This window comes from Eubalaena glacialis, chromosome 6, assembly GCF_028564815.1.
Source record: "Eubalaena glacialis isolate mEubGla1 chromosome 6, mEubGla1.1.hap2.+ XY, whole genome shotgun sequence".
Taxonomy (NCBI): domain Eukaryota; kingdom Metazoa; phylum Chordata; class Mammalia; order Artiodactyla; family Balaenidae; genus Eubalaena; species Eubalaena glacialis.
The window spans coordinates 98,684,437-98,756,525 of record NC_083721.1 but is presented as its reverse complement, the minus strand read 5'-3'; the positions used below and the strand labels follow the sequence as shown (position 1 = coordinate 98,756,525).

General features: G+C 36.8%; 1 protein-coding gene across 1 annotated transcript; it reads left to right on the top strand.

The window, feature by feature from the left end:
- The first annotated feature begins 34,425 nt into the window (after positions 1–34,425).
- LOC133093015 (multiple epidermal growth factor-like domains protein 6) lies at positions 34,426–61,198 on the top strand. Its single transcript, XM_061192757.1, has 11 exons — positions 34,426–34,519; positions 36,228–36,350; positions 40,753–40,890; positions 44,732–44,854; positions 46,591–46,713; positions 47,085–47,273; positions 48,258–48,462; positions 49,223–49,398; positions 52,835–52,963; positions 57,218–57,346; positions 61,071–61,198. Exons 1-11 carry the CDS (start codon positions 34,426–34,428, stop codon positions 61,196–61,198), a joined length of 1,557 nt encoding a protein of 518 aa, XP_061048740.1.
- Positions 61,199–72,089: the final 10,891 nt, after the last annotated feature.

The window sequence follows — 72,089 nt, the reverse complement described above, 5'->3', positions numbered from 1 at the left end:
TGTATCTATACCTAATATAACCAGGATAATAATTCACAAAAATCAATATTATACATTGTACAAGGACACAAACCTTATAAAGAGGGATGTATTTAACACACTAGAATGGGGAATGGGGGAGACTGAGTGTGTATTCTGGGCTAAAAGTGAACAAATGAAACAAGAGTGGTCCTTCCAAGGACTGGGGAGTGATAAGAATTTTTCTTGAACTGAGCAGTGTGATAAACTTTACCTTCTGTATCCAACGTTCAAACAAAACAAAGTGATGAAATGTTAGCCCAGTGGTCTTCATCCTTGCCAGCTGCCTTTTCTTTTCTTCTTTCTCTCTATGTGGAAAGTAAATTCACAGGTCTTCCTTCAGAATAATCTCTAGGAATTTTTTCTAGCTATATTTGTAAAATATTTTTAAACGTAAGATTTTCATAACATATATTGAACAAATAATAAAACCCTACTTTTAAGCTCTAAATAATTTTGTTTTCTTACGTTTCCCAAATAATTTCATAGTGCCTTACAGAATACCCCCTGTATGGGATGAACAAAAATATGAAGAGATTAAAATAATACCTGGCATATAATCGAAGTTCAGTAAATGGTGGCTTGAATCAGTAATTTATAATTATTATGTATCTACCTTTATTATTTTCCCACAATCGGAGCACCTATTCAATGCACAAAGATACTGAGAATAGGAGATTCTGAATTGTGTGCAACTAGAAATACAGGAACTTCCCTTTAAATTATTTGTTTTTGAAAATAGAGAATGGGATTTAGGATTGTGAGAAAAATATTGATAATCTGAAAACAGCATGTCTTGGGAAAAAAAGTGCCGATTTTTCAGGGTAACAATATTAACTTTACCACATAGCTACCCTGTATAAAAGGTGTGTGACTTTGAGCTGTCACTTAGCTGTTCAAAACTCCGTTTCTCCATATGTAGCGGGTAGTAAGGAAAAGTTACAGTGAAATCCTTAGTGCAGTGCCTGACACAGAGCGAGCAATCAATAAAAATTAGCTCATAATATTAATATTAGTTCTATACTTGCAGTTGGCTGTAGGCATAGGACTAAATAAAATTACAGAGGGTCAGACACTATAGTTATAAACTTACTTTGGTGATCAGATGGCTTCCATTGGGCAGCTTTGTTGCTAGCTTTTTAGCAAACATACATTCATTGATTCTTTTAACAACTGCCTGTTGCACTTTCTTTTTCTTTGCATTTTTAATGCTTTTGGAGCTTTAAAGCAATATTCACAACTGTATTTTCACTGAATGGTAAAATATTCTCATTCTCATTTATCACTGGGTTGAGGATTTATATCTCCCTGTTTCCAAAAGCACTGGAGGCAGCAAGCTTTAGGCAGCTTATGCATTTTCAGGGGGTTCAAAGTGCAAAAAGACGGGAAACATAAAATAGTACTACCTCCATCTAGAAGCAGCAGGATTAAGTGCTTGCAAATACCAGATATGAGCATAAAACTTAAATCCAAATCTAGTATCCCAGTAGAGTTTTCTAGCAGCTGACAAGAGCCACATGGTTTAAACCATGTTTGCATTTTCTAACAACAATAATCATAGAGACATTTTTTAAATTCAGTGATTTCAGAATCTACTATTGAATGCATGTCTTTCATTTTGCAGAGAAACAGAAATTTTCAGCGAAGAGACCTCCCAACTTTGACTCCCATCTAGAACATTTGATACTAACTCTTAGCTCTGTCTGCTTTACTCTTCACTGAGAAGAAAAGTGCTCTGCTGTTATTTCAGGCTAATCCCATCCTGCCTTCCCCTTAGAACCTCAAAATGTTGGAGGTGGATGGAAGGAAAAGACTATATAAAAGAGGTTATGGAGTCATCACAGAAATGGAAGGGAACCCAGAGAAAGTTGTGTCCTATAACCCACAGAGGAGAGAATGTCAGGAAGGAGAGGTCATTACGTTCAAGATTTAAGTAAAAGGACTGAAAAGTGTTCCATGAAACTCTCTGTGGATAATGTATGGATAACCCTGGTAAAGCTAGTTTTAGGGAGGAGTTTTATTTTAAGATAGAGAGAAAGAAGTTGATGATAGAGGAGGAAGAAGGATGTGTTAGGAGCAAGGTTCTCTATCTTTCAAGGAGTACTTTTCAATCATTCTGTTTAACATCTTGAAAGCAAAGACCTCTCCTTCCTTCCTTTCTCTTGTCCTTGGATTGTAGGACACAACTTTCTCTTGGTTCCCTTCCTTCTTTGTGATGACTCCCTAACCTTTTTCATATAGTCTTTCCCCTCTGCCCACCTCCAAAATTTTTTTGATCTTCAGAGTTCTTGTTTTGGCCCTTTCTCCACTCCCTCCTGAGTGATTGTTTCCACTTGAAAATCTTTACCTACTCCAGTTAGCTAGAAATGAATGATGTTCAAATCAACATTACTAAATCAGATGGCTCTCTTTGTTCTCTGGACCCAGACATCTGGCCACTGCCTGAGGCCCTCTTTGAGGACGTCCTCCGGCCTTGCAAACTTACTGGACCTAAAATTAAATATATCTTCCTTCCTGCCCTCCACCCCTCAACTTTCTTCTTCTCCTCTGAGTAGTAAGGACAGCTCAGGCCACCCATTTTCCAGGTCAGTCTAGTTTATCTGGAGTAACTCATGACTCCTCCTTTCTCTGATTCCACATATCAAGCTCCCCAGCAAGACCAATGGGCAAGTTCTCCACAATATCCCCCAAAGTGCTGGCTCCACTGTGACTACTTTCATTCTGACCCTCATAATTTCTTACAGAAAGGTTTACTGTAATTGCCTCTTAACTGGTATCATCCTTCATACTTGCCCCCTTCAATTGATTATCTAAACTACTGCCAGAGATACCTCTTGAAAATGTAACTTAAAAAATTATTTTACCATCCTTAAAACCTTTTATTGTCTCTATATAGCTTTTAGAATTAACTTAAAATTCTTACTAGGGCTTACAAGATGTTTCAGGGTCTGACTCTTTGTTACTTCTGCTTACCTGCCGTGTTTCTACTCTGTGCTTCATGCTCCAGGCTCAGACACACTGAAAAGTTGCAGTTCCTTACGTGTACCAGAAGTTTCCACATTCCTACACCTTTGTCTTAGTGTTCCATCTGTCAGACACTCCCTGCTTCTGCACATGCTTGTTCCTGGATTTGAGTGCAAGTCAACACTTTCCCCTCTCTCCTCCTATGCTTTCCTCCCCGCCTCTCCTCACCTGACTTCTCCTGTCTTTCAAAGCAAAAGTTAGAATCACCTCCTCTGAGAAGACTTTCCAGATCTACTCCCATACTTATAATCCAAATTTGTCACCTGTTTTATAAGATTTATAGATCGTTTATAGATTTAGAGATTCTTTCAATGGTGGGACACAACATAAAGACACTCAGATAGATGAAAGGAAAAACCTTTGTTACTTACAGCTCCAAGTGAGAGAAGGGTACCACTCAGGGCTACACATTGGGTTACACCCAGGACAGGGTAACAAGCAAGCTGATAGGAGGTGGCTTATATATGGCAAGTGGGGTAGGGTTAGGCTAAACTCACAGTCTTCCTGGGGATTAGGTATTTTGAATAATTCCACAACCCCAAGGGAGGAGGGGGCATCCCTGGATGTGAGGTACCTGGGGACCTCTGGCAGTTGGGTGTGTGTGTATCTTAACTCTGGAATGTCTGATAAGGGAAGTATTCAATAGTTGGGGTGGGAGCTTATTCTGTGAAGGGGAACTGAGGGTTTTGAGCCATGGCTTCAAAACCGAGTCAAAACAGCACTTGTGGAATATTACATCATACACCACATAGAGCCAAGGGCATGTCTCTAATAGAGCCTCTCACGATGGATTATAAAGTTTCTCTTCTTGTCTATCTCCCCCACTAGGCTTTAATCTCTTTTGTGTCCTCAGGACCTAGCATGTGACTGAAATAAAGTGTTTACTTTTATTAAATGACCCTGTATTTGTTCAGGGTTTAAAATATAAAGATCCTTGTAATAAAGTATGCTTTGTTTAAAAGTGAGGGCATTTTCCCTTTCTTATGATCTGTTTCTCTTTATTAGACAAGAATAATTATACAATGCATGGCTTTGGCTCTTAGGAAACCCAGCACTACGTTGAAGGCTTAATTACATAGACTCTATTTAACCTATATTCCTAATTTAGCTTTCTCCACCCCACTTCATAACATGGTTTTGTTTTGCTGCAGTGGTTATTTTGTGTACCTTTCCCCCTCTTTTTAAACTATAGCTTTAGTGGTTCTATTATAGATAGGTTTTAGATCGTACACAGCCTCAAATCATCTTTGGAAGTAGATGGAATATAAATGGAATAAAACTAACTAAATTCAAGCCTAGATTTATCACCTGGCTTCTTTTAAAGCATCATAGACAGTATTTTAAACCCCAGATTTAGAAAAGATATGAACCTGTCATTGAGTGGGATGGTTTGCCTATTGGTTCTCAGAAATCCCGGGTATCGTTGTCAGTGCCAGAGCATGTCAGGAGAACAAAGACTGGCCTCCACACCACCAGGGTGGGAAGACTACCTAGGGCTTTGTAGAGCCTAGAGCCTGATACTGAGCAACCAGTTCATAAAGACAGGATATATGTATGATTATTAATGGGAGTCAAGGGCAAAGCTGTGGTAAGAATGCAGGCTGTCATTTCCAATCATTTTCTTGTCACAGGACAAGGAGTAAGACACAAAACCTAAGGGAAAGGTCTGGGGTCACTATTCGGAAGTCAGGCTGCATACTGAGTCCTCAGTAGATAAGTACATATTCTGAGGATATGAGTTCTGAAGGTGGGTGGAGGTGCTATCTATAAGCACAGGCCCAAAGCAGGGTTAAAGTTTGAGCCAAAGAAGGAGATAGGCAGGAAAGGAGTTTGAACTCTGACACTGAAAGCTTTTCAGAGACCATCTCTTCAGTAGTCATAAGACAAGAATATAACCATCGACCTAACAATCAAGACCACATGACTCCTGCCCCTGCACACTTGCTGGTTTGGGTGGATTAAGGCTACTGGGATGTGGAGCATCCCCGGGGAAAGGCAAGTCTCCTCAAGGCTCGGTCCTCTGGGTTGACATGTCATCCAGAAGCTCAGCAAGCATAGTCTATGTACTCTCCCTTCAGACACATTAATTCATCCAGAGATCAAATTCTAGAATCTAAGTAATTACAATTTGGAAGTAATTTTGGCTGTGTCCATTAGTAATCCTAATGACTATGATTTTTAAAATCTTATCTCTAATCCTCACAACAACCTTAAGAGGGAGATATTATTACTCTCATTTTAAAGATAAACCAGGGTTCACAGAGGTTAATAGGACAGCTTTGGAATCACAGGCTTGGGTTTACAGCCCTGTAGATGACTGGTCTGAAATCAATAAGCACCATGGGGAAGTATGCTGAAATGTGCTTTATACTTTTTGAAGGGGAAAAAAGAGTTGGGTACATCTGCCATGTAACCTTTGCTAAGCTTCTCTCTTCCAGGCTATATGGTAAGGTAATTTAGTCTTATTTCATCCCATGCTTGGGAATTTAAGAAGATTCTGTGTGTTCCCCCTTGGAAATAAAAGTTGGCTCCCTCTGTAGACTCCCACACTGGTTGGTCTGGGCTGCGGTGGGCTGGCTTTCTGTCTGGGCAAGAATACCAGTCAGACTCTTAAGCTTTCACAACAGAATGTCAACCTTGTCTCCCCAGTGTCTGGTGTCTAAATCTTATGGCTCTCACTTCAATCGACAATGTAGAGATTCTACACTACAGGCCTGTGTTAGAGGATTTGACTGTGAACTGAACGGGAGCCAGCATTCATCCAAATTTCCCTTAAGACATCTGATATACAGAGTGCATAGCAGAAAGATCACAAACCTTGGCGCCAGAAAGTTCTAAGTTAGAATTCCCAACTTTGCACCCACTAGCTGTGTGAACGTGGGCCTGTTGTTAAATGATAACAATGGCTAATATTTATGGAGTGTGTGTTATCTATTGGGGCACAGTGTTAATCTTATATTCACTGTTTCATTTACGCTTCATAAAACCCTGAGAGGTGGGTGCTCTTGTTATCACTCTTTTAGCAATGTGAAGAATGAGACTTAGAAAGTTTAAGCCACTTGAGGACGAACACTCAGCATGTAAGTGGTAGATATGGACTACGCCTTTTGGGCATAGCTGATCAATTGAATCCAGTTACGTTAAAACAAACAAGCACATCTGTTCAAAAAAGGTGTTTGGATGTTTGGACTCTATTGTTAAAACATTTTAAGGAAGGAAAAGACACCAGTTAAAATTTAAAGGGCTCACAATGCAGTGCAGTGTGGAAAATGGGTTAGCCATATGTAAATCAAGGAGAACCAGTAGGGATTATTGCCTTCTGGCTAGACTGGTGAGAGATCCTAGCACTTTGGACTGTCAGAGTTAAGACACCAGGAAGCTGCAGGGTTTTTTTCCTATGTATATTCAACCATATGAATTTTTTAAAAAATCTATCAAGACAAAAAACAAATTATTCTGGTGACTCTTTTTTTAAGATACTTTTTAATTTTTATTTTGTATTGAAGTATAGTTGATTTACAGTGTTGCGTTAGTTTCAGGTGTACAGCAAAGGGATTTAGTTATACCTATACATATATCTATTCTTTTTCAGATTCTTTTCCCTAATAATGTAGGTTATTACAGAGTATTAGCCACATGAATTTTATTTTACAAAAAAATAGTATCATATAGACCATATACAAATTTGTAGTTTGATTTTTCAGTTTTAAAATTAGTTTTATCAAAATCAGTGTAATCATTTGTATTATATACATTCTAAGAACATAGGATGTGCTTCAAACTCTAAAATTTTGCTGTATTATTTAATAACAACCTAATGGTTTGTAACAAAGTAAAAAGAAAGGTGGTCCAAGACTTATTCTTGTCTGACATTGTTTAAATTTTGATTTGAAGGTTTTATATTGTATGGTTTCATATTTACTAGAAGCCTTCATCATCCTACCACCATCCCTACTAAATGAGATTCACAGATTATAAACCAATAGCAAGAAGAGTGCCTTTGCCTGTTCTACTTTGCCATAATCTCAATGCCCACATTCATTTATTTTAGAAGTGAACATAGTATATGGCTCAAACTTTTAGTAATTGCAGTAGAATGGTTGGATTGATTTTCTGCCTCTAACATTTTCTCTTTCATATGTTGGTAAAAATATTTACGATTTCAACATTTCTTCTGAATTCAAGGGAAAAGAATGCAAATTTATTATTATATCAAACCAATTAATTAGTACTCTTTTGTCTAGGGAGAATGCTCTGATTCCTACAACTCACATTTTAAAAATTCTTTAAGTTTGAAAACAGTCTAATTTCAACCTGGCCTTATTTCCAAAAGAAAATGATTTAACAGTCTTCTGTATTTCTCATTATAACTTTTATGCGACCCTGTGGTATAATAACTATACTGTTTCATCTCTTAGTATTTCCACGAGACTAGTGATGGTTTCGCTAAGTGCCATATCACATACATATCAGAACAATGGATTAAAACTAGAAAGAAAAAATTGTGTGTTAGTCTCAGCAGCCCCACTCTGAATGTCGAAACAGACTGTCCTGCTTTGTCACACAGTTGATTAAACCCATGGTACAAGGAATTTAAACTTGTATGGAATCATCGAAATAGAAAATGTAAGATGTGGAAGAATAGCCTTCCTTCATTCCAATGACTGACATATTTGCTAACCCTTCTCCTTGTAGAATGCATAAATTAATAAGTGCAGAATCTCAAATTCAGTAGGATACATCCTACATTGGAAGCAAAAATTATGAGATCAAGAATAATTGATATTCCATGTGACCCATTAAAACAGGTCTCATTTAATGCAATACGGCTTAAAATTGTATCTCTTTCAAGTAGGCTAACCTGAATATAGGCACCCTTTTTTGCACTTTACAGCAAAACTGAGCAATTCCCTCAACCATCCCGATCAGAGGACCTTGAACTGAGAGCACATGTTTAATGATGCCTGGAATAGCTATTGATTAAACACTGACAATGTTCAGAGGAATTGAGAATCAAAAAGCCTCCCCATGGCCCGCTCTGCCAGGCTCACTTCTTAATAGATGGCAAAGGAGGATTCTAAATGAGATCTGCTGCCCTGCTCATCCTCAGAACTCCACAGGCAGTGGGATTAATTTCTGCTTCGCAGTCCTTTGGAACTACCATGTCTGAAATGTCCAAAATGAATACAGATGTCCCTCCTTTTTTTATTTCCTTGTTCCTCCTTTTCGAGGAAAAAAAAGTTCTCATATGAATTGAATGCATAGAATGATATTGCTTTAAATGTGGAATGAATGAAAATTCACCATTAATTAATACATAAAGAATAGGACAAATCCTGGGATGATAATTCAGGCCGAATAATTCCCCAAATCAAGCAAGCAAACAACAACAAAAAGGTTAAAAGAAAATAAAGAATAAGAGTAAATAAAAAGGAAAAAAAGGATTTGAAGCCAGAACTAATATTCACACTGCCATTGCTCTGTTGAGTTGGTTAGTATCCAGAGGCTTAGATATTTTTAGGGTATTCTTTTGTCTGGGTGGGAGATTGTGACCCAGAACTGTGAAGTAAGGCTGTTTCTACACTTAAAAAAACATGATTTTCAATGGTGGAACCACCCAACTGTTTTACCTTCAACAAACATTGATGGAACACCTAGGGGGTGTCAGGCACATTGCTTGATGCTTTCCCTTTTAAAGTTATTTAATCCCCCCTACGATCCTGTGAAATACTCATTATAATCATTTTAAAGATGTGAAAACTGAAGCTTGGAGGAATTAAATAAATCTCCTATTATCAAACAATCAGTAAATAGGCACGACTAAAGTCACACTGCTAGAAATGGTCAGAGCAAGGATTAAAATCCAGATATTTTGAATAATATTCTTTCGAGCTAAATACCATATAATACTGTCCTTAGTTTAATAATGCACATTTAATGAAAGGTTCTGTGGGAAGCTCAGATTTTTTTTTTTTTATTGTAGTTTGTTCTTTTGCTCCTTTTTTTTCTGATTTCCTAAGGATTACATCCTTAGAGTAAAACATTTTTGGAAGTACAAACAAGTATAAATAGGGAGAGAATAAAAGAATCACAACCCCACCACTCGAAAACAGCTGTTGTTATTTGGACTTCTTTCATTTCAGTTTTTTCTCTTCATAATTGAGACCATGTTACCTTTTGTTATCTATTCATATAACAGCATACATATTATACACACTCCCACACACACACATACACACCTTCAATAGACAGTAAGCTAAAACTATTTGTAAGGCTGACTTATTGTGGCAAATACCTTTTGATATTTATATAACCACACATATTATGGGATCTTTTTTCTCTTCTTAAGAATGCTGACATTAATATTTATTTGCATATACTGTCTAGATATTTTTATTGTTTTCTAGGCAATATTTCAAGCAGGAGGATTAAAGAAGTTAAAAGAAAGCATATTTAAAAATTTTTTTAAAACCTATTGTCAAAATGTTTTCAAATTTTTCATATGATTTATTGATCCATTACCATTATATGATAGTTCCTGTCTTATTTTTACTGGCATCAAATTTTATTCTCCCTTTCAGTGTTTACTAATTTGATAAGTAAAACCACTCACATCCTTTTACTTCTTTCTTTAAGTTCAGATTCTAAAAGTATATATGTCATTTGTAGTTCCTTTTTTGAGTTTGTTGCTGAGGTACTTTTTCTGAATTTTAATTGTGAATTTTGTCCTTAAGAAATATAGATATAGATATAGATATATGTACACACACATATATATTGCTTTCTAAAGCAAGTATAATCATTGTCTGTCATACTTGTTACAAATATGTTATCATAATTTTTCTGAGCATAAAAGCAATATGTGTGTATCACAATTTAGAATATATATATGAAAAAAATGGAAAAGAGTAAAAAATCAATACCATCACTCAGAATTAATCATTGTCAATATTTTTGTTAAACTGGTGGAAATTTGTGTACTGAGGCCTGGAAAGATAATTGGGGCAGAACTAGAGACAAATCTAAAAGAGGTTCCTTGTATTTCCAGCACTTTTGCTGTCTATCTATGTATCTATATATCTATCTATCATCTATATCTATCATCTATCTAGTCATCTATTATCAATCATCTAAGTGGTTTTAAGAGCTTTTGAACTAGGACCATCTGTCCTCCTTTCTCAGAAGATGAGATTGTGTCTTAATTCTTTGGATTGTAACATAATGGAAAGACAGGACTCCAAGGGAAAGACTCATCAAAGGGTTCCAGCTCTCTGTATTCCCTAATTCTAACAATACCACCCTTCATCGGCCCTAACATAGCTGCTACATGACAGTGGGATTTTTCTCAGGGCCCTGGAGCTAGTGCAGAAGAAATTCTTTGCAGAGGGGCTGCTAAACACTGAGGTTTTCTAGCAGGGACAACCAAGCAACTATTCAGAGAAAAACTTCTGACCTTTAACATGGTTTTATTCAAGACAACAAATTAAGGGCCTGTGGTCACATTAATTCAATATATATTTAAAGTTTGGGACATTAGTGGATATTCATTTCCATGACATTATGTAAAAATTCATAATTTTAACAGCCTAGAAGCATTGATCTTAAAGAGGAAATTTTGAAGAGAACAATTAGACAAGCATGATTATCAGTCTTCAAAAGGGACCATTAAAATGATGCAGAATTCCCTATCTTTAACTGTAGATTTGGAAAGCAGTTTCTTAAGAGAGGTATTAAGCCTTGAGGAGACAGTGTCCTTAGTCTGCTAATTTCAGCTTTTTCCCACAAGGCAGAAAAATGACAAAGTGGAAGAGTGTTGAATGGGAGTTAACATACACTTCTTTTTCTTTCCCAACAGAAATGAAATCATTCTTTATATAACTTTCAGCAACTCTTTTTAAAATGTAATATATACCCTCTTCCATGCTATTATATATTTGACAAAATCATTTCATGACTGCTATTCCTTTTTTATGCTAAAGAATCTCTTTAATGGTTTACCTGTTTTTGGACTTTTTTGTGTTCTCTCTCTCTGCTGCTGTAGTGAACAAAGTCACTGATGAGCACATTTATAGCCAAATCTTTGACTATCTCCAGAATTATTTCCTTAGAATGAATCAAGCTACATAGAATGACTGCCTCAGAAATGATGTTTATTGTCAACTCGTCCTCCAGAAAATAACAATTTAAATTTCTATCAGCAGTATTTTAGGAAAACCTGCCCTTTTTCATTATGCCCAAATAAGACATATACAATATCTTTTATTTTATCGCGTTTCCCAACAGGATAGGTGTCATTGACTGTGTTCCCTAAAAAAGAGACTTCAAGATTTTTGTGCAAAAGATTTACTGGGAACAACACAAGTGAGGGGTTAGGGAAGCAGGATAAGGCAGAGAGAGAAATTGAAGTGCAATGCAATTTCAACAAGGGTTCTGCCGACCTTTACAGAGAATTTGAGAGCTGGGGTGTCCCTTCAAAATTGTGCAGGCTTGAGGCAAGGGGATTGGGACTTGATACCCTTGTAACAACCTGCAGGCTGCCCTGGGAGGAGCATGACCTTGAATGAGGAGTTCCTCTTCAGCTGAGGGCACCTCTTCTGGAGAAGGACTTGGCTGTGAGCTACGTGCTGCCAACATGCCCAGCAGTTGAGGAATGAGTGTGGTTCAACTGGGTGGTGTTGCCAGAGCTGCTACTGCAGACCATGCCTTGTGCCACTCAGATCTACTTGCTTTTGTAATTGCTTGCTTGCTAATTAGTGGGAACCGCTCCTCCAGTTTGCTTTCTTTTCCAGGAAAATTTGCAAGAGTAAGGTTAGTGAAATGAACTACAATCCCTGCCACTGCAGCTGGTCTTGAAGCTGAAACTGATGCTCAACATCCTTTTTCTCATTACAGTTCTAGATTTTTCTCACCCTCCTTCCATTACCAAGTATCGTAGGTAGAGCTCTCTGGGAAAGAGACTCTGGGATGTGCATACAGGACACTTATTGAAGAGAGCTCTTGGGGACAACACATGTGAGAGGTGAGGGAAGCAGAACTGAGTTAGGTGGATGAATGAATTGAGATGCAGTGCAGCCAGCCTCAGGCAATTCTGTAGAAATGTCAGAGCTAGAATAGCTTTTCAGACTGGCCCCATCTTGGCACAAGGCGGCAGGACTTCGTACTCTAGAATTGGGCCAGTCATTAGATGAAGGTTGCTAGAGTACAGCATGTGACCTTGGGCAAGGTGTCTCTCTTCAGCTAATGACACTTCTGGAGAGGGACTCAGCCGAAATCTGTCAGTTGCCAACACCCCTAGCAGCTGAAGTAATGAGCATTTCAGTCCCAAAATGGAATCTGGGCAACACACTGTGGTATCCGTTATAGTAGTTTAAAATGCCATCTCATTATTAATGTAATTTGTATTATTTGATATGTATTAACACATGCATTTTTTTTTGAATTGCTTGCTTATTTCTTCCATTTTCCTATGTAGGTAATATATCATTGATTTGGGTTTTTTGGTCACATATGTTACAAATATTTTGTTTTTCAATTTTTCAATTATTGTTTTTCAGTATATTCATGTTTAAATTTTATTTAGCACAATATAGTTATATGTTTTCCTTTTGTGTTTCTTTCTTCCATTTGAGTTTTAAGAGCCTTTTATCCAGCTTATAAATAAATACAGATAATTTTATCTAGTAATTTCATAGTTTTATTTTGTTAAATGTTTAATCCATTTAGAATTTATTGTGGTATATGGTGTAAGGCAAGGACTTAAATTATGTGTGTTTTCCAGATAGTTCAACAATTATTCCAGCACCATTTATGAGTGATCCTTCTCATGTTCAATGATTTTTGGCTTTCTTGGTAATATATTAAGTATATTAAGTTCCTTTATAAACCAAGTTTTGTCTATCAGATATTATTTTGCATCATATCAATCAACCTGTTTATACTAATGTCAGAAACATATTGCCTAAATTATTACAGTTTTGTACTATGGCTAATTACTCAGTTGAGCTAACCCACCAGAGGGAACAAGTTATTGACACAAGAGTAGATGATTATGGTCATCTTAGATACTGAAATTTTTACATTTTTTTGCTTATATGGACACATCTATATTTCCTCACTTCTGACCATTGGTCTATGCATTTTTCCATTTGACAAATATTTAAATGCATTTTGAAAATGTCACACTCTTGTCTTCTCCTCTTTTTTCCCCTCTTCTTTTCCCTTACAGTCAATTTTCGAAAACTATTAGTTAGTTGCATGTTTCTTTTTAAATTTCCTGCATTTTCTGTTTCAGGCCTAAGCATATGATACAAAATAAATATTTATCAAGTGTTAAATGAATAAGATCATCATTCACTTTCTGCGTCAGCTTGGCTCTTGATTTCTCTATACAACAAATCATGTGTAGAATACTTTAACAATGTGGGAGGAAAATATTAAAAAAAAATTACATTGAAATACACTGAAATAACATATAGATATGTACTTTTCTGTCCTTTGTTGTTTTTCTTTTTCTAAAAAGATGTCATTCATGAAACTTTGAATATTTAAGCTAGGTTTACTTTCAGGGAAGTTATAGAGACTAAATTTGAAGGCCTCCAAACATGATTGAAAATTTTGGAATTCATAGGATGGCAAAGCTAGATGGTGATTGTTTTTGTTCATTTGTTTTTATTCATTCCACACATGTACTGAGTGAAGGACTGGCTACATAATATGCAGGGATGAGTACAAAACTAAAAAGGTGGGGAACCTTGTTCAAAAAGTATTAAGAATTTCAAGATGGTGATGGCAAAGCATTCAGGCAAGGGTGAAGTATGGGGCCCTTTTGAAGCAACATAGGCTTAACACCCACAAAGATGGCCCATGACTGAATATAACCCACATATTGTTCTAAGCAGTGGGATTATAGTGGGGAGGAAACTGACACGGTTACTGCCTTTGTGGAACTCAGATTCAGTGTAGATGAAAGCAGAAGAGTGTTAATTTATTTCTTTGAGTAGTTCTCTAGTATCTTCTCTAATTCAGAATTGGTTTTAGAAAATTGACTACTTTACACTCATTCCCAATCCCCAACATAGTTTTTCAACTGCCAGGTCCTTGGATATAATTTTGCAGAATTTGTTAAATGACCACTGTGTGCAAGACACCCTACTATGAGCTAGGTGAAGATAAAATAAAATTAGAAACTTATTTTTATCATTAAAAATTTCACTCCCAATAAAGCACTATAAAGGCCCTTTGTAGAGGGTTTTTTCATATCTACAGTGGGTATATATGTACTATGAATTGTAGCAGCAGCTGGAAATTTTCTTCTCATTACTCTGACTCCCTGAAAGGATATTGTCCTCCAAATGTGAGAAGTTCTGTCACTAAGGAAGAAATACATCTTATTAGAATGAGAATGTTGTAGATAATGATTGTGTGGTTTCTCTTGAGTTTGGGACTAATTTATATATGATGGTTTTCTTCAGAGGAGGGGGGTCATATCAAAATATATTAGCCAAAGGACCTCAGGAGTAGGTAGGAAATAGACAGAAATAGATTTTCTTTAGCAATTGATTCCTCAGCATGCTATTTATGCCCAAACAAGCACAGGATTTTTTGACATCTGTTTTACTTTGTTTCTTGCCTCTTCCAGCATTCAAGCTGTCAGCTCTTGCTCTGTTAACAATGGGGGCTATGAGCCATAGTGTATTCAGATCACTGATGAACACTACCGGCCTTGGAGCCTTTCACACCACCAGCTAAAATGAGACGGCAGACGCTGTGAGAGGAAGTCACAGTGAACACATATTACCTGCTGCAAAGGAACAACGTGTTGAGAGCAATAAAACTTCTTCCAGCTTTATGTACCATTTTGCAAGGCTGTGTGTTTGAAACAATCATTTTTTCCCCTGCAATCTACTTCACACGTTGCTTTCCATAAACAGCTGTTGCCTTAATTCTTTCTGGAACCATTTGTGGCCTTAGGTTCACATTCACTGAGTTTTAAGGCAGGGCAGCCAGCTATGGCAATATGATTCACGGTGATGAAATGTGATGATTCAAGAATTTAAGGTGATATTAAGTATCCAATTGAGTTTATAAGAATCGCAAACAAAGATTTCTGGAAAATGTGGAAATGCACAGACTAAGCAGGATGGGTGAGGGTTTTTATTCTCCACTGTGTATTTTGTTACTAGTACATCATGAAGAAATGGTCTGCAGACCCAAATGAGAAAGCTATGTATATTCACAGTAATGTTTTTGATAAAAAGCAAGTCTTCTCTCTTTTATTTTTATTTAATTAATTAAAATTCTCTGAAAAGTCTCCACATGCTAACTTCAACTCATTCAGTAGGGGTGTTAAGGGGAGGCTTTAGCCTTCCTCCCATAATTTTTATCCATTTCCCAGTTGTACCCCAAAATGATAAGTATTTTTTAATATGGGCAATATATTTTTCTCAGTCCTGCGTAAAATGTAAATAAACCATCCTTTAATTTTTTGATATTTTTATTAATCTTTAGCATAAAATCTAAATATAAACGGTGTGCTTGCTTTTATGAAAATGCAGCTTCAGGACTGCATTCTCTTCCAAACAGAGTGTTTTTTCCCCAAGATCTTTCGGTATCAAAATTCTGGAATCATTGCTTATTCCCTAGATGGTTCCAACTTCTTTTTTTTCCAAATTAGGTCTTTGGGGGTTCTTCTTTTCCTAACTATCCCAATGTTTTCTCCCCTTCTAGTCTCCTAGTCAACATTATCTCCAACCTGGCAACCAAGCTCTCCTTACTAACCTCCCTTGGGATTTAGTGCTGTATCACTGCTCCTCTGTCCCCAAGCCTTCTCACTGTCAGAGATATGAGCTCCCTTCAGTCTACACATCCTAGAGGTTCCTTAATTAGAGATCTTTCTCAGACCACTTGAAGTTATGCAAAAGAATGACAGCTTTTCATGAACCCTAGAATTTACTCTCCTAAGCGAAAGGCTAGAGGGCAATTGGGATCAAGTTTACAGCACTGCACAGTGGGTAGGGTAAGGCAGAGACCCCCATTATACACTGAAAGAAAAAATACCCTACCTATTTTAACACCACTGACAAAAAGTGATCTTTGTAATTGAAATTATGCATATTTTATCTGAGCAACTATATACATTTTGAGTTGTGAATTATTCTGCTGCAGTCATTCTGTGTAACCAAAGGAAAGCAACAGAGGCCATTTTGCTGGGCATCAACAGAGGTGGGTGTGAATTTACAAGTGCAAGTTCATAGTCTTATGGTGGCTAATGTTCCAACACCTATAAAATCAACAGTTTGCCAGCAATAAATAAGTAACAACTGGCCATTTTGGATAGAAGTGGGAAGAAGTAAATGAACATATTAAGGTTTCTTGCTTTTAGAATTATGTGGGTGAACTAAAATTTGATATATTATATAGTGTAGACAAACTTCCCAAGACCATGGTTTTGTTATACTTGGGATAAAATCAGGATACAGAGGCATTTTCTTCTAGTATCCTGGTACACTTAGTAGGAAATTCCAGTAGTCCCCCAAAAATCTGCCTTCCAGCAACCACTGACATTAGCAAATACTCTGCATAATTAAGTTCTTTGTTGACATAAGCAGATTCTCTGCCTACAGTCATCTAATCCTAATCCAACAAAAGATGGGAAGACTTTATTTGTTCAACAAACATTGATGGATCACTTCCTTTTTGTTTGGCAGTTTGCATGAGAGTGATTTTTCTGCCCCTAGGAAGGTGATTATAAATTTGATTGAAAGGCTGGTTCAGCTGTAAACTGAAGTTTGGTAGTAGCACCTCTTTTCCTCGAGGTAGCTCATGGAATACTGAATAACACAGGACAGGGAAGTGGGGCCCTTTTCCAACCACTGCCTTAGACTGTCTCAGCATAGTTTAATTACTTTATTTCAAGTTAATGTTTGGGACTTTGCTGTCACACATTTTTTCTATCAAAAGCTATTGGGATTACTTAAATCATATTCACTTATGTTTCCAGTTATGAAGTCACGTGGTTGGAATTTCATTGATTTAATCACATTGATTTGTACCATTTTTAACAAAAGCTCAAAATCATGCAACTGTGCCAAAGGAGTTGACTTTAGAAAATGTAAAGACCTATGGGGTGATTCATGGTTCACCTATATTTTTATCCAGAACCCACAAATAATCATGTGGCAGTCAGAAGGACATTTGCAGTGCTCACAGACAAGGGCTGTGATTTTGCTGACAACGTGTCACTGTCCAAGGCAGTAAAGAGAAAGCAACAGGAATGTGACATGTATATACGTATATATATGTATATATATATGTATGTGTGTATATATATGTGTGTACATATATATATATATATATACATATATATGTTATGACATCTTAGATACCAGCAGTGATTTTTACCAAATAATTTGGCATCACAAAAGGAGTACCAAAAAAAATCAAGGTTAAAAATACATAAGGGAAACCAACACTAAAGGTGTAGAGCCACCATTTGGAATGATTGAAGATCCTTCCACTCTTGTATCCCACTGCCGTTTACCATGGGGGTGGATTTGCTCAGACCTTGAAATGACACCTAAAACTGAACTGAAAATAAAAATAATCCCAAAGAAAGCATAAAGAGGGCCTGAATTTAATCAGGGCCTTACATATTTAACTCAAGGTAAAATCACTCTATTTCCAGATCATTAGAAACAATTATTTTCTACTTCAGTGGTAGTGATCTTGATGTTGAAATTGCACCTTTTGTGTTTTCAGCAGACATTGACTTTTTGGTCCTACTGTCATCAACCTCAAATTCTATTACTTTATATTGAATACACTGAGTCCCCCTCCACACCTCTCCTCTCCCTGTGGTCTTTTTGGTGTCATTAGCATCTCTTGCCTCAGGAACTACTGACATACTAAAACCAGCAACTTCTACTGAGGTCCCCTTAACTTTGTCATGGATCAATATATGCCATGCAATTTATTTTATTTTTATTGCTTTACACTATCTATTATAAAAGCAATACAAGTTCATTAAAGGAAATCTAAAAAAAAATGGATAATAAAATAACACAAAAGAAAAATAGTAGAAGCTGCCCGTTCCATGATAGAGAAGTAATAATTTTTATGTATTGGTGTATATATTCTCAAGTATTTTATTTGTATAAGTAAATGACATAAGATTATACTGTACCTCCCATTATACAATTTGCCTAATTAAAATATTTTAAAACATTATTTAGTGTAATAAATTTAATTACAAAAATTTAACTAAAATTTAATTTTTCCATATGATGTTTGATGACTGTACTATAATAATAGCTTATATTTACTTAGAATTACTTTTGGGTCAGACACCACTGAAAAGTACATTTATATGCATTGTCTCATTTAAATTCACAGCAACTGTATGAAGTAGGCACTGTTACCATCCCCACTGTACAAAAGAGGAAATAAAGCACAGTAGAAGTTGGGTAATTGGCCCAAGATTTCGTAGCGTGAAAGTGACAGAAACAGGATTTGAACCCAGGAACTGGAACTCTGGAACCCAAAATTTTTCCAGCTGACTGTACTATGCATAACATACCATTGTTTTTATGACTGCAGTCCAATATCCTGATGTAGGATAATTAGATTTGCACATTTTAATTATTTTAAAGAAAATTGCAGTAAATATTCTTATAGATAAATCTTTGCTCCCAATATGATAATTTCCTTAAGATAAATTCCAGTGGTTAAAATTGTTAGGGTTCAGAGGTTATTTGCACAATTCATGACATCAAATTTTTATGCAAACTTAAATCTTAGGGCACCTCAGCCTTACACACATAGACTGAAAACTGGAAGCAACAGAACACTAAATTCAAATCCTGTTTTGATTTCTAGAAAATCACATCACCACTGTGTATCTTGCGGGAAACAAGCCTAATAATTCTGTTCTGACCTTATGAAATATTTTGGAAGTCTAAAAGATGATTCGTATAATGATTCACATTTGACAAAATCTTTAAGACTCAGGTGCCTTGCATATATAATAGGCTTTCAGTAAGGGTTGATGACTGATTAGTCCAGATCTGCAAAGTGTCCTGTGTTTCCTATTTTTGTGATATTTGACCTAAGGAAATGTTTGCCTGAATCCTTTGAATTACAGAGATCATCTAGAAGCTGAATAAATGATTATTGGAGCATTGAGGTTAAACGGTTTTCGTTGACCTATTGTACCTTTTGCAAATACATCAAGGAATTATATCTACCATTGCTTTCATAGAAGTTCCAAGTGTGTCTGTTTTCAGTATTGGTATGTCTAGAAATGCCTTTATACATGGAAATTATTGATGACAGTTATTAAGCTATAGTAACACTTTGGAAATGATTTGAAATTTTTGTATTTTAACATTTTCCAAACCAAAAATTAAAATGAAAGGTCTGGTATCTGTAAATATACTTGAACATTTGACTTTCCTTGAAAAATGTAGTATCCCAATTTGTAAATCAGTATTCCAACATTCCTCCTGCATCATTAAGAGGAAAACTCTTGTGAAATAATTTCCAGCTTTAGGAAAAGCTAAGCAATGAAGATCCATTTTCATTGTTCTTATCACTTTTGAAATGATCCTGTGTTATTGAATTCTCTTCAATCACTCCTGCACATGTCTTACCTCAATCACCCACCTAACAAGTGCCCCCATTAAAAAAATTGCTCACAACTCTGGGGACGTTTTCCCTAGCCAGCACTCCAACTCGGTCCTTGGGGTTGGTGCTACACACATACTCAGTTTCAAATAACTGATCCCCAATTGCCACTGACGCCATTGCTCTCAACTTCCTGCATTCCTATACTTATGCATTGTGGATTAGATTCAGATTTCTCAAACCTATTTTTTTCTCATTGGTAACATCTGGTTATTAAAGAAGCAGTATGACCTAGTGGTATAAAGGACTATGGGATCAGATAGATCTGGGTTGGAATCCCAGCTCCCTCATTCACTGTGAAGATGCACTGTTAATTTAAACTCATTAGTATTTCCTCATCTGTGATATGGGCATAATAATCATACATATGTCATAAGATTGTGAATGAAGGTTAAATAAGTAATGCATGTAAAGAGCTTAGTAAGTTGCCTTACAAATATTATTGTTAGAACCCTAAAGCAGAGAGGAGTACATTTTCAGCTACAGGGTTACATAGCTGTTTCTTGATAGAGTCAGGACTGGAATTCAGTTATTGATGACACCAAATCTTGTTCTCATACCACATATACTTTATCCAGTGCAACCTTCCAGGAGCCTCACTTTGCTGGTTCCCAATCCTTGATTACTGAGTTTTAGGAATCAATTTCTGTATACTCTCAAATTTTTCTTTAATGCCATTTCTCCCATCTCCCAGGATCAAAAGCCCCATTCCCCCACTGGCTGTTCTGTCTTCTGTATTTATCATTGTTGTCCAACTTTAATTCTGTCTTCTCATCACTTATCTTCTGGGTGCACCAGCCTTTATAACCTATCTTTGTAAGCATCTCATCTCTATAGCTATCACGAGAGAGTCCAGACCTCTTCTCCTCTAGTATAGTGTAGGAGTTAAACAAGTTTCTGAATCCAGCCTCCTGAGTTTGAAGCCCTCTTTTTTCCACAAATCCCAGTTCTGTCACTTTTTAGCTTTGGAATCTTGAATACAGTTTCTGCCTCAGTTTCTTTATCTATAAAATGGATATTTAAATTGTACCTACTTCACTGAGTTCTTATGAAGATTAAATGAATGAATGCACATAAAGCACTTATAAGAGTTCCTGGAACATATTAAGCACATATTATCCATAATTTTAGTAATTATTAGTCTGTAATTATAATAAGTATTATTATTTGTTAAAGATTTCCAAATGTAGCTCAGAGCTAGTATCTCTTCGGTTCATCTCCTTGTTCCCTACTACCATTCAATAAATACTTTTCCTTATCTTACTTGAATGATGTATTGAACAAATATGTGAGAAGTGCCTGAAACTGTACTTAGCACCAGGAAAGCACTCATAACATGCTAGCCCTTTCTTTTGACTCTCAGTCCTCAGCAGTTTTGACCCAGCTTGCACTTGACTTCCTTCTTGAAAGTCTCTTCCCTTAGTATTTGAGACCCTATTCTTACCTGATCTGGTTCTTTTTCTAATACTTGATCTTCTCTTTCTACATCTTTTCGCATTTGTACATACTTGTTCATCTCCCCGCATAATGTCAGTTCTTATTTATCTTTCTCTCCTAGGATCTTACACTTAGTAAGAATTCAGTACATCTTTGCTGATTTTAGTATTTGCCTTGATTCTTTTAACTCCCTACATAAGGATTTTTTATTTCCTCAACTCCAGTCAGGTTTAGCTATTCACAAACCTGAATACAGTCTGGATTTTATATCACTCACAGTTGTTTTACTTTAAATGTATTAAATTCCAAAACTCTCTTTCTGATGTTAGCTTATTAGTCTTTTGTCCATTTCAATTCTTCTCTTTTATATTTACACTTATAATGCCTAACATTTGAACAATATTCCAGATACTGTATTAGTTGATTTACATACATTATTTCACTTAATATTTTCAACAATGCCATGAAGTAGTTGTTATTATGCTTGTTTTACAGTTAAGGGGCTAAAAGCTCCTAGAAGTCAAAAGACTGTCCCAAGGTCACAGAGCTAGTGACCTTGGCAGTCAGGTTACAAATTCATGTCTTTTTTTTATCTTTTCTCTATGCCATTTTGAAAGTTTAACCCGTTAAATATCAATGTGAATATTCTAGACAATAATTATTATAGCAATTCTGAGGAAGAATAGAATTTTTAATAATATAAAATACTTAACTTTAAAAAGTGTTTGTTTTCTGTCCATTGGTTTTCTCATTGCATCTATCAGTGCTGCATAAAGCAGATAGTCTCCAAAGGGCCTCAGAGAAGGTGGCATTTGCCTACCAGACCTCTTGTCGGAGCTGGCTGCAATTGTTTTAGAAACTGGCTCTTCAGCTGGGCTGGACTGCAGTTAGGAAACATGATCATCGATGGTGAACTGCCACTGCTGGGATGTAAAGCAGACATGAATGTTAAGCAATCGTGTCCACAATTTGCAACCCAGGAACTGCCAAATTGACAGCTAGACTAAACTATAGCAGCATAGGAAGATGTGGCTAGTTTCTGCATTCAGTCAATACAAAGTCTTATACTGTACTTTGATGAGTACAATCTCCCTGTCCTATAAACCAGGATGCTGTCTATTATGAAGCTCAGTTAGATTCTTAGCCAGCATTTCATGTCTGAGCACCCTTGTAAGCCTCATAATGGCCCTGGCTCTAGTTGGATGGGATTAGCCTTTCAAGTGACCAAGCAGTTCATTAAGTATATAGAAGCTCCAACGGCAGCCCTACTTCTCTCCATGAACTAAATAGGTTTCTTGCATTTTATCTAGGACTAGATGAAAGGGATCCATAATGCTGTGCTAGAAATAAATCTTGACTCTCTGAGGGACTTTAACAGATCTAGTGAGGGTAGGAAATGAATAATATTAGTAATGAGCAAAACTTAAAAAGAAAATCTAAAGGTTTGGGGGGTTTTCTGCCTCTTTTTCAGGCGCATGGAATGAATGATTGTTTTATCTCGTTTTTGCTTTGAGGATTTCTTTCTTTCAGGCTTGGGATAGTCATTTGGTATCTCACCCGATAGAAAATCTGCTTATCTTCTTCACCATTCTCTCACATCTTGCTTTGTCATTCATTTCCTTCCTGCAAGGGACATTTCCAACTTCCTATTATATACCAGGCACTGGAGTTGGAAGTGAAGAGTTCTTTGATACAAAAATCAAAGGTCCCTGCCCTCAAGAAGCTCACGGTCTGGTGGGGGAGACAAATGCAGGAAGAGTACACAGTAGTAAAGTTGTACATAATATATTACAGGAACCCCAGTACATAGCATGTAAACCAGCCTAAAGGGCTTCAGAAAAAGCTTTTAAGAGATGATATCTAAGTTAAACTTTGAAAGAAGAGTAAGAATTGGTCCAGAGAACAATGCCAAGCTCACAGAAATCCTCTACCTAGAATTGCTGCACATATAGAGACCCCATATATTTAAAATATCAACAATTAAGGAAGCTGTTGGGATTTTAGAGGGGATATTTTATTGCCATATATCCAAGTAATTTTCATTAGGAATATATTTCTTGGACCAGAACATATTCCCCGGTAAAATGCCGATAGACCCTCATATATGAAGAGGTGCATTGTTTAGCCACATGGGTATTTTGTTAAACATGGATATCTTAACCTTACGAATAGAATCACTGGCTTTCAGGCATCTTTGAAACTCAAAAAGGGAGACTCTAGAGAGAGGAAATCAAGGGACTCTGATTAGTGAGTACCTTTAGCAAATGCTCTGGGGCCTATGGGGATATACATGGAGGTTACCAACATGTGCTCTTGAGAAAGTGTTACCTGAGAGTCTTGGGAGGTCTTAATACTAAGAGCAGAAGTAGCCAGATCTTTTCCATGGCATCTTTAATTCTTCCGTCTTTAACTGTCAGAAGACTGGTGACTGGAAAACTTGAGGAAGTGTAATGGAGCATCTTTAAGGGAGAAAAAATTCTGGTGTTGAGCTCGAAATTTGTGTCACTGATTATAATTAAATAACATTTAGCTGCCTCAGTGTACATGTGTACAGATTCTATAAGAAGTTTTTCTTTAAAATTCAGAGGTGTAAATTGGCTCAGTTTGCAAGATAGCTGTATGTGTTTAATTTTACAAATAAGTCAAGAATATCTCTCTGGCTGTTTATCCAATACATTCTTTGGAAAGTAGAAGTATATGACAGACACTCATATGAAATAAATATTATAATCATAACCAATTTTTAAATCATATTTTAATCTCATACTTGTTAAAAACCTAAATAAGGTTTTAAGTTGTACTGGGAATATATAAAATAAAATAATAATTCTTTTTACTTAAACATTTTCCATAATTGTGACTAATAATCAAGCCGTTAAAATGATTTTCAGCCAGAGTTTGAGCTGTTCAAGATAAACTGCAATGTATTATTTTAAACTGCTCTTAAGCTAACATATTTAGCGAAATCCATGCAAACTCATACATCCAAATTACCTTTTTATTTGTCTTCTTCAAGTTACACAGAAGTAAAAAAGAAACAGCAATTTCTTTTGAATTTGAAATGCCTTAACTGTGCATAAGAATGCAAGATACAGAGAGATTTTTAAGATTGCAAAGTCAGTGAAAGATTTTATCCTATGTGGCTTCAGGGCCACCATTTTGTAATGAAGCATTTTCTTAAAAAATACACATATTTTACCCATCTTTAATAAAAATAAAGGATTATGGAACCAAGATTTGGGAGACATGGGAATTTTACTTCTGACCCTACCACTTCTCCATTTAAAATCTTCAATGGCTTACTACTGAATTTAAGTTAATTCCAAAATCTTTACTGTGGACCACAGTGTCTTACATGTGCATCCAGAGGTGTCCTTTTGTTCTTGAGTATGCTATGCCTTTTCTACCTCAATGTCTTAAGACCTCTACCCCAAATTCTCTTTTCCCGTCAGGCTCTCCTCTTCAGCTACTGTCTCTCACATCATCCTGTTTATTTCCTTCACAGCACTCAGAATAATCTGTGATGATTTTTCTTATTGATTTACTCATATACTGTCTACCTCACCCAGCAGAATGAATGGTTCAGGAGGGCGAGGACATGGTCCTATTCCCTCGTAGGCATCTACAGTCTACCACTGTGTATCTATTGTGTCATTCAATTTTCCAGCTTCTAGCAGACCAGTACCTGAAACCAAATTTCTGATAGCTGCATCCTCTTTCCAACAAACCACAGTTTATAAAGCACCTTCTATGTAGATTCTAGACATATGGGGATATCAAGTTATATGAGTCAGGTCCCTGCCTTCAAAGAATTGTATGTAATCTATTCAAATATATAAAATGTGTCCTGTAAATGAGTAATTGCAGATGTATTGTCTTTTTAATTTCACTGTCCATGTGTTCATTAATAGTATATATAAATGCAATTTATTTTTATATGTTTATCTTGTAACCTGCTGACTTGCTGAACTCACATTTTAGTTCTAGGAGTTTGTAGATTCCTTAGGATTTTCAGACAATCATGTCATATGCAAATAGGAATAGTTTTATTTCTTCCTATCTGATCAATGATCCTTTTATTTCCTCTTCTTGCCTGATTGTACCAGCTACAATTTTTAGCACTATGTTGCATAGAGCAATGAGAATGAACATTCTTGTGCTGTTCCTAATCCTAGGGGGAAGTAATTTGGTCTTTTATCGTTAAGTATAATGTTAGTTGTAGGTTTCTTGTATATGCTCTTTATCAAGTTGAGGAAGTTCTCAGTGCTCCCATTTTCTTTTTATCGTGAATATGTTGAATTATGTCAAATGTTTTTTGACATTGATTGATACTATCATGTGAATTTTCTTCTTTGTTCTGTAAATATGAAGAGTACATTGATTGATTTTGAATATTGAACCAGCCTTGCATGCTGCAATAAACCTACTTGGTCATGTTGCATAATTTGTGTATATATTCCTGGATTCTATCTGCTAAAATTTTGTGAAGGATTTTTGCATTTTTATTGATGAGTGATACTGGTCTATAGTATTCTCTTTCTTCTTTTTTTTTCTTTTTTAGGTACTGTCTTTGCTGGGCTTTGGTGTTAGAATAATACAAGCTTCATAAAATAAATAAATTGTAAAGTATTTCCTTTTCTATTTTCTGGAAGAAATTGTAGAATTGATGTTAATTCCTCTTTAAACATTTGGTATAATTATTCAGTGAAACTATCTGGGCCTGGAGATTTCTCTTTGGGGAGTGTTTAAATGATGAATTAATTTTTTCAGAGTTATAGGTCTATACACATTCTCTATTTCATATGAATGAGTTGTGGTTGTTTGTATTTCTTTTAAGGAATTAGCCCATTTCATCCAAGTTGCCAAATTTGGCAGAGTTGTTTGCAGTAGTGCCTTATTATACTTTTGATGTCATCAGGGTCTATAGTGATATCCTGTTTCATGCCTGATATTGGTAATTTGTATCTTTTCTTTTATTTTCTTTGTCAGTCGCTATTGCCAATTTTATTGATCTGAGAACCAGCTCTTAGACATAGAGAATGGACTTGAGGACATGGGGAGGGGGAAGGGTAAACTGGGACAAAGTGAGAGAGTGGCATGGACATATATACACTACCAATGTAAAATAGATAGCTAGTGGGAAGCAGCCGCATAGCACAGGGAGGTCAGCTGGGTGCTTTGTGACCACCTAGAGGGGTGGGATAGGGAGGGTGGGAGGGAGATGCAAGAGGGAGGAGATATGGGGATGTATGTATATGTATAGCTGATTCACTTTGTTATAAAGCAGAAACTAACACACCATTGTAAAGCAATTATACTCCAATAAAGATGTTAAAAAAAAAAAAGAACCAGCTCTTTGCTTCAATAATATTATCTATTTTTTCTATTTTTAATTTTATTGCTTTCTGCTTTCATTTTTACTATTTCTTCACTCTACTTGATTTGGGTTTCTTTTGCTCTTCTTATTTTAAGTTCTTAAGGTGGGAGCTTAGATTATTGATTTGAGACCTTTTCCAATGTATTTAGTACTGCAAGTCTCTCTCCCTCTCCCTCTCCACACTGCGTTAACTGTGTCCTCAAATTTTTGATGTTGAATTTTTATTTTTATTCAGCTTGATGATTTTTATTTTCTCTAGAGATTTTCTCTTTGGCTTAGAGATTACATAGAAGATGTGTTCTGATTAGTGTTCTGTGGGCACTTGACAAGAATGTATGTTCTGCTGTTGTTGAGTAGAGTATTTTATAAGTGTCAACTGGATCTTATGGATTGATGGTGGTTTTGAGTTCTATGTTCTTGATGGTTTTCTGTCTAGTTGTTCTATTATTAATGGGTGAAAGAGTGGTGTTGATGTCTACAACCAAAATTGTGAATTTGTCTATTTCTCCTTCATTTCTATCAGCTTTTGCTTTGCATATTTTGCAGTTCTTTTGTTTTGGTGCATATACATTTCGGATTGTTATACCTTCTTGGTGCATTGACCCTTTTATTATTATATAATATCTCTTTCTGTCTCTGGTAATTTTCTTTGCACTGAGATCTACTTTACCTGATATTAATATAACCATTTCTGCTTTCTTTTGATTAATGTTTGCACGATATGTATTTTTTCCATCCTTTTACTTTTGACCTGCCTATATCATTATATTAGGAGTGAATTTCATGTAGACAGTATATAGTTGAGTCATGTTTTCTAAGTCACTCTTCAAATATGGGCCTTTTAATTGGCATAGTAAACCATTTACATGGATGTTATTATTGATATGTCACAGCTTGTCTGCCATTTCTTTTTCTGCTTATTGTTTCTGTTTTTTTAATTTTTCTGTATCTTTTTCTTATCTTCCTATGCATTACTATAACATTTTTTAGAATTCCATTTCATTTTATTCATAACAGTTTTGAGTGTATCTCTTTACCTAGCTTTTTAATGGTTGTTTCAGGTATTATATTGTGTATAACTGACTTATCTACTGGTAGAATCATTTTACCAATTCAAGTGAAGTGTAGAAGCCTTAACTACTTTCTCTTTACTCTTCTCCATTCATATATAATTATTTAACTATTTCCTCTATGTACATTTATAACCACATCAGACAATGTTATAGGTTTTGCTCAGTTATTAAGTATAATTTAGAAGATTCAAGAGGGGAAGAAAAGTTTTTTGTATTTATATATAAATAATATATATATAAATATTAATAAGAATAATAAAATTAAGAAAAGGAATTATAAATGAGAATATTTCTTATTCTTGCTCTTTCTTTCTTTCTGATGCTCTTGTTCTTTCTTTCTTCCTGATGTTCCACTATTCCTTTTTTTTAAAAATAATTTCCCTTCTATTTAGAAAAATGATATTATTTCAGAGTAGTCTGCTGGAGATAAATTCTCTTAGCTTTCCATCATGTGGGAAGGTCTTGGTTTCTCCTTCATTCCTGCAGGGTAATTTTGGTGGATATAGGATCCTGGGTTGTGTTTTCTTTCATCAGTTGAAAAATGTTGTCACTTCCTTCTGGTTTCCATGATTCCTGATGAGAAATCTTTTGTTATTTCACATTTTTCTCTGATAGATAAGGTATCCTTTCTTTCTTGTTGCTTTAAGGATTTTTCCTTTGACTTTAATTGTCGGAAGTTTGACTATGGTGTACCTTAGGGTCAGTTTTGGGAGGGTTAATTTGCTTGGGCTTCACTCAGCTTTTTGGATCTGTAGATTTATGTCCTTTGTCAAATTTGATACATTTTTTTGCCTCATTTCTTTGAACATATTTTCAGCCCCACTTTCTCTCTTCTATCCCCTAAGACTTAATTGACACAATGCTATAGCTTTGTCATAGTTCCATAGGTCTCTGAGGCTCCATTTTTTTTCTTTTCTTTTTCAGTCTGTTTTCTCTCTGTTGTTCAGTTGGGTAATTTCTATCATTCTATCTTCCATCTGCTGATTCTTCCCTCTGTCCCCTCCATTCTGCTATTTAGCACATCCATTGATATTTTATTTCAGTTATTGTGTTCTTCAGTTCTGAAATTTCCATTTGGTCCTTCATATCTTCTATTTCTTTGCTGAGACTGTATTTCATTTGTTTTAAGCATATTTGTCATTGCTCATTGAAGCATTTTTATAATAGTGGCTTTAAAATCTTTGTCAGATAATTCTAACATTTCTAACATTTTGATATTGGCATTTATTAGTTGACTTTTTAAATCATTTTGAGATTTTCCTGATTCTTGATATTATTAGTGATTTTCTATTGAAACCTGGACATTTTGTGTATTATGTTATAAGACGTTATATCTCATTTAAATCTTCTATCTTAGTTGGTTTTCTTTGACACAACTCTAGGAAAGATAAGGGGAGAATGCCACCTGTTATTGCCTGATCGAGGTAGAAGTCCAAGTTTCCTATCTGGCTTCTGTGAACTCCTGAGGAGAGTATGACTCATTACTTCTGTGCAGAGATTGGAATTCTAGCTCTGCCCTGGGCCGCCACTGATGCCACTTGGCTAGGAAGTGTACATGTGCCTATTTACTGTTCCCATATGTCTTTCATGGATACCATGGTGGAGTGGGCTCATTATCAGAGTGGTGGTGAAAGTTTTGACTCTCCAAAAGCTTCCTCTGATACCACCCCAAGGGAGGGGGAGAAACACCTCATTACAGCCTGGTGAGGGGGATAGTCTAGCCTTGCCACTCAACCTCTGGTGTCATGGTTGGGGCCACATTATTTTTATGGTGTTTGGCTACAGCAGGGCGGTTATTTTGTAGAAGTTTGCTGTCTTGCTAGGCTGCCTCTTTCCTGGTACTTTGACTAGAGAATCTCCTTCTAAAATTCAAATTACTTGATATTGTCTGCTTAATATTGCCCTACTGGTCACCCATACTTTCTTATTTAAATTGTGTAGGCTGTTTTTTTTCTTTCCTTGCTTCATCTTGGATAATTTATATTTCTAAGTTTTTTCAAGTTCCATAATTTTCTAATTATCTAATCTGCTGTTAGTCCCATTTAGTGAAATTTTAATTTCAGATCTGGTATTCTTCTTCTCCAAAAGTTCCCTTTTGTAGTTTTTTAATATCTTCTATTTTCCTCCTTATTAAATGCATTTTTTTCTTTAATTCTTTAGGCATATTTGGTTTATTTATAGGGCTACTTTAATGTCCTTATCTGCTGATTTAACCATCACTAATATTTCTAAGTCTGTTTTTACTGAATGAGTATTTTCTTGATTATGGGTCACATTTTCTTACTCTTTACAGATGTTTATTAATTTTTCATGTGGTATGGGACATTATGAATTTTACATGGTTGAGTGCTAGCTTTTGTTGTACTCCTTTAAAAAATATCATACATTTTTTTCTGGATGCCAAGTTAACTCATGTACAGATTAGTTTAATCCTGTCAAGCACTGTTTTTAAGATTTGTTAGGGCAAATCTAGAGTAAACTTTACTCTGGGGTTCAATTAGCCATACTACTTAGCCATGGCCCTTCTGGAATCTCTACTGAATGCCCTGTGTAGTCAATGACATTTCTCCACTTTGGCTGCTGAGAACTGATTCCTGGCTCTGTGTGTGCTCTGGGAATTGTTTGACTAACAGTTACCCCCATTCTTCTTTCCAGTGTGTTGCTCTTTGCCTGACTTCATGGAGATTTACCCTATGTATATATTGAATTATATTTAGTCAAAGGTTCAAGAGGATCATTATATAGATTTTGGAGTTTTTTTTTTCTCCACATAACACTCTCCCGCCCCCTTTCCAGCACTCCACAAATTCTTCTTGCCTTAACAATCATGATGTGGGATCTGTCTCTCCAGTTTAGGAAGATCATTGAGCTCTCCTTTGGTTTCTCTTTCATGTGCTGTATTCCAGAAGTTGCCTCCAGCAGAACTCAGTAATAATTGAGCTTTTTGTTTCTCTTCGCTCAGTGTTCCACCTCCTGTGCTGTCTGTTGACCAATATCCATTGTTTATTGTAGAAGGTAAGCCCAGTTACGGTTACTCTTGGAGGATCACAAGCCCCATTTAAGTGCTACTGTGTAAAGGGCACTGCCCTTTATCTCTAAACACAAGATAAACATTCTAATGTCTTTTCAGTCTTTCTTGACTGAAAATAATACTTGTGGCCCACATTCTACTTTCAAATGCCCTCCTACGTTCTGCAGCTGAGAATAAAAGCTGCAAATTTACAACCCAACGCTTCATTGTAGGAGATTTATTTTATGGTTTTTCTAGAGTCCAATCCATATGTTTTTTTCTAGAGCCCAATCCTTAAGTTCACAGTTAAAATCAGTCTCAAAAACAGAAGGGAGTTTTGACAGTACAATGGCTTGCTGTAGGGAGGTTATATGCAGCCATTTTCTGGACTGGTAACCCTCATAGTTGGAGACCTTGGGCATCAAGAAGGCATTAAGGGCAATAAGAGATTTAAGTAAATTTAGAGAAGTTCCCAGAGGTAGTCGTCAATGAGAAGAACATATCAAAGATAATTGCAATCTGCTTATAATCTTGCATCTGGTGGAATTGACTTTCACTTTTCAGAGTTAAGAAAAGTTGCCTCTCCCATTGTCTTAAGCAGGGGTCCCCAACCCCCAGGCTGCAGACCGGTACTGGTCCGCAGCCCATTAGGAACTGGGCTGCACAGCAGGAGGTGAGTGGCAGGCGAGCGAGTGAAGCTTCATCTGCTGCCCCCCATCGCTCCCCATCACTCGCCTTACCGCCTGAACCATCTCCCCCCAACTTCCGTGGAAAAATTGTCTTCCACGATACCAGTCCCTGGTGCCAAAAAGGTTGGGGACCGCTGGTCTTAAAAGCTGGTGGTAGAGGTTATGGAGTAAAGAAAGTAAGTTTCTGGTATAAACATGGCTGTGTAGGTCAACATCTTTTTCTTAACCTGTGACAAAGCATACAGAAAAAAATGAAGAAAACAAGCAAAACCAAAAAGGTCCAGCAAATTTTACTTTTGTGAAATTGTGGGGCAGATTGAATCTGCAGACTCAAATGTAAGAGTTTCTTAGAGAGTTGATACTGGGCAGGAGCAACACAAGGAGAAAAAGGATGAGAAAAGGTAAGAAAAGAAGGAAGGCAATAATAAAGATTTGTATAGAAATTGATGAAATAGAGAATAGAAAAACAGGAGAGAAAATTAATTAAAACCAAAAGTTGGTTCTTTGAAAATGTCAATAAAATCGACAAACATTTAGCTAGACTGACAAAGGAAGAAAGAAAGATGACTCAAATAACTAAAATCATTAATGAAAGAGGGACATCACTACTGACCCTAAGGAAATTTAAAAAGAAAATAGGATATACTATGGACAACTGTGTCACAACAGATCAGATAACTTAGATGAAATGAACACATTCCTAGAATGACAACAACTACTGAAACTGACTTCTAAAGAAATAGAAAATCTGGTTAGACATTTAATAAGTAAAGCTAGACTTATCATGGTGATCATTTCATAATGTATTTAAATGTCGAATCACTATGGTATACACCTGAAACTGACATAATACTGTTCCTTAACTATATTTAAACTGTAAAAAAAGGTAAAAAAAAAAAAAAGTAAATAAAATAGTGTAGTATTTGTGTGTGACCTATACACATCCTCCTGGGGGGAAAAAAAAGAGAGAGAGACAGAGAGGGATAGAATTAGTAATTTTAAAACTTCCCAAAAGAAAAGTTTAAACTGAGATGGTCTCAGTGGTAAATCATACCAAACATTTAAAGAAAAATTAATACAGATTCTTCACAAATTATCCCAAAATACAGAAGAGGAGAGAACAATTCCCAGATCATTCCATGGGGCCAGTATTACCCTGATACCAAAATCAGACAAGGATTTCACAAAAAAGAAAACTACAGACCAATATCTCTTATGCATGTAGATGTAAAAATCCTCAGCAAAATATTAGTAAACCAAATCCAACAATTTATAAAAGTGATTATACACTATGATCAAGTAGGATTTATCTCAGGAAATCAAGATGGGTTCAACATCTGAAAATCAATTAATGTAATATACCATATCAAAACCCACCTGATCATCTCAATAGATGCAAGAAAAAAAACTTGACAAAATCCAACTCCCTTCCGTGATAAAAGAACTCAACAAACTAGAAATAGAAGAGAACTTCCTCAACCTAATAAATGGAACCTATGAGAAACACACAGTAACTTTACACTAAGTAGTGAAGTGCTAAAAGCTTTCCCCCTATAATCAGGAATGAGGCAAGGATATCTATTCATGCCACCTCCATTCAACATTGTACTGCAAGTTCTAGCCAGAGCGAAAAGGCAAGAAAATAGAAGACATCCAGACTAGAAAGGAAGAAGTAAGATATCTCTGTTCACAGATGACAGGATCTTGTAACAGAAAATTTTAAGGAATCCACCTAAAAAAACTATTAGAATTAATAAGGAAATCCAACTAAGTTGTAGGATTAAAGCTCAAACTATAAAAATCAGTTGGATTTCTATACACTAGCAATGAAAAATCTGGAAGTAAAGTTAAGAAACGATTCTAGTTATTATAGCATCGAATAAAATACATAGGAACAAATTTAACGAAAGAAGTGCCAAAATTATATAATGAAAACTGTAAACATTGTTGAAATAAGTTAGATACTAAAATAAATGGATCAGATAACTTAATATTGTTCAAATGGCAATACTCCCCCAAACTGATCTACAAATTCAATTCAATCTCTCCCTACATAAAAGCAAGAAGTAGAACAATGTATATTGTATCTGTGATAGATAGATAGATAGATAGATAGATAGATAGATAGATAGATATTTGTATCACTTATATTTTCATAAAGTCTGGAAGGATTTACAAGAAATTAATAAAAGCATGTAAGCATTAATGTACCACCAGCTTGTATTTTGTGGTAGTGGTTACATTGAAACTGGGTGAATGTGGGAGCAAGGTAGCTTTATTCATTGTTCTGCTTTTTATATTCTGTGCATTATTTTAAAAAAGGAAATGGGGAGCATACAGGAGTAGGAATTCCCACCCTAGCAGCTTGTAATGTAGCCAAGGCTGATTTACAGAGTCAGACCAGGATCACTTCACTCATCAATTCAACAAATAAGCTCTGTGTGGAGGTACTCCTTATAGGAGGTGTGGCTTCACATTACTTTGGACTTTCAGAGAATATGACTAAGACTAAGACAAGAGCAAGTGAGGGGAAAAGGAGGTCAGAAGGAGGTCACTCACTAATTCCAGTGGGATCTGAACTTCTTTATTTCATCTCCATGGCAGCTGTAGCTAAGACTCTCCCATGTTGCTCCAGTTGGCCTTTTCTTGGCACCGCGGTTGCTTATCCAAAGGCAGAGGAGATCTAGAGGAGGTGAAAGGTTTATCTGAGGATAATTGCTGCTCAAAGGAGTAGAAAAGGTGGGGAGAGAAGGAGAAAAACTGCAAAGGTGTGTGGAGGAGTTCCTGCTGATTCTATTTAACTTTGGGTACAAGAGCACAGCAGATGGACTTTTGAGAAGAGTAAAATTAGCCAGTTCTTTGACCTTGATCCATGTTTGGATTTGTTCAGATTTTGGAGTTCAGATCACAAAATGGGAAACATTTTGTTGGATTAGCGTCATCTGAAAGTGGGAAAGACTTTCTAGAGGCCTTACCATCTTTATGTAAGAAATCCTCCTGTCCCAGTTCTCTTTTACCTTTCTCCACACTTCTGCTCTGTACATCTTTCTAAAGTTAATGAATTGAAAACTATCACTGCTTAATTGCTTTTAGCAATGGACCCCTGCATGGGTGGAAATGGATGTGCTCACATCTGTCAGTGAGCATGGCGTGGCCAGGAGTGCCTGTCACCCAGGGTACCAGCTGTCTGAATACAAAAAGGCCTGTGCAGGTTGGAAGTTGAAGCTGATAGATTAATTGGGTAATTGTTTGAAATTCTGTGGTAATTCAGTTTTGAATAGTCAGAACAGCTAGGAGAAAGGTGTTTTCATTTATGCTTAAAAAAGAACATTTATATTCTTATTTGATCATTCTGAAAGGTATTTTTATGAAACTGTAAAAACTCAGTGAAATTTTTAGTTACAAAAAATGATCTGGTGTAGTTTCAGAATTAATTATTTTTGTTTTCTATTTTTCATTCTGAAGTGAATTCCAGAATTAATATTTCAAAACCTTCCATAACCTCACAGGGAGTTTTTGATTATAGGCTACAGAAGGTGGGGATAACCTTTGAAAAGCAAGTATGTGCAAATGAGTGCTCTCAGAAGTTAGGAATAATTAAAACCAAAAAGATAGAAACTCTATAACTACAAGGTTACATATTTCTGTTTCCTAGAAATAGCAAAACAGACATACTTCAATTCAAAGATGAAAGTGATAAATTACTTCGTGACCAGAACTGATAAATGAAGTCATTCCTGTGGGACTGTCTTTGTTTTAATAACTTCTGAGAAATCACAGAATCCTTCATTTTTATCACAGCATTTCCATGAAATGAGAAACAGTTTATTTGCATTAATTAAGAAAATACAAAATGTTTCCTGACTTATGGGACTGATAAACACTTTAAGAAATTGAAGAAGAATTAGACATAAAAATTAGTGTGAAGTTAGTTTTTTTTTTCTTTAAGCCAAAACCAAGATAAAATTTTCTGTGGATTATGTTAACGTACTTTTCTGACAGAGAACATTTCTGCTTTGGTCCTCTGTGTGCATAGCACCTACCTTGCTGAGTTTCTGGCACAGAATAGGATCTTATTAAAATTTGTGGAAAATTGACAAATGTATACATATATAGATATATACATATATCCATACTTATCTATACAATATCTTTTTCAAATTTTTATTTTAATAATATCTGGCACATTATTCCTAAAAAGTCTGTCCCCAAAGTTACTGCCTATGTAGGGTTTTATAAATACCTTAGAAAAATGAGTATTTCTCTTAAGAGTCCTGGTGGGGGGGTGACATGCAGGACCGTACAAGGAGGAGGTGCTATTTGGGAAAATAATGGTGAGACCTATCCATTTAAAGGGGGGGCCTGCAGAAACTACATGGGCCACAAAATGATGTTATACTGAATAGACTTGGCCATCAGTGTCAGGAGAGAGAGAGGGCACCAGTGTTTAAATGGCACTGCCCTGTGACAATCGTATGTACAATATACACCATGGATTGCTACATATGAAGACTCCAAATCTGCCTTGTGTATGGCCACTTGTACTGTCTTAAATCAGAGAGATACCAATTTTGGTTAAGAATTTGATATATATTCATGAAGACAAATTACAATGACTTCTGCCTGTATTATTAGAGGATAGAAAAGGTCTATTTTTTGTTTGTTTTCTCTTTCTTCAAATTAATAGATACTAGTAGGTTCTAATAGGTAGAAAGAAGTGTTTGAGAACATAAGACCTACAGTAGAGTTCATGTCATTCACAGTTGGTTTATTTGCAAATATGGAGCCTATGTGGTATTTTACTGTTATGTTTGATGTTGGGGGTTGAGAGGCAGGGGATGCTTTAGTTCATTTCTATAGTTTACAAATAAACCTTGATTCCAGCTCTAAAGACACAGCTCCTGTATCTCTTTCTGCAGATGTAAACGAGTGTGCTGAAGGGCTTGCTCCCTGCAGCCATCGCTGTGTGAACACAGTGGAATCTTTCACTTGTGCCTGGCACCCTGGTTTTGACCTGGGAGCTGATGGAAAACAGTGTTACAGTAAGTGGCAATAATCGCAGCCCAGGAAATGTGTGGCATTTTACAAGTATTAAGCAAGAGTAAAAAAGAAAAGAACTACACTGAATGTCTTGCCAAAGTGGAAGCTCCTGAGAATGTTTTCCACTGGGGTAGGGTGGGAGTGGGAGCTTCGAAGACCAACCCCCTCATTTTAATTTGACAAAACAGGGGCCCAAAGTCAACAGACAATGGTCGGCATCATGATCCACAGTGTAGACCACAAGGACTAAGTCTCAGGTCTTCTGACTCGGGGCTCTCTTGGACCCATGGCTCTCCTTTGTGAAGAGTCTGTCTTCCTTCACCACCTCTGCTGTGCAATATTTATTGAACACTAATAATTCCAGTGTAAAACTCAGGGAAAAGGAACTAGCAGGGGTGAAGGAACCAGCAACACGAGGAGTGGCTCTAGATTGTAAGACCATGTCTGATTTCCGATCTCAGTTCCAAAGATACCCTTCCCAGCTCTCCACATCTTAGAAAACCATCCATTCCGGGCGGAAGTCAAAAATGCAATTATGCAAATGAGTAAGTGACAGAACTGGGGCTTGAACTAGGGTCTTTAGGCTCCAAATATACTATCCTTTTAACTTTGTTATGTGTTTGTATACATCATATGTCTCTTGATCAGTTTTAATTAAGGAAGAAGAATAAGGATAATGATAAACAGAATAAATTATGTAGTGTTTTTACCTAAGCTCTCTCATGAAGAGACATTCTTTTTTTCTTTTTGTTTATTTATTTATTTATTTATTTATTTATTTATGGCCGTGTTGGGTCTTCGTTTCTGTGTGAGGGCCTTCTCCAGTTGCGGCAAGTGGGGGCCACTCTTCATCGCGGTGCGCGGGCCTCTCACTATCGCGGCCTCTCTTGTTGCGGAGCACAGGCTCCAGACACGCAGGCTCAGTAGTTGTGGCTCACGGACCTAGTTGCTCCGCGGCATGTGGGATCCTCCCAGACCAGGGCTCGAACCCGTGTTCCCTGCATTGGCAGGCAGATTCTCAGCCACTGCACCACCAGGGAAGCCCTGAAGAGACATTCTTAAGGTTACTAAATTTTTCATTCTCCTCCACTGCATAAAACTCTAATTCTTTAGTGCCTGGGTTGCCAGTGTAGCCTTAAGGTCTGTTGGTATATTTCTACTGCTTAAAGACAGGGCAGTTTTGCTGCAGTGATATTTGTCTTTTAAAGAGCAAACTAAATAACATGGGAGAGAAGAATTAACTACTAATTAGGATATAACTTCTTTTGAAGTGAATCTTTCTCTCCGTGCCCTGAGGAGTCCTTTCAGGCAGAGAGAAACGTGGATGGGTTTTTCTTTCTTATTAATATTTTGGCTTTTTAATGTGGCCAGAGGTTTAGGAGATGAGTACATTTTACAGATGCCTGAAATAAAATCCCTTGCAATCTGACTGGTGAGTTCTCAGTTATCATGAAAGAGGGGGCCATTATTGCTAATGAGTCATGAGGTATAGGCTTTCTGTGAAAGTTACTTGGGAAAGCAATTTGCCCTAGAGTTGAATACATTTGGTAAAAGTGTATTTTTACATTTATTTCCCTCATGTGACTATTTGGCTGAGTTCTTTGTGTAGCTCTCACCAGACCTCAATATTTACTAACTGACATACAAAACTTTCTTGGTGGAAACTGGTATTTTGAGGGTTTTAAAACGTGTAGGTGGGGTAAATGTTTTCAGAACATGGTAATGTTTAACAATGAGGGACTTCCCTGGTGGCTCAGTGGTTAGGAATCTGCCTGCCAATGCAGGGGACATGGGTTCAAGCCCTGGTCCGGGAAGATCCCACATGCAGCAGAGCAACTGAGCCAGTGTGCCACAACTGCTGAGCCTGTGCTCTAGAGCCCGCAAGCCACAAATAGTGAGCCTGCGTGCCACAACTAGTGAGCCCGTGTGCCACAACTAGTGAGCCCGCGTGCCACAACTACTGAAGCCCACGTGCCTGGAGCCCATGCTCCACAACAAGAGAAGTCACCGCATTGAGAAGGCCCGTGCACCGCAACAAAGAGCAGTCCCAGCTCGCTGCAACTAGAGAAAGCCCGCGCGCAGCAACGAAGACCCAACGCAGCCAAAAATAAATAAATAAATAAATTTAAAAAAAGAAAAAAACAATGAATTATGTGTTCTTCATGTAACAGTATATTTTAGGCAAATATTGTTTTAACTTTTTCCTAGGACAACAATATTTTGTATTTATATCATTTCTTCTCAGAGGCTCTCAAAATACTGTATAGCATAAACATCGAATCCTCAAAGTGTGCTATGAATGAACTATCACTATCTTGTGATTAGAAATTAGAAAATTCCAGATCTAGCATGGTTAAATAAAACTGTCCCCAAACTACCAAGCAGTATATAGTGAACCAAGTTCCATATGTATTTAATGCATATTTAATATACTGAGTAAATAATGATTTTTTGCTATCTATGAGAAACCACAGGGATCAGGTTTTAAAGTTTTTTTAAAGCATATTTTTAGGTATGATAGTTAAACAGTTTCATCTGTATCAAGAATGCAGACTCTCAGCTTACTTCTAGTGGCCAGTTCTAGATGTGTATGTGCATGTCTGAGTCCCGTATAGTTTAGCTCTTTATGAGGTTACAGTAATGTCATTTATATGTAAAGTACCTCCGGCAGTCTTACAGCTGCATTGATCACAGGGAAACAAGAATAGGAGCCAAAATTTGAAATATGTCTCCCTACAGAGTATATGCTAACATATTGTGAAAAATATCAGTTCCCTTAATTATTTCAGCCTTTCCTTTAGCTCTCTTATTTTGCTCAGTCCTAAACTAGCTGTTTCTAAACCCAAAGGCATTCTTATTTTCAACAATAAATTGATTGGCATAATCTTTTTTTTGTTTATTCAATCATTCAAAACCTATTTTTTAAAAAAATTTTAGCACTCTTTTTTTTAAACATCTTTATTGGAGTATAATTGCTTTACAATGGTGTGTTAGTTTCTGCTGTATAACAAAGTGAATCGGCTATACATATACATATATCCCCATATCCCCTCCTTCTCGCGTCTCCCTCCCACCCTCCCTATCCCACCCCTCTAGGTGGTCACAAAGCACCGAGCTGATCTCCCTGTGCTATGCGGCTGCTTCCCACTAGCTAGCTATTTTACATTTGGTAGTGTCTATATGTCCATGCCACTCTCTCACTTCGTCCCAGTTTACCGTTCCCCCTCCCCGTGTCCTCAAGTCCATTCTCTACTCTCAAAACCAATTTTTGAACTTCTGTTACGAGCTGGGTAATACAAGATGATGAAGGCACAGAGGAATGAGCACAATGACAGGGATGTGCCCTGGGTGCCCTGGGACACATGGCTGCTGCCTAGCGTAGACTGGAAGCTGGGACCAGGGAGCATGATTTCTGTACATGTAACCATACAGGAACATAGCAGATACCTTGGCAGTTTGAATGGTGATATAGGCTCTCAAGGAATACCACAATCCTAAGTGCCCTTGTCCTGTTCTTTCCCATCTTTCTTCTTTCAAAGGATTCAGGAGTTAAGGATGGAAGAAAATGAACCAATGTAGTCGCTCTCATTTCAGGTGTGTCCAAGCAACACAAATGAAGAACAGTAGAGGCCAATGGTGAAAATAGCAGAGTATCTAATTCCATATTTTTAACAATGATGCAAAGCATTCTTTTATTTTTCATTTTCTCACTTAGAAAATGATTGGTTATAATACCTGTGTGCTCAGGAAAATTGGCATCTGTATACTGAGCTGGATGCCCCCCAAAGTGCCCCAAAGTAGCGGCATGTACCACGATCAGCAAATTAGTGCTCAAAGGAAGAGAATGTTTATGTAATAAGTGACTCTTGTATACATCAAAGCTGATTAGCATACGAACATGATACCAGTTACATATAATCAGCTAATTCATTGGGTTTTTGTTCATAGTTTTGTTCCAAAGCCATTTTTAACAGTATTTTCATGTACTCACAGCCTAAAAAAAGGGCAGATATTAACATACCATTAGTTTGAGAACAGATATGTCAGCTGTATTTGCTTTCTGATCATTGATTCAATACACATATTTTTTACATTCTGAAAATACTGAAAATTCCCAGACGTAAGTGTCCTTTAAGATACGTTTAATAACCACCGGTGGACTCATTACCTTTCTGCCACACTCTGTCAATTTGACATTATTTATAGGTTTATTAGCATTTTGACATGGTATAGATATTTACAATGCTTAATAGTCTTCCGACTTTTACTTTTATATGCTTAGAGTGTTGACAGATTTCCAATAAAGTTTGTCATCTCCCAACAGAGAGAGTGTACCCATTGTTGCCATATATTCAGATTTCTCTGTTATTATGCTAATAATTCTCTTTTGCTTGTTTTGGAAAGGGATTGAATTGGAAATTGTCAATAGCTGTGAAAAGAATAATGGTGGTTGTTCCTGTCACTGTGAACATGCAGTTGGTGGGCCCTGTTGCTCCTGTAACCATGGACACCGGCTTGATTCAGATGAGAAAACATGCATAGGTAATGTATGGTAAATGCCATCTTCCTTCAGAGGTTGCCCTGGATTCATTTAGCCCTTTCTTCTCTAATACTTAGTGCTCTAATGCAGCCACATCTCTCAAACTGCAAGAAGTAAAATGAACAGTGTCTTTGGCTACTGGATAAATGTAAAAGAAATACTAATTGACAGAAGACATCATTGTGTTTAGATATTTACTTTGAAGTTAAAGGAGATTTAAAACTTATTAGCAATATATATGGACTTAACAGCTTTATTTCTGGAAAATATTCTAAGGCCTATCTAACCATTTAATGTAATTTATAATTCAAACAAAAATGCCACCACGCACGCTAATTCTCTCCACCACAAGCAGAAGCAATCATGTTCATTGGTTTTCAACTTGGTGATAATTTGGATGCATGTTCACCTTTGACATGGCAGGTAGCTACATTCCAAAAGAAAACTTTAAAAGATGTTATTCTTTGGAAATCCCAGCTCAAAACTATTTTTAATGGATAACTTTTTCAACGTATTATTAGAACTTATATCATTTGAGACAATGAGAAGAATAAATTCCACCCCAGCCTTGCTTCATAATGAAATGTTTAATCTAGAACTTCTGAGAAAAAGGAATATCTACGAAAAATAGGGAGAGTGAACATCAAACTAAATTACTATGTGCTCTGGGTCTGAGAGCACCTACAAGCCCCTGAAACAATTTGCCATCATTCGAGAATTATGACACCATATTTGCTTGTTTTCTTTTGTGATACTTTATATCACCTTTCTTAAAAATTATGATATGAGTACTAAAAAAAATCTTTGACCTTTTCATGCTACAGTATGGTTTGAGGCAAATTGAAGTACCAAAAGAGGAGAGGTGAATTTCAAAAGCCTAAGTCATTGGGATTTTTTAGTTTGGTACTAATGTGACAGAGTGAACTTCAAGGGATTTTGAAGTATTCTGGTTTCATAAATTATTTAACCAAAACAATGTCATTACTTGTTATTTCTTGATCGAACATCACCTTCTGCATTTTTCTCAGTGTCTATGGTGATTAACTTAATGAAACCAGTTGCTTGCCTTGCTTCTTTTTTGTAATGAAAATTATGCTTATAATTTTCTACCTTGCTAACATTTGTATCTCTGGAAAAAATAAAGGGCTTCCTTTCTTCTTTGCTCCCTCGCTCCCTCCCTCCCTTCCTTCTTTCCTTCCTACCTTCTTTTTTTGACTGTTGGGTAAGGGAAACTGGAATTTTGCTAAACCTTTTGTTTGCAACTTATAATTTGGTATCTTTCCTTATTCTTTGAAAAGTACAATTCAGTAAAGTTCTTATTTACAGCCAGAAAAAATAACATCTGCCAGGGTCAAAATGTAGAAAATTGCATATTTATGACATTTCAGCAGTCAACATGACAACATTGTTTTGTTTACGGCTCAAGTTTATTTCGTTTTCCAACAATAAATAACACTCATTCCTAAAGACCAAATATTCACTAGAGTAAAGGCAATGATTTGTTTGCAGTGTGCATATACATACTCTGCTTATTTGCCTGAGAACAGATTAAGGCCATGGATGCTTTTTAAAACATTCATGCATGAGGGAAATTAAACAATTTTCTTTTTAGTGTATTTTAGGATCAACTTTCCTTTTACATAACTTTCCTTTTACACAACTTTCCTTTTACATATAAATGTGTTCTAGTCTGCAAATGGTCAGTCTTGCCCAAATGCAAAAATTTATTAGGGCTAAAACCTAGAGATGTGTTGACACAATTTGAAAGACAACTATAGAAAATACAAGTGTCTGACCAGCAGTAAGTTCACTAAATTTAACAATTGGTAGTTATCAGAAAAATAATTTTATTCTAATCTTTGGAGCTTTATTCAGTGACTATGTGTGGGGGGCAGATACAGGTCAAGTTTTTTCAGGGTTTACTTTTGATGCTTTTCTGAAGTCATAGTTGAAATGTTTAATTGTTTCACCTGACTGCAATTAATGCTGTAGTTTTGATTAGGGCTAAATTTTTAAGTACAGGTGAATTTCTCTGTGATGCTGCAATATTTGGTGTATTGGCCAATGTAAATAGGAAAAATATGATCATCAGAGAGGAAGAAAAATTAAAAATAAAAAATAAGCAAGCAAAGATATTACCAAATAAGATCTGAAAAGGAATCAAGAAATTTAGGAAAACAGGTGATATAAGGGTTGAAGGGACAGGGCATTTTAAGAAAGGAAGAATGGGGTTTCAGATGAGTTCTGTACATAAGACAGGAAATAACCCCAGAGGAATGATAATAGAAGAAGGATCCAAAATGGGTCATAAAATGATAGATTGAGGAATTCATTTTTCCAGTTATGTGATGCAATTGTGCTCCTTACTGGTTGAGAACAGGGAATCATGAGACGTATATGTTTAGAGGCTCTGGTGATATCTGAGAAGACTTTTTAAAAAATCTTGAAATAAGAAAATCCAAAAAACATAAAAGATAATGTTTTAGATAAAATGAAACTGAATTTTTTAAAGTTTTCTTTTTTTGTCCTCTATATTCATGCTACGTAATACAAAGGATAAATGAAATTTTAATATAAGAAAGGAAAAAAATATCATCTAGAGTTTTGTGAGTAGCACTGCTTGTGACATTTTGCAGGAGAAAGAATGTTTTGTGTCCAAATGACCTTCATTTGGATATTTTATGGTGACCCCTAACCTTAGCTGATTGATTGCATTTTCTTTCCTTCCTTTCTCTTGTCTGCATTTTCTTACATTGGTGCCCTTTCCAAGGTTAATTGAGACACTGACCTTTTATATCTGGGGCTGCTCATGTAGTTAGAGAGCAATGGGATTTTGTAGACTCAGCACTGACAGGCCACCCAACTTAACAGTTCAACAAAGGGGGCGGAATTGAACTAAGGACCTATAGCCAAAAACCCTGACCACACAATTCCCAGGTGTCTAGCCTGGTGAAAGCAGTGGGTAAAGAGTCTGTTGCTACCCTTTAGCCAATTATATTATAAATGATCCCCTCAAAACTCAGGATAAATCGATTAGCCTTTGACTGAAAGGTTTCAATTTGACATCTTCTGGTGCATTTTTATTTTCCGCAGGGCAAATAAAGGAAGACACATGCCAGATTGTAGAATTCTAGAATAACAGTGCTGAAGGAGACTTAAAGATCATCATTTAGAAAGCTGTTTATCTGATAGGACATTCCAGGGTAATAGTGTCACCAATTATAATAAAAACTCATCCCAGTCAAAGCATCATCGAAAAGTTCAAGCAAATGCCCTGAAATATTCGGTAATTTAACACATAATATTTAAAATGATTGTCTGCCCTCTCTCTAAATTGCCTTTATCCACTTCTCTTCCCAGTCACGTGACTTCTTTTTGCTTGGGAACGTTCTTTCATGTGAAATTCCAGAAGAACAATCACATAGGGGCCTAAGACTGCCTCCTCTTTGCAGCTATTAAATGTCCACTAAATGGAATTTTTGGGCTCTTCTTCTCAAGCTGTTTTTTTGTTGTCGTTCTTCAAGTTCTCTGTTTGTTCAGTTAGATTGCTATTTAAACTGGAAAAATAGCAGAGATCTCTTACCCTGTGCTTATAAATGCATTTGGAGATTACTTACATGCTTTTCAAATAAATACCAGGCATAGAAGCATGTCAGAAACGTAAACCCAAATGCGGCCTCATTTGTTTTGTGTTATAGTCTCTTCAGTGTCTGTACTCTGTAACCTGAGAAATAGAAAATGATTAGTAAAACAGTTTTAATTTCGAAGTGAGGCTTATCGGCACCTTCACAGGTCAGTTAAATTCCTGCCCTTAAGTAACAGAAATGTCCTTTCCCCCTTTAGACCTTGATGAATGTGAGAGTGGAGAAGCCTGCTGGGCCCAGCTCCGCATCAACTATTTAGGAGGCTGTGAATGCAGTTGTCAGGAAGGCTTTAGGATCAGTTCTGATGCTTGTGGATGTGATGGTGAATTCCTGAGCTCTAATGTGAAATCCTTGATGTGATGGGGCAATCAATGGAGGGGGAATATCTGAGGTAGAGGGTTAGGGTGGGAAAGGGAAGGCTTTGACACTAAAGAGACTTGGATCTCTCTGTGGCTCAACCACGTTCTATTATATGAACTTGGGTGACACTCAGTGCTCTGAGCCTCAAATCCTCATCAGTAAAGTGAAGACAATAATGGAATTACTGGGGAAATTAAGAAAAGTAATAAATGTAAAGTGCCTACTACTGTGATTGACATCGAGAAATCACTCAACTAAAAGTAGCTATTATTATTATAATAATAGTCATCGACCCATAATCCCTTTTACCTAATTTAATATATATAGGCAAGTGAGAGATTCCAGCAAGCCATAGCACACTGCCACAGGAATTGCTCGTGGCAAGCTTGACTGGAATCAGAGGTGATTACTGAGTGTCCTTCTAATTTAAGGGCAATAGCAAAAGGATTGCCAGTTCATGAGCCACAGTCCAAATCTGTATCAGAATCCTTTATATATCTGATATTAATCTAGCTAATGCAAGTTTTAAGATGAGTCATTTTATAATTTTCTAACTTATTTGTTGAAATTGATTCACTTACCTTTCAGATGACTTCTAGCTGATAGGTATATTTTTATATGATAGGAGAGTTTGAATTCAGTGAGTAGAGTTAATTCACTTTTTTATACCATTAAGAAGGGCTCATGTTAAGTCATTGCTGTAAATTACTTTAACGAGTTTACCTTAAATATATAATCTTTAAGTTTTCATTTGTGATTATTATTACCATTATTTTGAACCTTACTTTTCTTGAAATAAAAGATTAGAAGATTGTTATCTATTTCAATAATAGTCAAATTATATAAGAAGACTTTAAAAAGAAGTGCCTCAGAGAAAATAGTGTTTCTTGGATTAAAGAAATAAATTCTTGTATTCTGTTGAGGGTGATAGTTGTGTTTCTTCATATAGATGCCAAGCTCCCCAGCCTTGCAGCATAGATAACAGCAAAGAACATACAACTATGATATCTATATATTCTAAACACAGTAGAGCGTATTACCACTTACACCTCCCATCCAATTAACAGGGCCAAAAAAAATTGAATTTCATGTACCATCTGTTCTTAAGAAGAGTGAGCCAAGAGATGATTGTATGGCGTGAATATACATACTTGGGTACACACATCCAAATGGAAAAGGTATCCACAATCTGAGGCCAGGCCTAGAAACTCAGCTTCTTAAATGAACTTTTAGTATACTGAACACATTGATCAAAGTCTGGGCTCAGACGTGGACATAACACCAGTAAGTCATATGAGATTAAGGCCTAGGATTCTTCCATCTCTAAAATTCCCCACGAACTGTGTACAGAATTATGCATGGAATAAAGGCTTCACCATAGATATTGAATAATTCAAGAGTGAATGAATGTTCTGCAAAATGGTACACAGCCTAAGACCATGTAAGTTTTAAATTCTTCCTCCAATCTCATGAACAAGCTCTCAGAAAGACCTTGTCTATGTAGGTAAACTATGGTAAACTTGGAAATGAGTGAAGGAAAAATAATTGGCAGGATATATTTGAGGAAGAATTTGGGGCTATGTTTCTATATAGCAATACATTGTTATTGGTTAATAAGGTGACAAATATGCCCATGAGTTCATAATGTCTATTTTATCTCTCAATGCCTAAGAGCAGACACTTTTTAAATTTTTCCAGATGTGGATGACTGTCTGGATGTCAGTATCGTCTGTGACCAACTATGTATCAACTCTGTGGGAACCTATGAGTATACTTGTGAGGAAGGCTACAGAATTGGAAGTGATGGAAAAACTTGCATCTGTAAGTTGCTGTGGAGAGTTTTATCAAATCTCTTCTAACCGACTTCAACCCTTGTCTTGTTCTTTGGGAGCACGGAGACCATATATTCTTTAACTCAACCTGTCCTCCCCTTTCTCTCTTCACAGACTGAGATCTTTCTTTTCCTTTTGTTCTTTCTGCGGCAGTTTCAACTCTGTGCTTGCTGCTTCTCACCTTCATTTACAATAGGCAGTTTGAAATGGCTTTCTCAAAGAGTTTTACCTTTCAACTGCCCCCTGCCTTGACTGTTTAGTTCAGACTCTCTCATTTTTCCCATCAACCCTTGCTCAGTTTTTCCTTCTTTTAACCAGCATGTGGAATCCAGGTCTTTCCCTGTGCGGTCTGAGCTTTAGTTGATGATGAGTTAAAGGAAGAAGAAGAGGAATTAGACATTGTGAAGTTTCCAGGTCTTCTATTCAAGAGCCCACCTCAACTGCTTCATTATGTGGCCACCTCTCTGCCTCTCACCCACGAAGATGAAGAAGATGAGGAGGAAGAGGGGAAAGGTATTCGAGGAGAACTGACTGCTTTGCACAGAGTTGGTGCGTAAAAGCATGTATCTCATTAGAATCACCTCTTTTCTCTATTTTTAGATAATTCACATAAATCTTTCATAGACAATTTCATTATCAATGTTTAATGCCATCAAGTGTTTTAAGGTGATATTAGCAAGAAAAATGGGACCAAAATTACTTCTTCAAAGCTCCCTATGAAATTCATCATCTTTTGTCTTTCTTCCCTTTAGCACAAAAAAAGGTTGCTATGTAGGTATGTGTGGACGAGGGGGCGCAGGGGGGTGGGCGCTATTGAAAATGTGGTACAGTGAAATGGAGCTGAAAAATAGCTTTGAATTAGCGTAATGGAGAAAAGGATTGGGACCTTTTAGTTCTAAAAGTTTAAACTCTACTAGAAGTCATTTTTGTGTAGTTAAAATTTACCTTAAATAGCCTTAAAATCTAGACCCTTTCTAAATTTTAAAATGCAGAGAACCAATGGTTCAATATGCTCAAGTGGACCAAGAAAAAATATCTTTACAAATGTGAGCAGTTTTTCTTATATATCCATGCAACGGAACTCAAGCATCAAATCACTTCTGATCAGAATAAATTAGCATAACCTCTTTCAAAAGTAACAGTTTGCAGCCAGTCTGCTGCTTCTTTTTCTTTTCTTTGTAAGGCAGAGCTGCTCTTTTTGTTCTCCCTCTATTCCTTGTATTTTAAGAGCATCAAAGCTTAATGATTTCTTTAGAAGACATTCAGTAAAATAGCAGATGTGTTTATACGCTATGGTCAATGATAATAATATCAATAAATGCATCTGCATAATGATAGAAATGCTTTAATGTTACTGAATTAGACTCCTGATACTTTGGCTACTCAAAGTCAGAATAGAAATAGTTCAGGGCTACCAAGACAGTCAGAACTTGAGTGGCCAAGATCTAGAGAGAAGAGAAGCTCAGACAAGTGAGATGGACAATCTGTGCTACTTTTCTCCTTGAGCCATTTGCTAATGTATGGGCTATGCAGACAGAGAAGCCAGGAAGTCTACCGACAGCTGCAAAGAGAGTAAGGAGCTAAGCACAGTTATCAGCAGTATCATGCATGGTGCTGGAGAGGTAGAAGTTGGAGTTGAGAATCTGCCAAGGTGGAGAAGCCTTGCTAAACATGACAGGCTTTCAACTGGGACATCTGAAAGACCCCATCTAGAAACAGGGGCAAATCTTAAAATGGAGTGAGCCTTAAAAAAACAACTGAGATAAAGTCTCTCCATCCTTATTCAGATTAAGGTAATTTCCCTCTAGAATAGAATGGATAAACACATTTGGTACATTTATACAATAGAATACTATATAGCCATAAAAAATAAACTAGTGAACACACAATATGGGTGAGTCTCATAAACATTATATAGAATGAAAGAAGCTTGATACCAAAGAGTACATACTTTACAATTCCATTTATATAAAGTTCAAAAATAAGGGAAAATAATCCATGGTGATATAAATCAGAATAGAGCTTAATTGGTAAGGCTAATGATTAAGAATCATCAAGTCACCTTTCAGTTTTTGGGGTGCTGGTAATAATCTATATCTTCATCTGGGAGGCATTTACATGGGGTTGTTTACACTGTGGGAGAAAAAAGTATGAAGTGTACACTTGAGTTTTGTGCACTTCTCTGCATGTATATTAAATCTCAGTAAAAAGGCTTACTTGGGAAAAAAACAAAACAAAACTTTGCATAAAACAGCCTGGAAGGAAAAACGCTAAAGTGCCAGGACCATTGATTATTTTTGTGTTCAGAAATTAATGGTAATTTCTTTTCATTTTTTACTTTCTTAAATATCCTAAATATTCTTTAGGGACTACTTCCAAGCTCTATTTTAAAAGGTATCTCTTTGCTATTGTCTTTTTCTGAGACTCTTTAGGAAATGTGCTCAAGGATCATGTTTATTTGTTTTTTGGGACATGAAGGGTTTCATCTTTATTTTCAGTGACGTAGACAGTATGGGTCCACTAAGATGGTATTGCATTCCGGTCTGTTTAGATCATACCTTCGGACACGATTGCACGTTGAGCTGTGAGGACTGCATGAATGGAGGCTGGTGCCAGGAAGGAAAGAGTGGATGCTCCTTCCCAGCTGGCTGGGGAGACATTCTTTGTAATGAAAGTAAGTGATTCCTTGGAGCCCTGGTAAGAGAGTGATGAATTTTCCTTTACTGCTGGTAAACTGTTGGTCATGAGCTCTTTACATATGTTCTCCCCAAAATGTTTTAACAAGGTTAACAATTGATATGGGTGAAAAACCAATTTATTTGTTGTGCACAAAGAATGTCTGTGAAGCACTGAGGTTTCAAACTGAACATGTGATTAAAATGGGAGATTTTGTGTTCCCTGGGAAACTTGATGTGCTGTCTCTTGTTTATCCATGGAACGTAAAAGTTTATAAAGGATCCTAATATTCTAGGCCTATAAAAATCCCTCCATTTAAATAAATTATTAGGCCCTGGCAAGCTACTCCCAGTGGAAAAAAAAAAATGAAAGGATTTGAGTTACAAAGTGTAGTTAATGGAACTGCTTGACTGTTTGCTGCCTCTTTTTTGTTTGTGTTTTCTCTTCTTTTTCTTTTAAACAATATGTAAATACAGCCAGTGACACTTGTAAGTTTTTTATATAAGTCTCTCATGAGAAAATGTCAATGATTTGAAAAATAATACCTCTAATAAATTTTTTCCTTTATATTTCAAATGGAGGTATATTTGCAGATACTAAAACTGCCAAGTAATAAAAACAGAATATATGGACTATTTTTATTTCCTTTTTCTCTTTTTAAATTTCCCTCATAAATTTTTTAATAAAAGAGTTTTCTTGGTCTTTGTGAATAGCTTGGAAGATGATATGAGCAGATTTTCTTTTGAAGCCCCTGCGTGTGGGAAGAAAGAGCACAAATATTGTTTCTATTATGAGATGGATGCAAAACTTGAATTATAACATAGTGAAGTGGTTCCCCCAGAATTACTAGTTAGAGTGTGGAGGCTCTTCCTGAAACATCACTCTGATCATGTCTCCCTGCTGCTTAGAAAGCTTCAGGAGTGTCCCATTTCCTGATACATAAAGCTTTATGCTTCTAATCTAGTTACTGGCAACCATCTAATATCAGGCCCTCATAAATCATTTTCTCTTTCTATCCACAACTCTTTGACCAGCTTATGATTTCCAGCAAGCTAAACCACTCACTACTTAATGCTTTGCACTTTTCAGCTTTGTGCCTTTTGCTAAACTGCCATCTTTGTCTATTGCCATTTATTGCACGAAGCTTTATTTGATGGCCCCAGTCTAATCACAGCTATTTATATTTTTGGTGGATTTAAAGCCTCTCTCTCTACTTCTCTCTCTCTCTTTCTCTCCCTCTCTCCATTGAATTAGAGTTAGCTATGCTCCTGTTCCATTTCCTTACTAGCCTGGAAGCTTATTGTCCGGGTCCTTTTCACATTTCTCCAAATTGGAAGCACCTGTGCATGAATGGATAAAACTTTGTATTGAGACTCCCAGCTATATGGACCTGCTGCTTGACATAGTCAACTGTACAAAACTGGGATCAAATAAATCTTATTGCATGACTATTAGGAAGTAAGTGTTTTCCCTATATTGTAAATTTTTTGGGTAAATATGCATCTTCCAAACCCTTGATCCCTAACATGTCAGCATGAGAGATGAAACTAAAAATCTATTGCAAATGAATCAGAATAAAACATCTGACACAAAATTAATATAAAAATGTTGAAAATGAACTTCCTGATAAAATGAAGATAACATGACCCCTTCTTTGGCTTTGGAAAACCTTGAGATTCTCTAAGTGTTCACATGGTCCAGAAAAGGGCAGTCTGTCCCTGAAAGCAGAAACTTATGTCTTCTTTGTATTTCCTGTCTTTCTTTCATTTTTCTTCTACAAAAATTAAAACAGAACAATCCAGGTGGAAAAAAAAGTGCTCAGTAATTCTTTAACAAAAAGGGAGAGCAAGAACACTTTCTTAAAAATCCCTATAAACTGTAATAAATGGAAGTGACCAATCATTCATCACTAGTATTTCTAAGAGTACCAGCTCTTCAAATGCAGCAAGAGACATTAAAAAAAAAAAAAATTCTGCAGGGATCTGGAAAGTTGGTTTTCCCACGGAGTAGATCTTCTAGCCCAATATCTTTATTGGTCTGTAACGAAAACATATACTTGGATGTTTTAGGAATTTCTCCAAGCAGTTACAATGAAACAATTAAAAAATTACCACATATTAATTTTAACAGCACATTTTAGAACTCCATTTCTTTTGAAGAGATTTCATATTGACTGTCTCATTTGTTATTGTGAGACTCTATCCAGTGGAAAGAGAAGATAGGAGTATTTTCATATGACAAATGAATGGACTGTATATTATATGGAAGGGAAGTTTCATGACTTCTTCCAAATCATCCAGCTATGGTCTGGCGCATATTTGTTTTAAAATTTTCTTCTCCAGGATAATTGCTCTGTTTGATGTTAATGAAGTATTTAGCAAATCCGTGTGCGCCGTGATATCATATTCTTTTAGTGGGGGACTACCAGATGATAGTGTTGGTATGCCAATGTTGATGCCTTGCTATAACCCACATACTGTTCAAGCTATTTAAACTTGCCTACCTTCATTTTCCAGGTATATATATTTTAAAAAATGTGCCATCTATAGTTGCTGTAAGAATTCAAAGACTTACTACATGTAAATTAACAATGCAGGTCTCAACCAGTATTTGTGGCCAGTTTCTTTCTCTCTTATCTCTTTTGTTTTCCCCTTTCCTTTTCATAGTAACCTCGGGCTTGAAAGCAAAGAAAAAAGCGAATAAGAAGCCAAGTTTCCATATTAGCAACATCTGGAATGGTGTGGGTGGATAGATGGAGGAGGTGATATAAATGTAGTTTTACAATATTTAGCCAATTATGATAAAATGTCAATTTAAATAGGTACTGAACTTATCTCAACAGCTCTATTTACTCAAGTTAAGCTTAAAGTCATAGACATTTCCCCCACTTTATTTATTTTTAATGGAATACTAAGCACTTCCCCCCCAAAACAACAAACCAAAGAAAACAGTTGTTTGCTTGACTTTGTCAATCTTTGTGCAGAATACCTTGGAACCCTCAAGACAGTCTTAGTTGCCTTCATTTCCGGTTAAAAATCCATGGCTTTTTTTCCTACATTTTCTTCCCATTTTTCAAAATAGAAGATGCAGTTTGTTTCTCACTAAGGTTAGTAACATATATAGAGCAAAAATGTTTAAGTAGTTCTGAAAATGTGAAGGTTAGAGTTTAAGGAACAAGGTAAATATTGCATGTAAACCTTGTTAGCAGTTCTTCAGTCAGCATCATTTTAACTAGCTGTATCAGTAATTCTCCCAGCAATGATGACGCCATTCAAACTAGGAACAGGCCAGAGACTCTTCCTGGGTCTGCAAGTTACAGAGATTTTAATTACTGAGAATCCATTCTAATAGAAAGACAAGCTTTTATTCTCTAACCATTTGTATCACAATGAGTATATTACACCGTGTGTCCACCTTCTCCATTTTCTTCATAGCTCGTTTCCTAGAGACCAGTGGGAAAGAGTATGACGGCATCTGTGATTGTCAGAACGGAGGCACCTGTGATCCTCTGAGCTGGCAGTGCCAGTACCCCTCAGGGGTTCATGGGAAAACCTGTGAAGACGGTAGGAATGGCTGGTCACATGAGACAGCTCTTTAAGTTCTTGATGTTTCTAATAGGAAATAAACAAAATGAAAGCTGCATTTCTACTTTTCAAGGTGGTCTTTTCTTTTTTTTTTTAACAGGGTTTTTATTCTTCAATTTGTTAATATGGTGTATCACATTGATTGATTTGCGTATATTGAAGAATCCTTGCATACCTGGGATAAATCCGACTTGATCGTGGTGTATGATCCTTTTAATGTGTTGTTGGATTCTGTGTGCTAGTATTTTGTTGAGGATTTTTGCATCTATATTCATCAGTGATATTGGTCTGTAATTTTCTTTTTTTGTAGTATCTTTGTCTGGTTTTGGTATCAGGGTGATGGTGGCCTCATAGAATGAGTTTGGGAGTGTTCCTTCCTCTGCAATATTTTGGAAGAGTTTGAGAAGGATGGGTGTTAGCTCTTCTCTAAATGTTTGATAGAATTCAGCTGTGAAGCCATCTGGTCCTGGACTTTTGTTTGTTGAGAGATTTTTAATCACAGTTTCAATTTCATTACTTGTGATTGGTCTGTTCATATTTTCTATTTCTTCCTGGTTCAGTCTTGGAAGGTTATACCTTTCTAAAAATTTGTCCATTTCTTCCAGGTTGTCCATTTCATTGGCATAGAGTTGCTTGTAGTAGTCTCTTAGGATGCTTTGTATTTCTGTGGTGTCTGTTTAACTTCTCCTTTTTCATCTCTAATTTTATTGATTTGAGTCCTCTCCCTCTTTTTCTTGGTAAGTCTGGCTAATGGGTTATCAATTTTGTTTATCTTCTCAAAGAACCAGCTTTTAGTTTTATTGATCTTTGCTATTGTTTTCTTTGTTTCTATTTCATTTATTTCTGCTCTGATCTTTATGATTTCTTTCCTTCTGCTAACTTTGGGTTTTGTTTGTTCTTCTTTCTCTACTTCCTTTAAGTGTAAGGTTAGATTGTTTATTTGAGATTTTTCTTGTTTCTTGAGGTAGGCTTGTATAGCTATAAACTTCCCTCTTAGAACTGCTTTTGCTGCATTCCATAGGTTTTGGGTCATCGTGTTTTCGTTGTTATTAGTTTCTAGGTATTTTTTGATTTCCTCTTTGATTTCTTCAGTGATCTCTTGGTTATTTAGTAATGTATTGTTTAACCTCCATGTGTTTGGGTTTTTTATGTTTTTTTCCCTGTAATTGATTTTTAATCTCATAGTGTTGTGGTCAGAAAAGATGCTTGATATGATTTCAATTTTCTTAAATTTACTGAGGCTTGATTTGTGACCCAAGATGTAATCTATCCTGGAGAATGTTCTGTGTGCACTTGAGAAGAAAGTGTAATCTGCTGTTTTTGGATGGAATGTCCTATAAATAGCAATTAAATCTATCTGGTCTATTGTGTCATTTAAAGCTTGTGTTTCCTTATTAATTTTCTGTTTGGATGATCTGTCCATTGGTGTAAGTGAGGTGTTAAAGTCCCCCACTATTATTGTGTTACTGTCGATTTCCTCTTTTATAGCTGTTAGCAGTTGCCTTATATATCGAGGTGCTCCTATGTTGGGTGCATATATATTTATAATTGTTATATCTTCTTCTTGGATTGATCCCCTGATCATTATGTAGTGTCCTTCCTTGTCTCTTGTAACATCCTATATTTTAAAGTCTATTTTATCTGATATGAGTATTGCTACTCCAGCTTTCTTTTGATTTCCATTTGCATGGAATATCTTTTTCCATCCCCTCACTTTCAGTCTGTATGTGTCCCTAGGTCTGAAGTGGGTCTCCTGTAGACAGCATATATATGGGTCTTGTTTTTGTATCCATTCAGCAAGCCTGTGTCTTTTGGTTGGAGCATTTAATCCATTCACATTTAAGGTAATTATCGATATGTAGGCTCCTATGACCATTTTCTTAATTTTGGGGGGTTTGTTTCTGTAGGTCCTTTTCTTCTCTTGTGTTTCCCACTTAGAGAAGTTCCTTTAGCATTTGTTGTAGAGCTGGTTTGGTGGTGCTGAATTCTCTTAGCTTTTGCTTGTCTGTAAAGCTTTTGATTTCTCCATCGAATCTGAATGAGATCCTTGCTGGATAGAGTAATCTTGGTTGTAGGTTCTTCCCTTTCATCACTTTAAGCATATCATGACACTCCCTTCTGGCTTGTAGCGTTTCTGCTGAGAAATCAGCTGTTAACCTTATGGGAGTTCCCTTGTATGTTATTTGTCATTTTTCCCTTGCTGCTTTCAATAATTTTTCTTTGTCTTTAATTTTTGCCAGTTTGATTACTATGTGTCTCGGCATGTTTCTCCTTGGGTTTATCCTGTATGGGACTCTCTGTGCTTCCTGGACTTGGGTGGCTATTTCCTTTCCCATGCTAGGGAATTTTTCAACTATATTCTCTTCAAATATTTTCTCTGGTCCTTTCTCTCTCTCTTCTCCTTCTGGGACCCCTATAATGCAAATGTTGTTGCATTTAATGTTGTCCAAGAGGTCTCTTAGGCTGTCTTCATTTCTTTTCATTCTTTTTTCTTTATTCTGTTCCACAGCAGTGAATTCCACCATTCTGTCTTCCAGGTCACTTATCCGTTCTTCTGCCTCAGTTATTCTGCTATTGATTCCTTCTAGTGTATTTTTCATTTCAGTTATTGTATTGTTCATCTCTGTTTGTTTGTTCTTTAATTCATCTAGGTGTTTATTCTTTAATTCTTCTAGGTCTTTGTTAAACATTTCTTGCATCTTCTCGATCTTTGCCTGCATTCTTTTTCCGAGGTCCTGGATCATCTTCACTATCATTATTCTGAATTCTTTTTCTGGAAAGTTGCCTATCTCCACTTCATTTAGTTGTTTTTCTGGGGTTTTATCTTTTTCCTTCATCTGTTATATAGCCCTCTGCCTTTTCATCTTGTCTATCTTTCTGTGAATGTGGTTTTTGTTCCACAGGCTGCAGGATTGTAGTTCTTCTTCAAGGTGGTTTTTCTGAATAAGTAAAGGGCTGTGTCTATATATACAAGAGCACAATTGCTTTGACTGATGAATGTGTAACAGAAAAAAATAACTGATACTTAAATCACCAACTGTGATCTAAGCAGGATGAATCCAGATACAGAGACAGCCTTTCTCATTTGCTGAGCAAAATGTTGAGTTTGTGTGCAGAGGTTTATACATACGGCCTGAGTGAATTGATTTGCTCTGCATAATAAAAGAATGAAGAAAATGAGGCTCTTTGGGCAAATCAGGGAGGAAGTGAGATAAAAGTCAGAGAAGAAAAGGAGAGGAGAGAGAGAGGAAAAGAGAGGAGAAATGATGGTTGAAAAGCTCACAAAATATCAATCCAATGAGTGCTGTGTGTGGATTTTTCGTGGAAACCAGTCAAGAGACCACATTTTCTACATGGGTTGATAAAACACACACAAAAAAACTGCTTGTACAGTCCCAGGAGTTGAAGGCAGAGAGTCAATGAAGATATAAGTCTTCAGGGATTGCCAGAAATCATGGGGAGTTTATTAGATTCTCACAGGTCGTGAAACTGGGGAGACGGAAACCAAGTTTAGTTTGCTCTCAGAGAGGTGCAGGAAGGCACCTCTAGTTGTTTATCCCTTGAACGATATTTATTCATTTATTCAAAATATATATATTAAGTGCTTGCAAGGCACTGTGCCAGGTTTTATGATATGGTAACAAAACAAAAATAAAAAGCTGGTCTTTCTTCGTGGAACTTACAGTCTTGTTCAAAGCAGGCATCGGTTACAAATGTTGGTAGGTATTTCAAATTAAATATTAATGTGTGCTTGGAGGTCAGACCATGAGAACCATACAGACTGTGTGAGCCAGGGAACGACTTCTAGAGAAGTGACCCTTAAGCAGAAGCCTGCACAAGGAGGAGACATGAGACAGGAGAAGAGAGAGTGAGCCATGTGTTGCCCAGCTCTGAAGTGGGAAAGAGTGAGGTACATTAGAGGCACCTAAGGAAGGTCAGCTGGTGGAGCAAAAGTCAGGGAGATATTAGTGCAACATGAGATCAGCCAGTGCAGGGGCTCATCAGTCTTGTTATGTTTGGAGTTTTTAACCTGACAGCAATGGCAAGTCATTGCAGAATTTTTGGCAGAGGACATAAAATCACAGGGTTGGTTTTTAAAAGAGCTCTCTAGCCTTGGTCCAATCAGATTGGAAATGTCTTACCTTTTGCAAGCTCCTTATCTTATGTAACAACAGCTCTAGTGAGGTTTGCATGTGGGTTAATATTCACTTCCTTTGTCTTTCTACCCTTTAGGATGCCCAAAAGGATTCTTTGGGAAGAGTTGCAAAAGGAAATGTAACTGTGCCAACAATGGCCATTGCCACAGGGTGTATGGCGCCTGTGTGTGTGAGCCAGGGCGCTATGGGAGGTTTTGTCATCTGAGTAAGTCACAGGCACAAAATTTTCTCTCTGTGTGTAAGCAAGGAAGCTCAGAAAAATACTAAAAATACTTTAGTGTCAACTTAAAGGAAGCCACCCGACATAAGAGCTGGGAGCTTAAGTTTTATTCAGGGTCTTGCTGAAGACGAGAGCCTAGGAGACAGCCCCTCAGTTTGCTCTGAGGAAACTGCTCCAAAGAGGTAGGGGAGAAGCCAGTTTATTTATATATATTTCTATCCTCCCATACACATCTCATTTAATTTTAGGGTTGACTTAACTGGCACCACACCTGTTGTATGATATTATACATTATCCTTTATTTACGTAAAATGAAATGCCTTATACATTATTAAAGAGGAAGCGCAGTAATATGAAATAGCCCATACATTTTAAAAATGTTATTGCCAAGTTATGTAAATCCGCACCTCTGTAAATGACATTTTAAGGTAATTAAAAAAAATAAACACTCTTTCCACTAAAAAAAAAAATATATATATATATATATATATATATATATATATATATGTATATATATATATACATGTTGGTAAAAGAATCTGGGTTCATTGAAATTTTTCCTGAGATATGCATCTAACCATCTGAGGGCCTGTTTATCCAAAGCACAGAGTGCCTCATCCTGTTTTTCATCCTGGATTCCCCTCAGGGTACACTATTCTGCAGTGGGTTAGGACTTAACCGTTGTAGAACTGGGTGGTAAGCAACACATCTCTGTTCATATTAGACAAAAGAAGAGAGTAAAAAGTATAACATATTTTATATGGTCATATCATATATATATATATATGACGATTTATACTCTAATCTTTATTTAGCCTCCTTACGTTGTAGAATCTATATTTTGATGAATGAAAGAAAAATATTTCTGGAGTCTTTCCATTTTTTTCCTAGTTAGGTTTACCTTGATTATTGAGAGAGGGTTGTTAATAGTTCATTTAAGTGGACATTCCACACTTTATGAAAGTTGACTATCGAAGGCCCAGTACAAGTGTCTTTTATTTCTGGGCTCTAGTGCAAAACAATATCATTCCCTAAAATGTCTAAAACGTATTATTCATTTTGCATTTTGGCCAGCAATCACATTCTGCAAAAGATGTGAGAAAACACAATCACCAATAAATGTTTCAGCTCATCGGTAACTTTTAAGTTGTCTCCCAATGGGACAGCTCTGGACGCCTACCGACCATCCCATCTTGAAGCTGTGTGCAAGTACCTGTGAGCCTGAAACAGTCTGTACCTCGCTCCCCCTCCTAGTCCATATGCCTGCCTCTGAAAATCCTTCCTGAGTGAACCTCAGTAATACCATGACCCTTTTTAAATAACAGAGACCTTCTAGAGTCTTATATTGTATTTTTAGTTGAATGTCCATGGACCTTATCTACTTAAGAAAAGGCATGCTCCTTAAAAACAGAGAGTAAATTGTGAATTCTCCAATAACAGAGCCAGTGAAGGCATCATAGAAAACTGAGCCTGAGTCATGAGGGAAGGCTTGGACAAGCAAAAGGGAAGAGAAGGGGAGAAGACATGGGTAAATGAGAAAATGGAGAGGCCAATGGTATGTTCCAGAGCATCAGATACTTCCTGGAACATGCCAAGGGAAGAAAACTCACCTAGAAACAAAGATAGCATCACTTCTGTTATTTTTCCTCTAGGGTAACAAGACACTCCCCATTTTTTAGTAATAACTTTTGAATATTTTATAAGCTAATACCAGATGTTTTGGCAAAAACATTTAAGTCATAATTTATCTGCTCAAAAATTTAAAAAGCAGATGGTGGTGGTGGCAATGTTGGTTAGCATTTGGAATGTGACCCTCTTTAGAAAATCATACACATTCCAGTTCTTCAGGACTCTTATTGCTCAGACTTGAGGCTTCATTTATTAATGCCACTTGCCTGGCCCTAAGAAGCTTGAATTTTGCAACCCTATATTAGTTTTCTAGAGCTGTCGCAATAAAGTACCACAAATTGAGTGCCTTAAACAACAGGAATGCATTGTCTCACAATTCTGGAGGCTGGTAGTCTGGGATCAAGGTGTTGGCAGATCATGGTCCTTCTGCAGGTGCTAGGGAAGGATCGGTTCCAGGCCTCTTCCCTAGCTTCCTATAGTTCTTTGGCTTGTGACAGCAGAACTACAACATTCTCATGGCATTCTCCCTGTGTGAGTGCCTCTGTGTCCAAATTTCTCCTATTTATAAGGATACCAGTCATATTGGATTATAAGCCCATCCCACTTCAGTATGACCACATCTTAAGTAATTATATCAGCAAAGACACAATTTCCAAATGAGGTCACATTCTGAGGTACTGGAGGTAAGTACTTCAACATATGCATTTTGGAGGATACATTTCAATGCATAGCAAATCCTGAGAAGACACTAGATTGCTAAAAAAGTTACTTCTTCCACTTTTTCTTTTTTTGTAAGTATATTTCTCCAGTTCCATGTTCTTAATGTACCCAATTGTCACATTTAAGTATTCCATGGTGTCTGAGTTGTCCCCTGAACCACTGTTCTACAAGCTGAACCAGGAAGAGTAAGTAGGGCATGGAAGCCAATCTAAGGAGGTGAGTGCTTTAGAATGAGCACGAGGTCCACATCAAGGAAGACAATAGCTCTGACAGACCCTGGGGGCTTGGTGGGTCTGGGGAAGGACTCAACACTAAGAAGATGCAGGAAGGATGACAGAGGTATCATATAATTTATCATCCAAATAGGATACTATTAACAGTGAAAAGGAGCCCTGTTAATAATTCTGTTCTGCTTTAAGGGGTAACTCTGTCCCTGGCAATTGAGACAAAGACCACCCTCCATGGTGGCATTGTAACCACCACTTCAAATTAGCTCTGCTAATAATAGCAAATATTAGCAGATGCTAATAATTTCCATCCATCAGAAAGTCAAGTGTTTTATTTTTGTTCTCTCCAAGCAGCTGTCCACAGCAAAGCCTATATAGGTATATAATATAATTATTTTGATCCTGGAGGGCACTTGAAGGATCTTTTATTTGAGTCCTGTAGACACTTGTAATGGGGGAGAAAAAATTGTCAGAGTTATATTTTGGAAAGGGAATTGAATTACTATAACTCCTCAAAGAGAGAACTAAGGTACAGTATGTTTTCCTGAATGCAAAGGTGGGACTTTCTCAAATTAGAATTCCTGTGCTGACTAGCATCCCTAAAACTCAAAGTCATGGGGAAAATAATGAAGGAAAGGCGAGCACCATTTGCCAAAGATGTGGCCAAGATAATGCTGCTGTCAGGATGAAAGTTTTGTGTCATCTACACGATGTAAAATTATTTCGGATTACCGTATAAAGAAAGGGAATGAAAACAATGGCAAGCTTTCCCATCAATGCTTGTCCATCATTGCCATGCTGCGGCAGGATGAATATGGGGCCTGGCAGGCCTTAGCAGTCCTTGGAGAATATTAAATACAGGCACCAATGGAGCGCATTGAGAAGCAATTTCTCTCCCGGAAGCACTAAAGCCTTTTAAGTAGTTCAGGCTTCACTGTTCACATCCAGTTGCCAAAAAGCAAATGAATTGCCTGATTTGAAAGACATTTGTTTCCCTAATTTTTTGGCAGTCAGGATGATCCCCTTGTTTTCCCCATAATCAGGCCCCACAGAACTACATGCCTGTGCACTAACAATGCGAAAGAAACAAAGCATGGTTTTCAGGTGACCGGGTTGCCTCAATCTGCTTGCAGACTGTCCCAAGGGGGCCTGTGGGGCTGGCTGCTCTTCAGAATGTCAGCGTGTGGAGGAGAACACCCTGGAATGCAGTGCCAAAAACGGCAGTTGCACCTGCAAATCTGGTTACCAAGGCAACAGATGACAGAAAGGTACTATCTGACTATAAATTTTCTTTCTTCTCTAATAACAATGCTCAGCTTTTGTTTAGCACCATACGATCATTAATTAGTTAATCTACCAGAGTCCTCAGGAGAGCAGTAAACTTTATTAATCCCCTATTTGCAGGTGAGGAAACTGAGACATGGGGCAATAAAGTCATTTAACCTTGTTTTCTTAGCCTCTGATGTTAGCTGTCCCCTTGCTGGCTTGAGCAAGGTAAGAAAAATCACATTGCAGAGAATCTTATCCTAAGGAGATGAGAGCTGGCCAATCAATTCCTTGAGCTGAGCTAATCAAGTAAGGGCTGCTAGCTTCCAGAGTTAAAGAATCATTTCTTTATATCTAAAGACAGACTATTCAAACAAATACAAGAGAAACCATAGAAAATTTTTGGAAAATTTAAATATGGCTATCAGTGTGGTCCTTTCTCAAATTTCTAAACAATTTCTTTATAAATCTATAAAAATTTATGTGCAGCATAATTCCAATGACAAGTAACATGTATAGATATATATGTGTGTGTAGGTGCATATAAAATTTGGAAAAAGGTATTCCAAGATGTTAGTAATGGCTCTCTCTGGTTTATGGACTCATGGAATGCTTCTCCCAATGCATCTACATGGCTCTCTCATTTTCTCAAAAACTTGTATTTTACCTTTTCACTGAATCTTGTCAGTACCAACCTACTTAAAATTGCAACTTGCCAAGTCTCCTTGAACTTTTGCATTTTTCCAAAGTGCTTACCATATACTCTAATTATTATTATTATGCCTAATATTTATTACCTGCCCTTCCTGCTAGAAGCTAAACTCCAACAAGGGGAGGATAGCTATTCATTTTTTTCACCAAAGTATCCCCAAACTCCTAGAACAATCAGGACATATAGAAGTTACTCAATAAGTATTTTATTAAATGACTATATAAATGTGAATCATCGATTTTTATTCTTTATTCATTTTTCTCATATTATACATTCTGAATTGAGCACATGTTACTGTATTATTTGGGGGAAATTATCACAGCATTTTTTTTTCTCTTCAATACACAGCAAAACTGAACATATAACAAATACAATTATCATAACTAATGGCAAGTGAACTTTTTGCCTTCGAAGTGATCCAAAGCAATCTTGTTTAAAATCAGGAGAGAGGGACTTCCCTGGCAGTACAGCGGTTAGGACTCCACGCTTCCACTGCAGGGGGTGTGGGTTCAATCCCAAGTTAGGGAACTAAGATCCCACATGCTGTGTGGAACAGCCAATAAATAAATAAATAGATAAATAAAATCAGGGGGAGATAATAGGTTTGTAAGGAAGCTGTCATACTGTTGGGTCCACTTACAAAGGCAGGGACTGGGGTGGGAGGTTGTCCTTGGCTCTCGTGTATTACATGTTCCTCCTTGCATTGTCATCTTCAAAGGGTCTGCAGGGCTTGTTCAAGCTGACTGAAAGGGAGTAAGGGTCTTCCAGGTTGCCTGTGGCTGTGGAACTGGCTATGGAACAAGAGTATGTGAACAGCATTGTTCATCAAGATTTTGTAGAGATTAGGGCTATTTATGTAGCTGGATTGTGACTTTCTAGGCAATGGGGAAGAGAAGTTGGGGAAACAGAAGGCTGACATTACACGAATGCGTTTAATATGGTATGAGCGTGGGTCCCATTCCAATAACTAAGCCTCCTTCTGCTTCAACTGGTTTTTAAACCTAGAGTCAGCCCCTTATTCATTCGCCCCCTAGAGAAGTCGTGCCCTAGAAGTCAATACATGGGAGACAATACCATATACACACACCTGGGTAAATTTAATTTATTCTGATAACATTTTCTCAAAGCAACTGCTGAATATACTATATTGGAAAATGCTTCTGAGATTCCCACTGTGAAGGAAAATGAGTTGAAAGTATATGTAAATCAGCAAAATAGAGAGGTTACCATCATCTCAGGAAAACATATTATTTTTCAGTCAGATAACTTTGTCCAATTCTGATATTTTTGTCTAACCACAAAATGAAATTATGACTCAGACTGGAGCGGGTGAATGGGATCGCCATGACTGGCAGCTGCAATCAAGGCAAAAAAAGCTTTCTAAGTGTCGTTGCATGATGAAAATCAGGCCTGTTGTTCTTCTTTCTCTTTTTTAAAAGAGTGAACTAGCCCAAGTGCTCCTAGAGCCAGACATATCTTTAAAAATCTTGACTCCAGACCTGTGTCTAGATTGCAGATGAATAGTTAATTAAAGACTGCAAATTGTTTCAATGGCACTAATGAACATTACTCTCCACAATCAGCACCAGGCCTTATTTAGGGTGATGACTTTTTTTTTTGGTTTGTTTTTTAAAATTATTATTTATTTATTTATTTGTTTGTTTGTTTGTTTGTTTTTGGCTGTGTTGGGTCTTCGTTTCTGTGCGAGGGCTTTCTCCAGTTGCGGCAAACGGGGGCCACTCTTCATCGCGGTGCGCGGGCCTCTCACTATCGCGGCCTCTCCTGTTGAGGAGCACAGGCTCCAGACGCGCAGGCTCAGCAGTTGTGGCTCACGGGCCCAACCGCTCCGCGGCATGTGGGATCCTCCCAGACCAGGGCCCGAACCCGCGTCCCCTGCATCGGCAGGCAGACTCTCAACCACTGCGCCACCAGGGAAGCCCGGTGATGACTTTTAAGAGCAGAAGAGCTGGTTTCTATACTAATCTGTGAAATAGCAAAAAAGAGAGAGAGAGAAAAAACAAAACAAAACGGTGTCTTTGCCTTGTTTTGCTTAGTTTGTTGCCTGGGGTATTTTGGACCCCAGCTGCAGGCAGACCTGAATGTAGAGGACTCTGGCCCAGCAAGCCTCTTGAGTCCATCTAAGGAGGCCTGATCAACCTTTGTGTCACCATAAAAAGGACAGATTTTTGTTACAGTAGTTCCACACTGATGGCCTTGAAATTTTGAACACGGTGGGTCTCTAAGAGCAGGTTAATTGACTTGAGAAGTGCTGAGTACTTAGTATTGTAACATAAGTTGGGTGTAGTGGCTGAGAGCAACAGTTTCACAAGCCAGATCTGGATTCAAATACTGACTTTGCTACTTATTAGCTGTGTGACCCAGAATAAGTCACTTAGCTCCTCCAAGCCTCAGTTTCTTATAGAAATGGAGATAAAGTTGCTTATGTCATATAGTGATTTTTATGGAAATGTGAGCTAATTTATGTAAAGTGCTTGGCACAGAGGAAGTGATCAACAGACAGTAACCAGGAATTGTATGAACATCCCAGAAAATTTAATAATTCTGTTTTCAGAGATTCTGCTTAGGAGAAGAAGATACTTAACAGCCCAATTTGGTTTGATGTAACTTTCTGTAATTGTCACGTGTTTAGGAAAGTTTCACTGTTTTCCCTGTGTTGAAAGCATGCTTTCCTCCAGGTTTCTAATTCCAGTGGTTTCAACAGAGGCTGAAACCTCAGCGGTCCCTGTAGCATCAGCCATCCTTTTCTAGTTCAAAGGGCATCCAACGAAGCTGCACAAGTTCCTCTTTCTCCACCTTATACATTGCCCGCTCTTATAAAACACACAAATTACAAACCTCCTGGGTGATTATTCTGGCTTACAAAATAAGCAAAGACTGGGAGAACAGGATTCAGGTAAACATTTAGGGACAGCTTCCCAAGCACTACACCTCCCAAGCTTCCTTTACAAATTACATCTCATTTCAGATTTTGTGTGTGCAACTGCCTCCAAAGGTATGTATCAAAATTGCTTCCATTGTTACATCTGCAAAACCACATTTTCAGCAAAAAGCCAACCTCTGTATCTGTGTTTCCAAAGTGACAAGATATGGCATCATGTTGATTTCTTCAGGGAATATTTTTGGAAGTGCTATAAATCCTTAGAGGCTACTCTGTTTCTTTCTTTGCAACTCATACACACTCACCTGCACACACACGCACACACACACTTTTCCAACTCACTTAGGCAACAGCAGAAATCTGGGACCACCTTGAGATTTATTACAAGTCTTAGCTCCTTTCTTTCTCTCTCATTTTATAAGCCTGCCCTAATGGCCTCTGGGGACCAGATCGTCCGTTCTCCTGTGGACCCTGTGAGAATGGAGGTCAGTGCAACAAAAAAACTGGAAACTGTGAGTGTCTTCCTGGTTACACGGGAAAAGCCTGTACCATACGAAAGTCATTAACCTAGACAAGATGACCAACAAAGTTATTAAAATTGTTAGCTTTATAAATGCTTTTTAAACACTGCTCTATGGGCTATGATAAAAGAGTATATGTTTAAATTACCTATTGTATAACAAACATCCCAATACTTGGTAACAAATCCTGCCAACAACAATTTATTATTTTTTTGGTTTTGTGGATTGATAAGATAGTTCTCCTTCTGGTCTCACCTGGAATCACTAGTGGCTGCTTCTAGCAAGTAGATTAGCTGGGAACTGGGCTTGACTAAGCTTCTTAATCAGGGGAATCTGGCCTTTCCTATACATAGCACTTCCACAAGGTTAGCTTGGGCTTCCTCATTGCATGGCAGTCTCAAGACAGCAATCCAAGAAAGAGCATCCCAAAAGTGGGAAAGCAGAAGGTACAATGCATCAAAAAGCCTACCTTCAGAAGCCACACATAGTTACTTCTGCCACACGCTATTGATTAAATCATAAGGACATACAGATTCAAGGGGAGGAAAAAGAGATTCTACCTCCTGATGAGAGGAGTAGCAAAATCTCGTTGCAAAAGACCTGCAAGCTGGGAGATATTGTTGCAGCCATCTTTGGAACCAATCTATCATAACATACTGTTTAAAGTTATACTGAAAGGCACTTTAAGAATCTGCTAGACTGTATTTATCATTCTTGTCAGAGAGAGAGCAGATTATAGACTGATAAAAAGTGATTAGTTAAACTCAATCTGCTTCAAAGAGCCAGTAGAACTACTTCCTTGCTATCTCTTTTTCTGCTTGTGATTCTTATATAACGTCTGTTAACCCTGACTGTATTGCATTCTCTACTCCATCCACGTTGAAACAGGGTAACCTGAGAACTTGAGGACAGCTGTGGGCTGGATGGTAATGATGGTATTTTTACATTACTATTTCAAATGTGTCTGATAAAGGTTAGCGAAAGTCTGTTGTTTGGATTGTCTATGATGTTATGAGGTGCGAACAGTGATCTGAATTAGCTTCCAGTGCTTAGAACTTTCTATAAACCAACAAGCAAATAAAACCAGAAACTTAAACATAAATATAAAAAGTAACACCAGGATAGTATTTAGCACTTAGCTAATCATCTGATCATTTGGGAAAATGCGTTACTGCTCCTAAGGATAACCCTCAAGCAAGAGTGATAGGAAAATGTGGTTGCCTAATGATTTTTCTGGATATAACTAGATCAGTTTATACTTTAGGACTGTCATTCTGACACTGTTGACAGGCCTTTCAACAGTATAAAAGTTTGCTGGTACAGCAATTGGCTATCCCTAACCTACTTGTTTGCTTTAAAAAAAAGCTTAAAGGTAAGAATTTACATATTCAAAAGGTAGTTACTTGCTATTTCCACAATGAAGTGACATTTTCTCTTGTCTAACTCAATTTTAATGGAATAATTATTAAGCAGATAGTGATATATCTGTTCCAATTGTCAGGTGATATAAATAGACTATTTAGAAACAAGTCGAGAGATAAACTGCTCATTCTTTAAAATATTAATTTTAATAGTTATGTTACAACTCTCTTCCATTCTAAGATTTCAAAACCCAGGAGAATATATCATGATAATCCTGAGTGATTTTGGATGACAATTCTAATTTTATTGTCAATCTGATACATGAGATAATGTATTGAATTGGATAGGCAAAAATATTTCCCAACTTCTAGTACCGTTCAACTTTAGTGTTATATGCTATCATCTGATTTCACAAACAAAGGTACAAACACAAATTATATAATCATCATAATAGGCTATTTAGGAAAATAAGTGGAACCAAAGGATAGGACTCATTAAAAATGCTTCATGTATACTCCACAAGGAATGTGTGTGCCATTTAAAAAGGGACTTATGTTTGAAGAAAAGTATACAACATTTTTCTAAGTACCCTGTAAATGGTGCTTACAGAATTTTAAAACTTAGTTATTCTGCATAATGAACTTAAAAATACTTATAGGCTATACAAAGTAATATGTTTTAGAGGCAGGAGAGACGAAAAAGCTATTTCTAAAGATATTGGCTTTATATAAATTCCAACTTTTGGAAGTTATAAATACAAATACTTGGGCAAAATAATTCTTTTTTAAAAAGGGTTTTATTTCACTGTGTGAAAACTCTCTGGATTATGGTAGATTGTATTTTTTTCTTTCTGCTTCCTAGACAATATTGCGGTTGGGGGCAGCTGTGGCTGCATGGACACTCATACCCTTGATGAGAATGTATCGTCTCTGAGAAAGTTTAGCCTCATATATCAGGCCTTTTACCAAATAATCTCAGAAGTGATCCCAACTTTTTCTTTATCCCAGAATTATTTATAATAGTCAAAGTACAAAATAAAAATAACCTAAATATCCACCAGAAGGAGAAAGAGTAAACAAATCATATAACACATCAGTGGACTATTCTGAGGCCATTAAGATTCATGTTTTGGAAGAATGTGTAATGTCAGGAGAATTGACATTAAATTGACATTAAAAGTTGTATATAGAGAATGCTCCAAATTTGTAAAAACCTGTATGCATGTATGTATGTGGAAAATTGTAGTAGAAAGGACAGCAGTTGTTAACAGTGGCCATATCTAGTCAGCGGGACTATTAGTGAATATTTTTCTCCTTTTTACATTTCTGTCGTTCCCATATGTACTACTTTACTATTTTTCCCCTTTACAAGGGAGAAAATACATAATCTTCAGACCAATCATTTACTAAATATCTAAGTAAGATAGTTGTCTCTTCTTAAAGTATTGTCTGGTGATCTTAAGTGTTCCCATATAGTGAAGATGTTTTTTCTTCAGTCTAATTGATCTTGTTGCTCTTTTAATTTAAGACTGTTTTCTCCTGTTTCAGATGAGGTGGATATTGAGCATAGCTTGGCAGCACTACTAAAATGCTTTAAAAAAAAGTGATAAATGAAAGAACATAGTAATGTTTCCTCTGGACACTTCATTTCCCTTTTTTCCAGAAATCCTACTTTCTATCCCTCAGTCATTGTTATTACTTCTCTGAATTCTGCCATGTTTTTATGAGTGTTTACAAAATAGGCCCCTTCACTATTGAAGGAGAGAAAATTAGAGAGAATAGGGGAGAAGACGTTGGAAGGGAGATACCAATTCCAAATACAACTTTGCTTTAAACATAATATGATCAAACATCATGAAATGATGAATCATCATGAGGTGATGATGGTCAAACACCATCAAACGTCATGAAAACCCTAATGAACACAAGTGTGAACCTTCTGTAGATAAAAGCTGGTAAATGTTTAACAAATTATTCTCTGAAATAAAAGCCCTGGTTTGTATAATTTGACGATTTCCCCGGTAATACTCCCACAGGGGAAATTTCAAACAACCAATGTGGTGTCAACTAGCTCACAAAATTCCTGAAAATTTAACAGGTTGCAGTTTAACCATTGGCTTTCCAAGCTGGTAGTAACAGCTCCAGTGTACCACTGGCTGGCAAATAATTGTATTCTGAACACTCTTAGGAACCTGGATGATTTCTTAACACTTACTTTCTCTTTTGATATTAAGAGGTGATAACTTTGCAGGTGTTGATTTCACTTTCTTGTTTCTAAACAGGTGACTAATTTGACATTTTGGGTTGAATTAAATTAACCAACAAATCAACCAAGAAAAATTTCACTCTCAGGCTAGTCTATTTTATTTTTGAAAGAAAAATCAATTGCTCAGCTTAATTGATTCAAGAGTCAAAAACTAGGGACTTCCCTGGTGGTCCAGTGGTTAGGAATCAGTCTTGCAATGCAGGGGACGCCGGTTCGACCCTTGGTGGTGGAGCTGGGATCCCACACGCCACGGGGCAATTAAGCCCGGCACCGCAACTGGAGAGCCGGCGTGCCCCAGCTGTGGAGCCCGCGGGCTCTGGAGCCCTTGCACCACAACTAGAGGAGCCCACGCACTGCAACGAGGAGCCCGCATGCCGCAATGAAAGGTCCCACATGCCACAACTAAGACCTCATGCAGCCAATCAATCAAAAAATAAAAATATTTATAAATAGATAAATAAACACAAAAAAGTTGCGTTGCTATATGTGTAGACACCCCCCCCCCAGCCTTTTTCTCTAAGGTTCATGTAGCTGGAGTATTGACTCAGATCTCACGGAACCAAATGAGCCCTCAAACAACCACTACGCTGTTTTCCAACTTCCTGTAACACACCTACCCTAAACCAGGGCTAGAATTTCCTTTATGACATACTGTTATAAAAAGAGAAAAAGGCAATTATCTAAGGCAGAAAAAAAAAGGAGTACTTGTAATGTAAAATAAGATAAAACAAACAAAAAACTATTAGTAGAACAATTTTGAGTGTTAAGCATCACCAAGCACAAAGAGGTGAGGTGCAATAATATGCTTCGAACCTCTCTGCAGCAATCCTCAATTTGATTTTTAAAGTTGCTGTAAAATAAATTATATTTAAATAATACATCTCCCATGCTTCCCAGCAGTGAGATGCATATCCTTTACCAATCTGGTTCTCAGCAGGCGGTCCAGCCTGATGAAGCATCAGCAAAATGTCAGCTCCCACAGAGAAGGGCGACAAGAGGCGACACTAAAGCAGTGACAGGCCTTTCAAAAAGCTATTGTGCAAATTCAGTTTTAAAATAGGGATGTGGTTAAGGACTGATGGTTATGTCATTACCAATTCATTCATCTCCCCATCTTCTGCAGGAACGGAAGGGAGTCAACCGCTTTACATTGAGGAGTGGTGGGTCCAGGAGCTGTTCTTTCCCCTATTCTTATCAACTTCCATAATGTCCCAGTTAGATCTTTTTTTAAAAAGTTCATCCTGTTATTACTTTATAACCCTCAACGAATTACTGATGCCTTACAAAATTCCAAAATTTAAGCTCATCATAATTTTGACTACTCTCACCTGTACCCCACATACCTTCATCATTCTCCCAAGCACCATGTGCTTTTGAAACATGGTGCTATTGTTCATTCCTCTTCCCTTAAATCCATTTTTTCTTCCTTCATTTTTGTTGCCTGTTAAAATTCTTCAGGGATTTTTTTCAGTATATGTAAACGAACAAACAAAAACACTAAATCCCTTCCTTCTGTAGTATTGCCCGTCATAGTGTATTATAATGGTCTGTTTACGCATGATTAAAACGATCATTCATTTTTGTATTCCCCAGCTCTTGATTTACAAGGGATGCTCATTAAAAATTTGCTAGATTCAATTAACGAACATTCTTGACAACTTAGTAGAGCAGTTTGGGATTAAAGTTTCATAGAACTAATCCACCAAGTCAAAAAAAGTCATGAGAAACAGAGTTTATGCTACTGAAAAATATTCAGTAGTCTACACTAAACCAGGTTAAATTGCTAGGACTTTTAAGATGGCAGCAGTGACACAAGGAGAAGAAGGGAGGTTTTTTGCGATAGCCCAGCGCCACAGCTGTGTTGATGCTCAGTTTCTGAAAGCACTTTTCAGAAGAAGCTTTTTCAAAGGTTTTGATGACTAACATCAAACACCAATGAAGTTTTTTATGGTTCTTTAGCTTCTCAAGAGTCTGGATTTATTTCTTTCTGTACTCACCTCCAATATATTCAATCCTTTCTTCTGAATATAACAGAGCCACATTAAAATAGTGAATAAATGTCTCTGGCTTTTAGTTTTTGTAAAAAAACGGAAAGGATTTAACTAGATAATATGTAATAGGTAACATCTATGTAATAATATATAATCCAATGTGTAGGAAGTAACACAAGATGATAATTATAGGTATATGCTGTATAATGATAATAAATTACTCAAAGCTCTTGTTAATTGAGTGCCCATTCTGTGTTCACTGTGCTACGTGTTTTTCATCAACTCACTCACCTAACCCTCAGAACAACTAATTGTGTTTGGTACTCTTACTATTCCCATTTTATGAACGAGGAAGCTGACTCTAGGCAGAACTAAGTAACTTGTCAGGGCTCATATAATTAGTAACTGAGGACTAGATAATCAGTGAAGTTCATACAAACACTAGATATGTATAAAGTGAGACTGTAGTTATCAATATTAAGTAGTGTAGCCGCCTGCTCGTAAAAATTTAAAGAAAATAGAGAAGAATTAGATTCCGTAGAAAAACCTAAGTAGTCAGGAAGTTTCATTAAGGTTGTTCTTTTTTTGGCCTTGCATTTGTAGGTTGCAAAAAGAGTGACTGACATAGCCAAGAGCATTGTTGAAATGTAAAGAGCCATAACAGCCTATGCTCAATTTAATGATGGAGGGAGGATGCTTTTTGTTTGTCTGTATGCAGCTTGTCCAACCTATTTCCACAGCTTAAGCTGCCTGCTGCCCCACATCAGTAATGATAGTTCTCAGTGGGACCGTGATACCAGCCAGTTTACCTGCCTGTCAGATGGTGCCTGCTGACAGATGCTGTAAATCAGAAGCTGATTATAAGTCCTGTTCATCATCTAACATAAATAATGACCCAAAGAATTTTTCTTTACATTATGCACTTGCTGAGTGGTCTCAGTGCTTTTCGTTTTTATAGGGCTGCCCAAACTTAACCATGTTTAACATTCTCTTTGTGTGTTGGTAAATATAGCTGGCTAGCTGCCTACCATAATCCATGATTACTCTTGCTGCTTTCTTCCAGAGCCCTAAATTGAATATCTGGCAGAGCACAAAATAAATTCTTATTTCTACACAGTGAGTCATCCAGAAGTTCT

Bases quoted from the DNA above. Each gene is read 5' to 3' on its own strand.
- LOC133093015 (XM_061192757.1), top strand. From the start codon at position 34,426: ATGGATGTGCTCACATCTGTCAGTGAGCATGGCGTGGCCAGGAGTGCC. The intron at 48,463-49,222 runs GTGAGCCTTAAA...CTTTATTTTCAG, and splicing joins GGGGCAAATCTTAAAATGGA to TGACGTAGACAGTATGGGTC. The intron at 57,347-61,070 runs GTAAGTCACAGG...ATCTGCTTGCAG, and splicing joins TGGGAGGTTTTGTCATCTGA to ACTGTCCCAAGGGGGCCTGT.